At 42.2% G+C, this 72,089-nt stretch overlaps 2 protein-coding genes across 5 annotated transcripts in view; one reads left to right on the forward strand and one right to left on the reverse strand.

Moving 5' to 3' along the window:
• Positions 1-23,528: 23,528 nt before the first annotated feature.
• AKR1E2 (aldo-keto reductase family 1 member E2) lies at positions 23,529-44,035 on the forward strand. Of its 4 annotated transcripts, none has more exons than XR_003121104.1 (10): positions 23,529-23,711; positions 28,008-28,175; positions 30,613-30,729; positions 32,931-33,065; positions 34,707-34,829; positions 36,953-37,050; positions 39,008-39,080; positions 39,644-39,727; positions 43,113-43,264; positions 43,461-44,035. XR_003121104.1 is itself a non-coding variant. In XM_025396246.1 (10 exons), exons 1-10 carry the CDS (start codon positions 23,673-23,675, stop codon positions 43,501-43,503), a joined length of 963 nt encoding a protein of 320 aa, XP_025252031.1. In that variant the 5' UTR covers positions 23,529-23,672; the 3' UTR covers positions 43,504-44,035. The 4 variants fall into 4 exon arrangements, 3 of the variants coding, with proteins under 3 accessions (XP_025252031.1, XP_025252032.1, XP_025252033.1); XM_025396246.1 differs by having other exon boundaries at positions 43,113-43,195; XM_025396247.1 differs by lacking the exons at positions 36,953-37,050; positions 39,008-39,080 and having other exon boundaries at positions 43,113-43,195.
• Positions 44,036-64,687: 20,652 nt separating this feature from the next.
• Positions 64,688-72,089, reverse strand: part of LOC112631308 (aldo-keto reductase family 1 member C1 homolog) — an 81,142-nt gene continuing 73,740 nt past the window's right edge. Inside the window, exons 8-9 of the mRNA XM_025396240.1 lie at positions 69,219-69,301; positions 64,688-64,730 (exon numbers count right to left, since the gene is read on the reverse strand). Of these exons, the coding sequence (XP_025252025.1) occupies positions 64,688-64,730; positions 69,219-69,301 (126 nt within the window). The remainder of the gene's footprint in view (positions 64,731-69,218; positions 69,302-72,089) is intronic.

Here is a 72,089-nt window from a genome sequence, read left to right on the forward strand (position 1 = left end):
TGATTTCTTAAACTAATTATCTACATCTGTGTTTTTTATGATTTATTTCCATTTCCACCTTTTCCCCCACCAACAAAGAGACAGTTTGTCTTTCAGACACTCTTAAGATTATCTCGTCCAAAATATTTATTTTAAATGAAAACACTTGATTTGTGCGGGGTGTGTGTGTGTGTGTGTGTGTGTGTGTGTAAGAGAAAGAGAGGTGAAGAGAAGGTCCTTTTCTATGTAACTCTCTGAGCAAAAAAAAAAAAAAATGCAGTCCTTTAAAAAATTGTTATCCTCTAATGTTAAAATAGCTAATTCTTACTTAAAGATTTAGTTGTAAGTCTTAAAGAAAATGTTACAATCTTTTACAGATACAAGAAGTGCTAAGGGCTTCTCCACTGTTATGGGACTGTTGGATTGGGTATTAAAATTGAGAAATATGCCTTATAAAGTTGTTTGTAATTGTAAACAAGTTCATGCATTGTTAAATTCAGTTCTTGAAATATTTCAGTTTATTGAAATATTTGAAATATCTTGAAATATTCAATTCTTGAAATAAACAGTACATAGCCAGTTAGCTATAGTTTCATGTTTTAAATTTTGTGTACATTTCATGTCACATGTCTCTAATTTTTAGATGTTTACATATCTGAGCCCATATTATCCTTGTACAAGTTTGACGGGAAAGCAACTAACACACTGATCTTTTATTCTTATTCAATTTTTCTTTCATAGATAGATTTCTGCACTAGTTTCATTTTACCTGAATTTGATCAGATGTTTTAAATCATCCAAATTCCTAGCGCTAGAAAAAATCCAGGCTTTTGTAGTTTATGTTGCTGTTGAACAAGAAGAACAGACAAATGGACATACGTTCACTCATCATAGGGGTGATTTCCTTTCCAGTGTTCAGCAAGGGATGGGGTATAAGGCAATGCCAAACTTCAACCTGCCCATCAGGTGAAAGAGTGAAGAATGTCTAACACAGAGTTGTTCTTGAAACTAGGCCAGATGATGTCACATTCCGGCTGAATTTTTTCTATTGAATGCTCAATTATTTGAGGATTCTGCAGGAAAAGTCCAGGTTCAGTTGGCTTGTTCAATACTGAAAGTTTTTTATCCTGCTAAAGCACACACACTCGTTCACAGCAGTGTATGTGGAACTTATGGATGTTTATTTTTACCTCTTCTTTTCTTTTCTCTTTCTTTCTCACTCTCACTACCTACGTTCAAGGTCTGTGGACTGTGTACTTGTGGAGGAGGAGCCCAGGAAGGGGAAGGGAGGAATTCCTGCTGGCAGGAACCATGGAGAGCACATCCCTACCTAACCCTGCAGGAAAGTAGCCACAGCTCAGGGAGGTCTCCCATGTAGATCTACAGAGTGCAAAATAGCGTCTTTCGTCACAGAGTGACTGAGTTTTAACAAAGCAATAAAACTAAGCCTCTTTGGCCCATCTGCCAGAATGAGGACGTTGCGTTGTTAAGAAATCACTCACTTAAAATAGTATTTGTTGAAATCGTACTTTACCTGTAATCAAGAGCGACATTTGACACCTTAGTGCAGCTTCTCAAATGTTACTTATTATGAGTTGGAAGGGTAACACTAAACAAAAAACAACACAACAAGTAAATACAACAAGAAACAAATCACACGTCCCTTTGGTTTCAGAATCTACAGTGACTGCTTGAGTATTTGCCTAGTTTAGGAATATGTCTTTGTCTCAGGATTTTAGGGGTGCAGAAAGGAATAAGAGTGTATGGAGCCCACCTTTTCTGAACTAGCTTTCCCAGTAGCCTGGAAACAGAAGGACTTTCTTGCTTAGTGGAGAGTATTGAACCCTGCCCTTCTGTGTGTCCAGGCCAATGTCTGTCGAGAGCTTGACTCTCTGTGCTGGAACTAACCTTGTCCATCTTCCCATAGTTCAGTATTGTCTTCCTTGAAATAAAGGAAATTATCTCCAACTTCTTGAAACATGCATAATTTTGAATTGGTTTTCTTTACAAAAATGATAATATCAGAGTATTTTCAAAACTGCTTGTTAGAGGTATAGAGTTGTGCAGCTTAGATTCTGCTGTTGTATCAGGCCTCTGTGCTCCAGTCCTCCCATGGAGTGGACCTGTGACATCGGAACACACAGAGGTGGGGACTGGAATATCTCAGAGTTTCCCCAGGGGCTCCAAAGGGCTGGAAGTGTGAGTCCCAACTCCTTGCATGAGGGGCAGAAGAAATGCGTTGAAAACCAGCGATGGACAGATGATGCATCAGGCTCTCCATCATCCACATCAACTTTTCATCTATTATTTTTACTCACTGTAGGCTTTTAATGAGATGTAGAGAAAAATACAAGCTGAAAAGAATCAACAACATTTTACTTCAAAAGATTAAAGACATAATTACCAGTGGTCGGTAGTACGTCTATGATGAGCAGCTGAAGGGCGTCGCTTATCTCGGGCTTTTGAGATGCGTGCCATTATCAAGCCTAGCCATGCAAACCGGAGATGCAGAGCTGACTTAAAAAGCTGCTGTTTTATCCTAAGAAAATCCCTTAACACAGTATCTGTTTTCCATAGTCGTTTGGCTAAGCTTCTGACATTACCACGACTTGCTTGCCCATGTTTCTAAACCATACTGACTCAAGGAAAAGGAGTCTTTGGAGAGAGATAACATGCGATTGAAAATCTGATGACATTTTGCACAGTCAGAAAGACTCTTCCTGCTTAGAAAATGTTTTCTGTATAACACAGATGTGTTTTTCAAAGCCTTGGAATTTCCTCTTTAGAAAATATGTTGAGTCAACCGAATTTTTGAAGAAAATAATTATATCCTGAGTTTAGCTCTGCTGAAAGAGCATGCAAGAGTTGCAATCATGTCCTTTGTAAATGTGTTTTAAAGTTTTCTCAGAGTTTATCATGTGAGGATGAAATGAACGAGCTGGGGTCTCAGGGTTAATGTAGACTTTGATTTGCAAAAGAATGAGAAAGTGTATACAGGTAAAAATAAAATACATATGTGCCAACATGTACACTATTGCTAATCCTCAGAATTTAAAAACCTCTACTTTTTATATTCAAAATCTTTATTGGTTCTTATTTGGAATATGTTTATCATTAAAAGATGCCTAGTAAAATAAAGATTGGGAGTGGGTAAATGTGTGAATATGGTAGAAAGGTCTCTTTATGGTTCCAGTTACCAGGGAGGATTACAAACAAAGCCACTTGAAACGTATTTTTCCAAAGTGACTATAACATTCGCATTTCTGCCAGCAATAGAGGAGAGCTCTGTTTGGTCAGCATCTTTGCCAACACCTTATGTGGCCAGTGCTTTTTAATTTTGATTATTCTAATAGAGGTGTAGTAGTATTGTATTGTGGTTTAATTTGAATTCCTATAATAATTAAGAATATTGAGCATCTTTTCACGTTTATTTTATATTCATATATCTTCCTTGGTGAAATGTCTTATCAAATATTTTGCCCAATTTTTATTGCTTTCTTTCTTCACTATTGAATTTTGAAAGTTTGTTATATATTTTGAATGTTACTTATTTATTAAATATATGTTTTGCTAGTGTTTTCTCATAGTTTGGCTTGTCTTTTTATTTTCTTAACAGGGTCTTTCAAAAGGCAGGGTTTCTTAATTTCGATTAATTATATTTGACCTTTTCTTTCAAGGACAGTGTTTTTATTCTTATATCTAAGAACTCTTTGCCGAACTTATGGTCATCAAGTTGACTTCTAGAAATTTTATATGTCAAAACCACAATGAGATACCATCTCACACCAATCAGAATGAAGATTATTAAAAAGTCAAGAAACAATAGATGCTGGCAAGGCTGTGGAGGAACAGGAAGGCTTTCACACTGTTGGTGGGAATGTAAATTAGTTCAACAGTTTTGGAAAACAGTGTGGTGATTCCTCAGGGATGTAGAACCAGAAATACCATTTGACGCAGCAATCCCATTCCTGGGTATATACCCAAAGGAATATAAATCATTCTACTGTAAAGACACATGCACATGTATATTTACTGCAGCACCATTCACAATAGCAAAGACTTGGAACCAACCAAAATGCCTATCAATGATAGACTGGATAAAGAAAATGTGTTGCATATACACCATGGAATATGGAATACTATTCAGCCACAAAAAGGAATGAGATTGTGTCCTTTGTAGGGACATGGACAAACCTGGAAGCCACTAACCTCAGCAAATTAACACAAGAACAGAAAACCAAACACTGCACGTTCTCACTCATAAGTAGGAGTTGAACAATGAGAACGCATGGACACAGGAAGGGGAACAACACACACCAGGGCCTGTTGGGGGATGGGAGGTGAGGGGAGGGAACATAGAGGACAAGTCAATAGGTGCAGCAAACCACCATGGCACACGTGTACCTATGTAACAAACCTGCACATTCTGCACATGTATCCTGGAACTTAAAGCAAAGTAATTTTAAAAATAAACTTTGTATGTCTTAATATTTAAGCCTATAATCTATTTTGAGTTAATTTTTGTATACAGTGCAAGACATGGGTCAAAGTACAATTTTTATGCATATGAATGTCCCAGCATCAATTACTAGAAAGACTTTTCTTTCTCAATTGAATTGCCTTTGCAAAGCTTTGGAGAAAACCAATTGATAATATTTAGCAGGTCTATTTCTGGACTCTCTTTTCAGTTCCATTCATTCAGGTGTCTATCCTGAAAATGCCACACTGACTTGACTATGGCAGTTCTACAGTGAGCCTTCAGCCAGGTGGCGTGGGCCTTCCAATTATGTTCTCCCTTTTTCAGTGTGGTTTGGGTTACTCCTTTGAATTTTTACTAAATTTTAGAAGTATTGTGTCAATTCTGATTTTAAAAATCACATGTGATATTGATTCAAATTGCATTAATTCTATAAATTAATTTGGGGAGAAAGACAGTATCACTTGAGTCTTCCAGATCATGATTAGCGAACATCTTTATGTCTTTTTAGGTGGTCTTTAATCAATGTTTCTTTCACAAGTTTTTTTTTTTTTAATTTTTTGACATACAGGTCATTCATAGAGTTTATTACATTTATACATCATAATTATTTTAGGTTTTTGGTGCTATTAAAATGGCAATCTTGAAATTTCAGTTTCAAATTGTTCATTGCTAGCATATTAACATGCAACTGATATTTATTTTTATATATATATATTTATTTATTAGAGATGAGGGGTCTCACTCCATCACCCAGGCTGGAGTGTAGTGGCACAGTCATAGCTCACTGCAGCCTCAAACTTGGAGGCTCAAGCAATGCTCCCACCTCATAGCTGGTATCACAGGCACACACCAACATGCCCAGATAATTTTTTTTTTTTTTTGTAGAGACACGGTCTTGCTATGTTGGGCAGGCTCATCTGGAACTCCAGGCTTCAAGGGATCCTCCTCCCTCTGCCTCCCAAACTGCTGGGATTACACATCTGAGCTACCACACCTGGCCTGATTTTTAAACATTGTTTTGCTAATATCATGTTTCAGTTCTAGTAGCCTTCTATGGATTCATTTGTATTTTCTTACACAATTACACTATCTGTGAATAGAAACAGACTTTTTTTTATTTGCAATCTATGTGCTTTCTTTTTTCTTGCTCCTTATTAAGCTACCTACATTGACCAATAAAAATAGTAACAGGGGACATCCTTGTCTTGTTCCTGATTTTAGAAAGAAAGCATTCATACTTTCACTAACAAATGACTTCAGTTGTAGGGATTTTGTGTGGTTTTTTTTTTTTTAGTTGAGGGCATCTTATTATATTGAATGAATAAATATTGAATTATTTCAGGGTTTTATTTGCATCTCTAAAGATGATCATATGCTTTTCCTTCTTTAGTCTGTTAATATGGTTTATTAACATGGATGATTTTTCGAATATTAAACCAGTCTTTCATTTTCAGAATAAACCCCACATGGTCACGACATGATGCCATTTTTACATGCTGCTGGGTTTGCTTTGCAAACATTTTTAGAATAATTCACATCCCTTCTCATCCAGTGCCATTGTCTTCTGCCTGAAATATTTGCAATGCCACATTAGTCATTTCCTCCAATCTTATCCTCACTTGAATCCACTTGAGTTCCAGCACCATCCATCCAAGTAGAATATCAATCATGGCTCTTTCTTAGCTTTCTAAAGACCCCTTTCATCTCTAAGTGTATAAATTCCTCAGCATATTAAAAATGGATCTCTAGCAAAAGCCTGCGACTTCATCTCTTCTCTCCTTTTCCTGAAATACCGTGGTCCACAAAAGCCATATTTCTTGTATTTCTGTGACTCTACTGTATTGCTCACACTATTTCTTTTCCTGGATTTTTTTTGTACCATATTTATTATGAAGACATCTTTTCATCATTTTTTATGTCTCCACTCAGGCAACCTCTCAGTCTCCAAGAAAAGGCTATTTTCCTCTTTTATGTATAACATAATAGGCAGCTCAGATACCTATTATATATGCGTATATATTCATATGCAAATATGTGAAAGTGAAGTTATCTATCTAAAGGTTGTCTTCCTTATAAGACTAAGCTCCTGGAGAACAATTAGGGTGGTATTACATTTATTTATTTATTCATTTTTATTTATTATTATTATTTTTTGAGATGGAGTCTCACTCTGTTGCCCAGGTTGCAATGCAGTGGCGTGATCTTGGCTCACTGCAACCTCTGCTTCCCAGGTTCAAGTGATTTTACTGCCTTGAGTAGTTGGGATTACAGGCATGCATCACCATGCCTGGCTAATTTTTGTATTTTTAATAGAGATGGGTTTCGCCACGTTGGCCAGGCTGGTCTCGAACTCCTAACCTCAGGTGATCCATTTGCCTCTGCCTCCCAAAGTGATACTGTATTTATATCCCTTGCTTCTAGCCCAGTGCCTGGCTCCATCACAAGTACCTGATAATGTTTGTTGAACTATTCTGGGCTAAGTAGCACTGACATGGGTGGATTCTTGAGAAAGGATGTGACCATGATTTGCGTCTCATTAGCCAGCGTCCCTACAACTTAGCTTGGCACTGGCTGGAGTGAAGAGTGAGCAGAAGTGAGATAATCCTCTTCTGCAGTTCCACGTTCATGTCTGTAATGCCCTTTGGACTCACAGACCGCTTCAAACTTACAATGAATGCAGAGTTCTTTACTACAAATAAATCTATCTATGCACAGACATAGCAAGTTTTTAATTCCAAAAGGCTCACAGAACTGTTGGTTCCATCCCTTTCCCAATGCCTGTACAGGTTTTCCATTGTGAGTTGCACAGTGGAATTACAGCAGTGTCCGACAAGACCAGGTGATCCAGGAATGGAAGACAGGATGAGCAGACAGATGAAGGAAACTGAAAGACGGAGGCTTGGGATAGACCCAGGGCCTCTTCTTTCCACCTTTGCTGGAGATCCTTGGTTAGGAGACCTTAGGACAAAAACTGCTGGGCTGTTCTCTGTCAGCACAGGGGCTTGGGAGCAACATCACGGGATATTTACTGTTCCTCCACAGATACCATTCACAAATAGCCAGAGTCTTAATGGTGTTGTTTGGAGGAGAGAATTAATAGGGGCAAAGCTCTAATTCCCTTGAGAAAGCTACAGTTTTCTGCCGAGAAGTGTGTAAGGGTTGCCCATGACAACTCTGCAGCGGAAGCAGACAACCGAGTTGTTATTACCTGAGGACAGAGGCCGGTCCTTCCACCTCTCCTTAAGGAGCCATTTCTCTCTGCTTCTCTACTCACTGATGACATCCAGGCTCTTCTTTGTGCCAACTTTTCTCTCTCTTAGTGAAGCCTTCCCCTCAGCAAACAAACACAGTCCAGTGCCCGTTAACAAAGAGGCAACAAAGCAAGACTAAAATAACAAGGCCAAAAGAAATCCAAACCCAAAACCAAAGAAAGTATCATCCCTCTGACCCCACCTGGCCTTCAATCTCTCCATTCACAGCCAAGTCCTGTAAAGAAGAGGGCACGGCCTGCACATCCTGCCTCCTCACTTTTCATTCACTCTCGAATCTTACACGATGAATCTTGCCTTCACGTGGGTCACACTGAAGCCGCTTGTGTGAATGTCACCACTGAACTTGTCACTGCCTCACCTTCCCCTCCTTTAAGCAATTTTTCAGGTGTCTGTGATGCCACCGTATAAAAATCGGAGTATCTTTAGCTTTAAGTTTTAAAAAATGGGTAAAAATGAAAGACTGTATAAGGAAATTTTATTATCTCAGGTAAACTAACCACACTTGGCAACAAGAGGTCCCAATATCTGGAGTCTCCAAGATTAATTCATCATCAGGGCCTGCATCGTCAAGGCGCTATTGCTGCCTTTTTCAATGCGGCCACGTTCACGTGATGCTGATTTGGGGGCTTGATCCACTCGAGCTTTCGTGGTGTGTGTGTGTGTGTGTGTGTGTGTGTGTGTGTGCATGTGTGTGTGTTTGAGAAAAGGCATAGGAAGTTGGGAGGAAGAGAAAGAAAGAGGGAGGGAGGGAGAGTAATAAGAGAGAAACAGAGACAGAGAGTGCTGTGTGCATGTATGTGACATGTGACTGTGTGAGAGTACCTGTGTTTGGTAAGAACAAAACCAGACACACCACTGTCCACCAAATGCAAGGAAATTGTTTCTTCCCAGGCTTTGAGAACCTGAAAAAATTTTCTAGGAATCCTTTGGGACAAGGGACCCCTTGTCCCAGCATAAATGATTCACAGCCTTGAAGGAAAAGACTCCCCTTAGCTTAGGAGTTCCTAAGTAGAGAAAGTCCTATTTGGGCTTAGGAGCCATTCCCCACTCTAAATGATTCAGTCCCATAGGGAAGAGGACCACAGGACAGGTTTACACTCAACAGGACTGTCCTGATTCACGAGGAAAGGGCTGGGCAGGTTCTGCCAGTGTGGATGAAGGAGTAATGCTTGTTGGGTGGACGACCAGTAATGCCTGCCCAACTCCTTCCCCTGGGTTCTTTCCTAGTTCTGTGGCACAAGTTTCATGGTCTCAGCTTCCGCCCATCCATCAATGTCCTTGTTAATGGAGGTGTTCAGGACCCTCTCCCATCACTTCTTCCTCCCCACTTTCCACTCACAACTTTGGGCCTGTCCACCACCTGAATGCACTTGACCTGGACATCCATTTATCTAGGAGAGCTATCTCACTTGTGTTCAAATTGATATTCTCTCTGATAGATAAGACAGAAAATCTGAACTAATCACACACACTTATACACACAAAAATACACTCACACTTAGACACACACACGCATACACAGACACGCACAGAAATACACAGACACACACATACACGCACACCAGCACATGCACACACACACAGACACCCTCAGACACGCAGAAACACACACAAACACAAATTCATGGACACACACACACAATGACACAGATGCACAGACTCATTCCAAACCTTTCCTCTCGCCTTGCACTTTTAATTACTGAATCAAATCATAACCCACACCATTACCCACGCCAGGAACCAGTGAATATACCTGACTTTTACTCCTCTCTTGAGCCCCACAGTTGCTGCCAGGAGTTGTGTCCTGCTGATGGCTGCTCTTCCACATGTCTCACCAGCTTCTCCTCTTCTGCACACTCTGAGACTGTTTAGTGCAGGCCTCTACGATTGCACACAGGTGCTGCCTGTCACCCCAAAAGTAGGCTTGTTCTCTCCACCTCCACCCAGAGAGAGCCTCTGCAGCTGGGGGTGCAAATGTGGCAGGATTTCCATCCTTTCCAACATACTCACACTCATTTTATGACCTAGAATGTGGTCACTTCTCTCTTGGTGAATGTCCCAAGTACAGCATGTGTATTTGCTTCGATTGGGTGTAGTCAATAATGTCCTGGGCAGGGTCGAGTTGTCCGGCTCTTCTATCTTTTCACAGATTGTCTGGGCACTGATTCCAACAGTTCTGTGTTGAAATCTCCAGCTAGAATTGCAGACTATTTCCTCTTTTCAGTTCTATCAGCTTTTGATTCCTGTATTTTGAAACTCCAACATGAAACCCACACTCATTTAGGATTAATATGGAAGCCACCCTTTAAATAAGAATTCTATCTTAAAATTAATATTACTCTGTCATCTTAAGAAGACGTGAGGCCTGTGAGAGCAGGTACTGTGTATTTTATGTCTGTATTCTTTCTGTTTCACACTGCAGCCATAATTGATGATGAATAAATAATGATCCCTCTTGAAGATCTGGTCCCTGTCTCCAGGGCAGTGCTATGGGAAAAAAAGAGCAAATTCCTGCCTTCCAAGCACTCCTCCACTCCAACAAACACACTGCGTTGGGAAAACAGCAGTGATGAAGGTGCTGGGCCTGCGGTGGAAAGGTAACACACATTTCCCGTCCTCAAGAGCTTGCAGCACCAGCAGGCCGGCCGTTACACAGACAGCGCAGTGTGCTTCTATGCCAGGGTGGACCCGGGAGTCGGTCCTCCCTGTTACTTACAAGACTGGAATCCTGGCAAAGTTACTGAACTTCTCTGTGCGTTGGTTTATCCATCATGAAAGTCGGGTTAAAAAGAATACCCCACCCCTAGGGTGGAAGTGGGACTTGCTTGAATTAATACTTAGAACAGTTGGTTTTTTTTAAGTATTTCGCATAGCTGTTATTAAACTAACATCGAAAGAGTTGCCTGGTTATTTTAATATGGTCTTCACATAGGCAGTACAGCTGGCCAGATGTAGCGTTTCATTTATCACTGAGTCTCTCTTCTGCCTCCGTGAGACTTCCCAGGAGTTGCTTTGATGCTGCAGGGAGTCACACATCTCCAGATGCATCACTGGTGACTCTGCGAACACCTGACCTGGTCCATTACACACGGGGCTTACGTGCTTAACTATGGGATGATGATTCTTCTCTAGCTCTTGGGGGTCATTCCATTGCTCCTACTCTACCGGTTGTGTAAAGTTAGCACTGTATGAGTTGCATACATTAGCGCCAGATGTCATTGACTTCTTCTTCTTTTTTTTTTATTATTATTATTTTTGAGACAGAGTCTTACTCTGTTGCCCAGGCTGGAGTGCAGTGTGTCATCTTGGCTCATTGTAACCTCTGCCTCCCAGGTTCAAGCAATTCTCGTGCTTCAGTCTCCAGAGTAGCTGGGATTACAGGTGTGAGCCAACGTGCCCAGCTAATTTTTTTTTTTTTTTTTGTATTTTTAGTAGAGACAGGATTTTGCCATGTTGGCCAGGCTGGTCTCAAACTCCTGGTCTCATTGACCTGCCTTGGCCTCTCAAAGTGCTGGGATTATAGGCATGAGCCCTTGAGCCCAGCATAGATGTCACTGAAATTCAAGGGGGGGAAATCATTTGGAATGATCACAGCGACTGGTCCAGAGATGACTAACAGCTTAAAATGACCCCACCTGAAACAGCGGCGATCAGTGGAATGTCCAAGTGTGTGTGTGTGTGTATATATATATTAATTTATATATATATATAATATAATACACATATTATATATATATATTTTTAATGAAGCTATTTTGGACCAGAAACCCTAAGAATGTTTAGTCTGGAGTTCCATAATTATAAAAAAACTTCTGAAGTTAATAATCGTTTTTATCTGAAACCATGCTCTTTAACTCAGTAACTCTTTCTCAGGGTTTGCCTTCTCTGAGCCACAAGCATCCATTTGGCCCCTACCAAAGGGACCAGACTTTCATGATGGATAAAAGGACGCTAGTGCCAGGCAGGTTCTGCTTCTAAATTTTGGTTTAAAAAATGAAAAAATCTCCTTTTCGATATTCTAAAAACTCACCTCCCCTAAAGTCATGAAGCCTGGTTTATAAACTTTAGAGAAGAACCTAGGTCTTCGAGGCTAACACATATTAGTGTATTAAAAAATATGGTAAACCAGCCGGGCACAGTGGCTCACGCCTGGAATCCCAACACTTTGGGAGGCCAAGGCAGGTGGATCACTGGAGGTCAGGAGTTTGAGACAAGACTCGCCAACATGGTAAAACCCCGTCTCTACTAAAAATACGAAAATTAGCCAGGCTTGGTGGCATGCTCCTGTAATCCCAGCTACTCGGGAGGCAGAGGCACGAGAAATGCTTGAACCTGGGAGGCAGAGGTTGCAGCGAGCAGATATCCCATCACTGCACTCCGGGTTGGGCAACAGAGCAGGACTCTGTCTCAAAAAAAAAAAAAAAAAGGGTAAACGAACATTGCCTTAAACAAAAAATTGTATCTTATAAGATTTTATAAGTTGCACATTATCAACTCATTCTAGTTAAATACTTAAAAATTACTTCAAAATTAATCCTATGGATTTTGTTGTTGTTGTTGTTGTTGTTGTTGTTGTTGTTTTTTGAGACGGAGTCTCGCTCTGTCGCCCAGGCTGGAGTGCAGGGGCGCGATCTCAGCTCACTGCAAGCTCCACCTCCCGGGTTCACGCCATTCTCCTGCCTCAGCCTCCAGAGTAGCTGGGACTACAGGCGCCGCCACCACGCCCGGCTAATTTTTTTTTTTTTTTTGTATTTTTAGTAGAGACAGGGTTTCACCGTGTTAGCCAGGATGGTCTCGATCTTCTGACCTCGTGATCCGCCCCTCTTGGCCTCCCAAAGTGCTGGGATTACAGGCGTGAGCCACCGCGCCGGCCAATCCTATGGATTTTTAAAGGAAGGAAAGCTTAGACACAAACTCAGGAGCCAGATTGTTTTCCAACCCTTGGGCCTGCCACTTACTAAGTGTACCAGCCTCCCTCAGAGTCACTCTATTCCTCATGGACTCTGAATAATAAGTGTACACTTGACAGAACATACAGAGTGGTAATGTGGAACAAAAAATAGAATATTTAAACGACTTACCTAACAGTAGGAAAAAAAAAATAAGTACACTTAGAAGTGTTTTTATTTTCTTATTTGCAAAACACCCCTTATGTGGTAAGGTCTAACAATATACATGTAAACGTTTTACAGAAAATTATTGTAGCTTTGGATAATTTAATATATGTCAAATACTTGAGATGGCATAATTCGATTTTATGTCAGTAATATCGAGTGAGACTAATCAAGATATCACGATTATGTTGCAAAATTAAAATGAGGATGTTGAGAGGATTTCTCAGGCTTCCGTGAGTCACTGCCTGGGTTGTATTAATAGTTTCATTGTGCTAGGTGCAGTGGCCCACGCCTGTAATCCCAGCACTTTGGGAGGCCGAGGCGGGCGGATCACCTGAGATCAGAAATTCAAGACCAGCCTGGTCAACGTGGTGAAACCCCGTTTCTACTAAAAATACAAAAATTAGCCGGGTATGGTGTCAGGCGCCCGTAATCCCAGCTACTCGGGAGGCTGAGGCAGGAGAATCGCTTGAACCCGGGAGGGGGAGGTTGCAGTGAGCCAAGATTGCGCCATTGCACTCCAGCCTGGGCGACAAGAAGGAAACTTCGTCTCCAAAGCAAAACAAAACAAAACAAAACAAAAACAAAAAACGTTTCATTGTTTCACCTCCACATAGCTCTGTCTGCATTTTGAGTAATGGCCACCAGAGGGCAGGAAGAACCAATCTATAAAGCGCACAAGGGTTTCACCAACTTTGAAGTCCTACCTTAGAAGGAAAGTTGTCCGCTAATACGTAGGAACTATTTTTAATTATACCATTATTTCTCCTCAATTTTATTTATAAATTAATGAATTCACCTTGAATTGGTTAAATCAATTGAATTAAATCAATTCACAAAATAGTTCCAAAGCTCAAGTACATCCTTATCAACTTGATTTACAATTTGTGAATTTTCTCTGAATCAATCTATATACAATCAACAATAATATAATTATTTAGAAAATGAGGCTGGTAAAAATATGTTGGCTTTACATTTTTTGCCTGTGCAAGTAAATATAAAAATGCCTTTCTTCACATTGCTTCCATTTATAAACTGTTTTTAAAAATCATAAATTAAGACATGTATATTGTAAAAATCTCAAAACATCCAGCATTTTAAAAATTGTCTTATGCCTTACTGCTCCCTCCCATAGGTAATCACTGCTACATTTCTCATTTACTGCAAAATTCTCTATGCATATGGAGCACATAGATGGATAGATTGATGGGGTGTGTGTGTGTATGAATGTGTATGTGTCTGTGGGGGGGAGTGTGTCTATGTGGGCGTTTGTATGTGTGTCTATTTGTGTTTATTTATGTCTGTGTGTGTATGCATATTACATATGTGTATGCACATGTGTGTATACAGCATATGTGTATGTGTCTGTGTACTTGTGTCTGTGTATTTGTGTGTGAGTACATCTGTGTGTATGTCTCTGTGCCTGTGTCTGTGTATTTGTATGTATGTGTGTATTGGCATGTGTATGTTTGTATATGTATGCATATGTGTGTATGTGTGTGTATGTATGTACAGTATATTATGTGTTTGAATGTGTGTGTCATATTTATCAAATTCCATGTGGTATTAATCTGTTCCCACACTGCTATAAATGACTATCTGACACTGGGTCATTTATGAAGAAAAGAGGTTTAATTGACTCACAGTCCTGCATGGGTGGGGAGGCCTCAGGAAACTTACAACCTTGGCAGAAGGCAAAGGGGAAGTCAGCACATCTTAATATGGCGGATCAGAAGAGAGAGAGGGAAGTGGGTACTGCCATACACTTTTAAACCATCAGATCTCATGAGAACTCACTATCACGGGAACAGCAAGGGGGAATCTGTCCCCATGATGCAATCACCTTCCACCTGGTCCCTCTCCCAACATTGGGAATTACAAGTCAACATGAGATTTGGGTGGGGACATAGAGCCAAACCGTATCACACATCTTGCTTTTACACTGAGTGTGGGACCTTGGACACTTTCCCTATCAGCATGTGTGGCTGCACCACATGGATTTCAGTAGTGGCAGAATATTCCCTTCTATAGATTCTACAATTCATCCAAACAGTCTTCATTCCTTATTTAAGGCAAAACAAATTACAGTATAAAAACTTAAGGCCGGGCATGGTGGCTCACGCCTGTAATCTCAACTCAGGAGATTGCGGCAGGAGAATGGTGTGAACCCAGGAGCTTGCAGTGAGCCGAGATCCGAGATCGCGCCACTGCACTCCAGCCTGGGCGACAGAGCAAGACTCTGTCTCAAACAAACAAACAAACAAACAAACTAAATTCATATTAAAAATCATTGTTGTTTCCTTCCAGTGGTCTTAATTCCAACCAGGTTGGTGAAGAAGCCAGTTGGATTGCCAATCACTGCTGAAGGTGGCTGGCCCCTGCTCTTGTCTCCCAGTTATCAGGCTCTGGCTGCTTCTGGGTCAGAGGAACAGGGCGTCCTCATTCAGGCTGTGAGTCGTCCCTCTGGGTCCCTCACACCAAGGGATGAAGCAGCAGCCATTCCGCCGGAGAGCAGTCACTCACCCACCCTTGGGTCCAGGAGAGGCATTGCAGGCTCTACCCTCAGACCCTTCTTTCCAAAGCTCCTTCTCTTCACCCTGTATCCAGGGCACTTGGCCTGAAGAGCCTGTGTCTTCCAAAAGCTTCTGCTGCCTTCCCTACCCAGATCCCTCAGACAAGGAGCTGTAAGGCCCAGCTCCAGCAGGAAATGAAGGAAGAGGGAAGAAGGAGAAGCAGAGAGAGGAGAGATGCATAAATTAATACCTCCAGAAGCAACCTTGCTACAGACACATCATTCGTTTCTATTTTTTTCTCTGTGTCACACAGTGCTGTAATGCAGAGGAACTGCTGCTTTGAAGGGTATGTGTCTGAGATTGACAAGTTGCTGTTCCCTGTGTGTCCCCATCGATGACACGCAAGACCCTTTCCTTCCACATTCTCATGTGTACACAACGGGGCTTTAACATTTACTAATATATATACCACCTTCTTGTCATCTAGAGTTTCAATTCTTCCATTATAAAGAATGTGGTACATTGTTCATTTCGTTATATCTTTACCATTTATATTATTCTCCTAAATTCTTGCCCAAGACATTTGAAGTCTCCTAAAACAAGAAGGTATAACTGGATAGTTCAAACTAAGATTTTATGAAGAGATGTAAATCATTTACAGAAAGGACAAATATGTTCTAGAAATCTGAGATTGAATTATTGTAAATTTGACTATGAGCTATAAAAACTGACATATAGTATCAACAATATTATTATCTAATATCAGATGTCATCCCATAAATGAATGCTTTCATATTATTACAAACAAAAAATTTAGAATGAAAAGCTACAGGAAATTATCTCATAGTTCTAAAATATGGGCTACCTTTCCAACTTTAAAGAAAAAACAAAAGCACAGTGGTAGTAAAGTAGAGAGGAGATGGGGAGTTTCCCATACTGAAGAATTCCTGCAATGAAGTCCTGGGCACATTTTTTAAAATTACAAAACTAAAACAATAAAGGCATCTAATATATAATTCAGCGTGGGAAAATAAAAACAAATTGCTAGTTTAACTTACCAATACTATGAGCAATTTAAAATTGTTAGATTCCACCAAATAATTGTTAAATGAGATAAGCCACGTAAATGTCCTAGTACAATACCTGAAGTATGGTATTCTCAATAAATTTCAGTTATTGTCATTTTAATAGTTACAATTATTTTCAAAAGTTGTTTAATCTTTTTTTCTTCCAATCCATGTTAATTCTAACTGATTCAGCTTAAAAGGAATCTACTTCAAGATTGAATTTGAACAAGAAATGGGATCCCCTGTAGTGATGTTTGAGAGAGCTGGGATTACTCTCCTTAAGGCCTCTATTTAACTAAAATTTTATTGGAAGTGGATAACATGTGGCGGTTGGACGTACTGAAATCACTGATAAACAAATCTGCAAAGAATTCACTTGAGGGGTAGATGAGTGTCTTCCACCCCATTCAAGGTTGTCATTTTCCACAAAGTTCAGGCATTGGAGTGAAATGACACGATAATACTATACTAAATCAACACATTGGTTATGTGATGGCAACACCTGTAGCCATTTCAGATACGGGCAGATGCTCCCATTTATTAAAGCCACATGGAGAGGATACAGCAGGAAACATGAAGCAAGAGGGAAGAAGGAGAAGCAGAGAGAGGAGAGATGCATAATTTAATACCTCCAGAAGCAACCTTGCTACAGACACATCTTTTGTTTCTATTTTTTCCTGTGTCACACAGTGCTATAATGCAGAGGAACTGCTGCTTTGAAGGGTACGTGCCTGCACAGTTTGAGATTGACAAGTTGCAGTCCCCCATGTGTCCGCATCGATGAGAACCACATTTATGGTTCTTGTGGTTGCTTGGACAGTCTTTATTTTCATCATGAGACAAAGATAAGGCAGACATTTCAGGTGAAAGTCTAACACCAGTTAAGCTGTGGTAGAAGACAGGATAGTTGGCTTTGCTCAACTTCAGTGAAAAAGAGCTCCTTATGATATCATAATCTTGTCCTCAGAAACTTGTGGACTAATATTTGTGGCTGTCTTTTTATCCTTTACTTTAGCCACTTACTGGTTGCTTTCTGTGTATGTGGGGCCAGTTTATGTGAGATATGAAGAAGGAATTTTCCTTTATTGGGAATGTCTAATAAGCATTTACAAGCAGAATTTCCTCCTGATTTTTTTTTCTCTGCACTCTGAATAGTGGGAAGTGTTTTGAGGGTCTTCTGACACTACACCACAGTGATTTTTATTTTTCTGTCATAATCCATTTATGACTAAAAAGTGATGCTTTTTTTTTCTTTTTTTTTTCTTTTTTTTTTGAGATGGAGTTTCGCTCTGTCACCCAGGCAGAAGTGCAGTGGCCCGATCTCAGCTCACTGCAACCTCCACCTCCCAGGTTCAAGCGATTCTCCTCAGCCTCCTAAGTAGCTGGGATTACAGGTGTGTGCCCCCATGCCTGGGTAATTTTTGTATTTTTAGTAGATACAAGGTTTCACCATTTTGGACAGGCTGGTCGCAAACTCCTGACGCTGTGATCCACCCACCTCGGCCTCCCAAAGTGCTGAGATTACAGCTATGAGCCACCACACCTGGCCACATGATGGTTTTTTTTGGTTGCTCACATGACAAGCTATTATTTTTGTATCACTTTAAACAGAATTTAAGATAGAGACTTCATACATTCCTTCTTGAGCTCCCTTCCACTACAGCAGTTGAATTTTGTCCAGATTCTGTAAACTAGTATTGCTGCCTGAGTGGCCATGGTATTTCCTTTGAGCTGAATTTGGCTGTTTTAGCTTCTTATTAGACAAAACAGTATACTTGGAGTCCTGGTGAATAACCAAACAAATGGAATTCCTTGTTCACAAAGATCTAGCACAGTGCTTCGGTGCAGAGGTCCATGCTTCCCCACTTGATCTTGTCATCACTGGCTCAGCCAAATGCTATTTCTCAAAGGTCATAAATCTCACATACTCTTTGTGGAGTCTTTCCTCTTTTTGTACATTTATAATCCCTGGCCTCTAAGTAGTCTATTCACTTCTAAAGCTGTTGACTTGGCAAGACAACAACTGAGTCATTCACACAAGCAAATCTGCTCTTGGAGGACAAAAAGAGGTTTATTTTGGCTTAGATGATTCTGATTGGTCATCTTCATTGAAACCTTGGCAGAAGATAGGTCCCTGGGCTATCAGGGAGAGAAGTCAAGTAAACCTTTAGTGCCAGGAATGGTGTTTGTAAAGATCCAGCATGAAGTGATACATTTCATCCTTGGGCTTCTTACTGGCTTCAACCCAAACAGAATCACTTAGTGCTGTTCCCTGGGTTAATGATGTTATTAGAATAAGTGACTGAAAGCAACAACTGAAAGGCTGAGTGCTTTGTTGTGAGGTGTGCAAAAATTCAATTCTATCAAAACAGGCTTGGCAGAGCTGCCACCAGTGGGACGGGGCTTAGCTTTTGTTAGCTACTTCTTTGATGCTTCATGGGCAGCTGGCATTTCTGTTGCTGGTTTCTACTCTCTCAACCCTAGTGGACCCTGCATTTTCTCCCCTGAGTGTCCTTATCTTTCCAGATGCAAAAAACCCGTGTGCTATTGTTTCTGCACTTCTCCCTGTCCTCATCTCTAAACATCATATGTGTGCAGAGAAATCACACTTGTTGCTCTGTTGTCTCAAAGGGTTTAGGCCTGAGTTTGCTGAGGTCATTATGAAGGTTGTGTGAAGCTGTGCCAAACATTGAGAGACATACACACAGGCTGTAGCAGATGTGTGTTATTCTCTCAATGCATGCACTGATGATGGGGATTTAGAATGAGCCACTGTGCAAAGGATGCCCCAGAGAGACTATTCCCTATACATTATTATTCAGTGTAAGATATCCAATAAAGCAACTGGATAAAGAAATGCCTATATCTAAACCTAAAATATTCACTCCCTCCCAGAGTTAACTTCCCTCATCCTTGAGAACAGGCCATCCATGGAGTCACCAAAATGCACTTTTTAAAAAGTGTATTCATACTACACTTCATCTTCATGCTCCTTTTCCCCTTGACAATGTGTTATATGTTGAGAATCTTTAAATAAAACTCCTCAACCACCAAAGAATTATTTCTCCCTATTTCTATTCATTAGTACTTCTTATCTTGAAGGCTGATTTCAATGATCATTTATCCCTCACAACTTCATATAATTTCTTCCTTTTAGAATCCCACTGAATATCATTTATATTTATCCCATGCTGCTTTTTTATTCTAGTTTATATTATTACTTGTGAACTTTCCTAATCTCCTCTCCCAAACACACAAACCCTTCAGCGACTTCCATGGGAGGTTCTCTTATCTATTACTCTTCACATCCCCAGCCATGGGATATGCAGGAGACACTAATAGATCTAGTATATCACACAGGAAGCAGATCACTAGGACAACAATTACAAACAGCAAATCCCAGTATCCACTAAAGACAGTGACAAGGATAAAAAGACAATACCTGAGAAGGAGGTAATAAGTATTCATGAAGAAGAATTCCTTAAGCCTCAGCATCTTAGCAGCTATAGCAGAATGCCATAACAAAGACAAAAATATTTCGAGTGTGAAGTTACACCATAACATACAAATGCATCTGTCAATGAGGCCATTAGAAATCTTTCAGACCAAAGGTCCCAAACACCCACTATAACTTTCTCATTTAATAGGGCACGTGTGGGGAAACTGTACTGTTCAAAAGCACTCCTATCAGGAAAAGGCAAAAAAAGTCCCTTCACGACTCCTTCTCAACACTGTACTGGATATCCTAATATAAGACAAAAAAGGAACTAAAAGGTATACAGGTTGGGTGCAGTGGCTCACGCGTGTAATCCCAGCACTTTGGGAAGACGAGGAGGGTGGATCACAAGGTCAGGAGTTTGAGACCAGCCTGACCAGCAAGGTGAAACCCCGTCTCTACTAAAAACCTAAAAATTAGCCAGGCATGCTGGTGCATGCCTGTAATCCCAGCTACTCAGGAAGCTGAGGCAGGAGAATCACTTGAACCCAGGAGGCAGAGGTTGCAGTGAGCCGAGATCCCGCTACTGCACTCCAGTCTGGGTGACAGAATGAGACTGTCTCAAAAAAGAAAAAAGCAAAAAAGTATACAGTTTGGGAAGAAAAAAAATAAACTGTCTTTGTTTACAGGTGACATTATTGCCTATCTTAATTCCCAAAGAATTGACAAATACTCTTCTGAAACCACTAAACAATTATAGCAAGGTTGCAGAAGACCAGATTAATATACAAAAGTCAACTATTTTCCTATATATCAGAATTCAATAAGTGATATTTGAAACTAGAAAGCACAGTACCATTTACATTAGCAGCCCCCAAAATGAAATACTTATGTATAAATCTAAGAAAATATTTATGAGTCCTATATAGGAAAACTACAAAACTCTGATGAAAGATGTATAAATAATAAATAAATAAAGTGATATTCCATGTTCATGAATACAAGGACTCAATATTGTCAAGACATCAGCTGTCTGTCCCCAAATTGATCTAAACATTCAATGTAATCCCATCAAAATTTTACTAAATTATTTTGTGGATATTTTGTGGACAAACTGAATCTACAGTTCATACGAAGAAGCAAAAGACCCAGAATAGACAACTCAATATTGAAGGAAAAGAACAAAGTTAGAGGACTCACACTACCTGACCTCAAGACCTACAAGAAATCTGCTACCGTAATCATGACAGTGTGGCATTTATGAAACAGGCAAATGGATCAACGCAACAAAATAGCACAGAAATAGACCACCACAAATATAGTAAGCTGATGTTTGACAAAGGAGCAAAGGCAATACACGGGAGAACATGCAGTCTTTTCAACAAATGATGTTGGACATCCACATGCAAAAAAATAAATCCAGACACATATCTCACACTTTTCATTAAAATTTAATCAACGTGGATCAAAGGCCTAAATGTAAAACACAACACTACAAAACTTATAGAAAATAAGAGAAAATCTAGATGATCTTGGGTTCAGTGATCTATTTATTTATTTTTATTTTTTATAGTGATTACTGTGTTCCAGTATATTCTAATTTACTAATTTTTATTTTAATTTTTTTCTGTCTGGTCTCTGATTTTTTAATTTTAATTTTTATTTCAATTGTTTTGGGGTGACAAGTGGTGTTTGGTTGCATGGAAAAGTTATTTAGTGGTGATTTCTGATATTCTGGTGCACTCATCACCAGAGTAGTGCACATTGTACCCAATGTGTGTAGTCTTTTATCTCTCACTCCCCTCCCATCCTTCCCCGAGTCCCCAAAGTCCATTATATCATTCTTATGCCTTTGCAGTGACTTTTAAAATACAACATCAAAGCGATGAGCCATGAAATAAATAATTGATAAGCTGACTTCATTAAAATAAAAAAGCTTTCCTTCTGCTAAAGACAATGTCAAGGGAATGAAAAGACAAGCTACAGACTGGGAGAAAATATTTACAAAGACACATCTAATAAAAGACTCTTATCCAAAATACACAAAGAACTCTTAAAATCGAACAATAAGAAAATGAACGACCCAAATAAAAAATGGACAAAAGACCTGAAAACACGCCTTATCAAAGATATACAGATCGCAAACAAGCAGAGTAAAAGATGCTCAACGTCATAGACTTACGGAATTTCTATCAAAACAATGAAATAGCATCACACACGATCGCAGTGCAGTTGAGCTTCCCCCAGGCACACTGTTCCCAGACTTGTGCAGGGCTGGTTCCCTCACTCTTTGCCTTTCTGTTTGCAGCACAAATGCCACTTCACTGAGGTGTTGAGGACTCCCTCACTCTGTCCCTTCCGCCTCCCACCACAAGCACCTGCTTTATTTTACTATAGCACCTGCTCTTTTTTTTTCTCATGCATTTGCTTTTACGCTCTGTCCATCCATTCCTCCAAACGGTGAGCTCCTGAGGGCAGGGCCCATGCAGGTCATTTTCAGCACTGCACCCTGGTCTAACTTGCCCCTTGCACAGGTGAGTGCTCCAGGCACAGTTTCTGAATGAATAAATGAGAGTATGCAAGAGCCCCCTTCCCACCTGTGAGGAGCTCACATTGTGGGGATGGATGCTACTCACAGGAGATGCAAGTTGGGTGGGAGGCAGGGGGACCCTGGGAGTTTCTCTGGCTGCAGCTGCCGCACTGAGCAGAATGGACACCGCCTCCCCTGATGGCCAGCACTGGAACTGCAGACCCAGGCGAGGAACCCAGAAACAAAGCCCTCACCTGGGTGTGGGTGTCCTCAAGGCAGTAAGACTCTCAGGGCTGAGGGGGGCAATGAAGGGGAGCTGTAAACTCCAGGAGAGATGAGAGGGGTGTCGGAAGGTTCTCTTGACCCCTCTTTCCCTCCACTGGCCCCGCAGGAACGCAGGCCACTCATAATGGGGGTGTCCAGTCCACTCCATCCACTTCCAAATGGGAGCCCGAGGCTGCAAGCACGGACACCCCACTCCACATGCAGGGTTCGGCCTCCCCTGCACCACCCAGGACCCCCGCTGTCCTGCAAGCCCAGCTGCTCTGGGCCAGGAAGGACCCCAGAGAGTGGAAGGCCTTTTCCAAGGGCACGGTGGGTCCCTGACGGGGAACCAAAGCCAGGCACGCTTCTCCCAGGCTGGGGGCCTCAGGGCACCTGAGAATGGCCATCCTTGGTACAAGGGGGTGGGGCCCCACTCCCGCCCGCCCTGTGGCTCAGGGGACGCAGGACTCTGCACCCTGACCCTAGAGCTTGCCCTAGGATGGCCCAGCCATGGAGACGCCCTGGAACGGTGAGGACTCTCTGCCCATCAGCCTGGCACCTCTGCCCTACCCTCAGTCGCGTGTGCACTCTGTGCGAGGGAGAAGGCAACCAGGACGTCACGCCTACGTGAGCGGCAATGCCAGCCAATTGGAAAACCTTCCCCGCGCCTGCGTGGCTCTGCAAGCCAATCGAAAACTCCGTCGTGCATGCCGCCAGCCAATCAGGATGTCCAGAGCGCGGCGCTTCCAGCCATTTGAGACTCCCGCTGGCTCTGCGGCTCCAGCCAATCAGGATGCCCGTCCTTGATAAAACCAGCCAGTCAGAGTGCCGGCCGCGCAACAGCAGCAGCCAGTCAGGAAGCCCAGCGTTCACGCTTCCAACCATTGTCGGACTGTCAACCGCCACCAGGCGCTTCCAGCCAATCGCAGCCGCCCGTCGCCAGCGCGGCGGTAACTGGCGCGGCGTCTGTGGGTAGTCGCGTGCGGGCCGGCGGGGCGGCGGGCGGCGGCGGCGGCCATGGGAGATATCCCCGCCGTGGGCCTCAGCTGCTGGAAGGTGACGCGGACGCGGCAGGGAGGCGCGCCGAACCTAGGGGAGCGCGGGACTTGGGGGCGCCCGACAGGGCCCAGGCCGGGGCCGGGGAGAAGTGCGGCGGCCTCCTCTCCGCCTGGCCGGCGCCCGCCCATCGCCCACCGCCCACCGCCCACACGCGGCCCGGCCCGGCCTTTCCTAAAACCGAGTCGGTGATGCCCGCGGAGGCGCTCTCCGCGCAAGCGGGGACTGCGGCAGCCACGCCTCAGACTCGGGGGCTGCAGCCGCGGTGTTGGGCGGAGCTGCTCGGTGGAGAGGCCGAGCCCCTGTAGTCACTCAGAGCTGGAGCGGGGATGCAGAGTGGAGGCCTTGGCGGCGCTGGACTCAGCCTGAGCAGGGAACCTCGAAGCCTCCTCTCCAGTCATGAGAGAAAGAAAAGTTGGGGCCCGGCGCGGGGTGCGGGCTTGGAATCCCAGCACTTTGGGAGGCCGAGGCGGTAGGATCGCCTGAGCTCAGGAGTTCAAGACCAGCCAGGTCAACATGGCGAAACCCTGTGTCTACCAAAAATGAACAAATCAACTGGGCTTGGCGGGGTGCGCGGCTGTGGTCCCAGCTACTCAGGAGGCTGAGGTGGGAGGATCACTGGAGCCCAGGAAGTCGAGGCTGCAGTGAGCTTTGATGGCGCCACTGTACTCCAGCCTGGGGCACAGAGCCAGACCTTGCTGGGAAAAAAAAAAAAAAAGGAAAATTGGAATTGCTGATTAGGCTTTAAAGGAAACTTTGGGACCTCATGTTCCTCCCTGTTTAGAAGTAGCCCGCCCTGATGCCTGAGAAAAAGGACATATTATCGCTCTGTGCATTTATGGGGGGCACTGCAATGTTTTGAGACGTGTGTACAATTGCAGCGTGGTTAAATCAAGCTAATTAACATATCCATCACTTCTGTCAGCTATTATTGTTTGTGGTGAGATGTTTGAAATGTCTTATTTTGAAATACACGTGTAGTAAATTATTGTTGACCGTTGGCATCCTAGTGTGCAGTAAGTCTTAAAAGCTGTGTCTCCTGTGTGTTTGAAACTTTGTACCGTTTGATGAGCAACTCTCCATTCCCTCCTTCCTCACCTCCCCCAGCCCCAGCCTCTTATAACCACCATTCTATTCTATGACCTTTCTCTACTTTGAACTCAATTCCTGCCAGTGATTTGAGACAGCACTAAAAAGCGTTTAAAATTTCATTTTTTTTTTTTAAAGCTAAACTTCATTGTTGATAAAAGCTATAAGAAGTCACATAGGAAGTTAGTTACTGAGGAGTCAGAATGTTCAAGTTCTGCTCATGAAAATATTATTTAAATTATTTCTCCTACCTGCTTACCAACTCTTAGAGGCTAGGAGTGTCATTCTGTTCATATTGGTTCTCAGCATCTAGTAAAGGACGTGCATCTGGCAGCCATTCATTCAGGAAGCACTTGATGGATTAAACCGTTGAGTCTCTTGCTTCCCTTTACTTATGCAACAATTTGGTGCAGGAGTCCAGACTTCTGTGCACACAGGATAAGGAAAAATTAGTGAAAACTGTGCTTAAGCGGTCAAAATATTCTATTTCTTTCTTGGACTACAGGTGCATCAAATTGGATTAATTACAATCACTCATCACTGGTCTATGCAAAGGCTTATTTTTACTTGGCTGTTTTTAATAGTGAATGAACATCACCGATCTATCAGTTATCTGTTGCCCCAGAAATGCTGCATCAATGGCCAAACACCAGACCTTGGTGGTGTACAGCAGCAAGTGTGTACCTCCTGCATGGGAGGTCAGGAGAGCAGCTCTGTGGACCTTAGATGGGCTCCTTCACTTGGGAGTTGGCTGGTCTCAGTTGGGATGGTTGGGGCTACCCTACTTGGCTCCACACACCTCCTCTCCTCATGCGGCTAGTTAGGGAGTGTTCTCAAGATCATGACTGAAGCACAAGAGAGCAAGGGGAGCCGTGAGATGTCTGGAGACCTCAGCCTGGGCTCTTCATTATTAGGGGCCATTTGATCCATCTGTGTGCCTGATCGGCGCTGTCTTAATTACTACAGTTCCTTGATAAGCCCTCATACCTAGTAGGGCAGGTCACCACTCTCTGCTCTTGTAGATTTACAGTGTACAATTTGATGAGTTTTGACAGATGCGTGTACCTGGGTCCTGGCTTTTTATTTTGGCACCTTACTCTCCACTGTAGGTTTTAGAACTAGCTTATAAGTTTCCGTGGAAAACTTTATTTGGGTTTTGATTGGAACTACATTAAATCCGTCGACCAACTTGGAGATAATTGACATCTTTGTAATATTAAATCTAACTTTTCTACAAGCATTATATTCTTCTCTGTTAATAAATTGTCCTAAATATGATTCATTTCTAACATATTTTCATATGGTTGTATAGTTTTTCCTGAGGAGAATATATGTCTTTTGTTGGAATTATTCTTGGGTTCTTGATAGTGTGTTATACTACTGGAAATTATATTTCTCTGAAATTACGTTTTTTACTTGTTTCACCTGCTATATTCATTACACTTCCAGCCACTTTACTAAACTGTACTATTATTTCTGTTAATTTGCCTTACATTTGTTTGAATTTCCTACACAAATGATCATATCATCAGCAAATAATGGTAGTTTCCTTTTTTTCCAGTCTTTAAGCTTAAAATTGCTTCTTCTTAGTTGTTTAGGTGCTTCTGGAAAGCACCTCCAGCGCAGTGGCTGTTCTTGTTTTGTACCTGATTTTAAAGGATGTAGCATGGGTTTTTTTTTTAATATTGATACTCTGTCAGATTAATTTTTTTCCCCAACTTACTGGGAGTTTAGATTTTGAATCTAAACTGGTATTGAATCTTAACAAATATTGATTGAGATGACTTTTGTTTTTGTATTTTAATCTGTTAATATTGATGAATTACAGATTTTCTAATAAGAAACCATCCTTAAATGTCTGAGATACACTCAACATGGGTATGGTATGTTATCTTTTCATAAATATTGTTGCATCCAATTTGCTTTTATTTTACTTAGGAATTTTGCGACGGTATTCACGAATAAGATGAATGTGTAACTTTTAATATTTTTGTCTGATTTTGATTTCAAGGTTATGCTGGTTTTGTAGAATGAGTTGAAATAAGTCCGTCTTTTTCTGTTGTTTGCAAGTTTGTGTTAAACTGAGATGATTTCTTGAACATTTTATGAAACTTTGGTGGTTTTCTCTTTTTTTCAAATTACTTCCTTTCTCTAATAATTATGTAACTATTCAACCTTTATTCTTGAGTTAAATTTTTCTAGGAATTTTCCCATTTTATATCATTTTTCCAAATTATTGACATCGTTATTGGTAATATTTTCTTTTAAGTCCATTTGATCTGCATGTTTTACTTTCTATTCATGTCAGTTTTTTGAAAAGTTGGCCTCTTCATCAACCTGACCAGAAGTCTGTTTATTTTACTGAAGTTTTTCCAAGAACTGACATCTGGTTTTGTTGATCTTCTCTGTTACATCTTTGTTTCTATTTTATTGATGTTATTCTTAATCATATTTTTATCTTTCCATTCAATTTCTTGGGTTCTTTTTCTAACTTAAGATGGATACTTGGTTCATTAGCTTTCAACCACTCTGAATCTGTTGCTTAAAATGAAGATAATTATGCTGCTTTAACTCCTAGGATTACTGTGAAGCTCCAATGAGAAAGTGCTTTGTGAACTATAAAGCCCTTGTCAGTCTTCAGTTTAATGTGATTGCAAGCCCGCCCACCCCCATGGTCTTCCCTAGTTCTAGTTCCTTCCCTTGCCTGAGCTTCATTTAGAGTGACTCTTCTCTTTTCTGAACTACCTTATGGCTTATAGCATCATACATTCATTTGGGTTTTGTTATATGCTTCTTTTTGTATGGATACCTTCCTGTGAGTCTACACCTCAACCTTTATTATTGGACGCTGTGGTATCTGAGTGTACAGGATGAACCTTAAGCCTCTTTGCATCTCAGTTATTATTCATTCTACACTTTTTTATTGCTTTGATCATTCAGAAAGCACACCATGTAGCTCAGTTTTCTGCAGACACTAAAAATAACCTATAGTTTTTTTTCCCAAAATATGTAAAGGAATTGGAACTTAGATTATTCATAAATTACTTCATAACTCTGACATTACCTGTTTTTAGACTGATTATACTAGTACCAAATTAGTGACTTAATTTTGTATGTATTATGTGGTCCACGTGCTTGGGTGAAAGGGGAGATTTGTGTTGGGTTCCTCTGACTGTGGGAAGACACTTTGTTTTGTTGGTTTTGCAGGCTTCTCCGGGGAAAGTGACTGAGGCAGTGAAAGTAGCCATTGACGCAGGGTACCGGCACTTCAACTGTGCTTACTTTTACCACAACGAGAAGGAGGTTGGAGCAGGGATCCGTTACAAGATCAAGGAAGGAGCCATAAGACGGGAGGATCTGTTCATTGCCAGTAAGGTAGGGCTTCTCTGTGCAAGGCTGGCAGAGCTTGGGTAATGCTACATCTCGGGAGGGCTTTCTACTTTCTTTATGGGAGTTGATGACTTTGTTTCATACTTGAATCAGAATAAACAAGAATATTCACAGCTTCATGAGCATGCTGAATTATATTGTGTGCAGGTTGGTTTCATATTATTTACTTGGTCATTCAGGTAGTAGTACACAGATACCCCCAATTAACAATACATTATCAAAATTGATTTAGTAAGGGCACTTTGGCTACACTGGTGAGTAGGACAAAGTCCTAGCCCTCGTGAAGTCTGTTTACACAGCGATTCCTAAATTCAGAATCACTGGGGTGATTGTTAAATGCAGATTCCAAATTCTACCGCACGTCTGCTGAAGGAGAAACTCTGGGTGTGGAGGGAGCAGCTTGAGCACAGGCATAAGGCAGGAAGCAGCATGGCAGGTGCAGGGATTTGTAAGAAGCTTGGTGCATTAGTCCATTCTCACGCTGCTGTTAGAACATACCTGGGACTGGGTAGTTTATAAAGAAAAAGAGGTTTAATGGACTCACAGTTTCACTTGGCTGGGGAGGCCTCACAATCATGACAAAAGGCGAAAGAGGAACAAAGGCACGTCTTACATGGTGGCAGACAAGAGAACGTGTACAGGGGAACTGCCCTTTATACCATCAGGTCTCATGAGACTTATTCACTATCACCAGAACAGCACAGGAAAAACCTGCCCCCATGATTCAGTTACCTCCCAGTGGGTGCCTCCTATGACAGGTAGGGATTATGGGAGCTACAATTCAAGATGAGATTTGGCTGGAGACACAGCCAAACCAAATCACTTGGTCTCTCTGGACCACATGATGTCAGGTTGCAGGAGTAACGAGAAGTGAGGCTGAGTAGTGGATGGGCTGGGCCATGGAAGTTCAGCTGTGCCCTGTCAGTAGCTGTGCTTTTTCCTAGAGACAGGAGCCCTGTTTGGTTTTTAAGTAGGGCAGCTTGTATCATATGTGAGTGCAACTTGTGTTGTGTATAGGATATTTTAGTAGGTGAAAGGAGCTTGCATTTGAGGCAGAGGCAGGAGGCCAGGTAGGAGACATTAACAGCAGTGCAGGTGGAAGATGGTGAAGGCCTGCACTGGCACAGTGGGTGAAGGAGGGAGAAGAGGAAATGGATGTGGAGGGTAGTTGGTAGGCAGGCCCTGTGGAAGACGCAGAGTGGACTACGATAGTGGAGAATTCAAGAATTCCTTTGCTTTTGATTTGGAAGCGGAATGTTAAGACCATGAGTATTAGGGATTTCATGACTCAGGCTCACAGCTTCATTATTTATAAAATGAGACTTTGGATTTGAGAATTTCCTGAGTAACTTCCCAGCTAAAATTTCATACCTCAGGATTCAATGTTGTTTCTATAGTTGAATTGCCTTCTGTTTTACTTTATGGAAGTTAATGTTCTTCAGTCACCATTGCTATCTGCGCTAGAGCAGAGGGTGGTAAGAGAGCAGCCTTGGTGTGTGTTTGGCCAAGCGGCGAGAATATCTTCTGAATAGTCCAGGTAGGGAAGTGAGCAACTGGAGATTTCTGAGGCTCGCCCTGCAATGTGGAGCAAGTTGCTTCTGTGTGGATCATAGTCAGCGTGGAAATATGTTCATTATTTTGGAAATTTGGAAAAGTTATAGAAATGTAATTTGAAATAAATAAATCACACATATACACACCACATAGAGACAACTGTGATTAACAGTGGAATACATTTACTTCCAGCGTTCATTTTTTTATTTTTCTGAAGATACTATGCTCGTTTGTTTCCATTTATTTGATTGCCCTTTCTTTTACTTTCATTTAACTTATCATTTTTGTTTTTTCCTTGCTGTGACAGAGCCTTCAGGTTAGCTTATGTCACAGTCAATAAAAGTATAATGAGGGGAAAATCACAAGTTTTTCTGCTTAATGGGATTGTGGAAGGAAATAGCTAAAAGAAGTAAGGCAGTGTGAGTTAACTCACCTATAGGCTAACCCACATGGTTACAGTGCCTTAGGAACAGAGAACCCTTAATGCGGAGTCTGTGTAAGTGAGAAACACAAGATAGAGACTTCTGATTTTTCATCATGTCTTTTCTGCCTGCAGGAATTTCACTTTTGTTTTTGTTTTTGGTCCCAAGGGATCCAAATAACCATCAAATATTTCTTGGATTCCTGAGCTTCCCTTGAGGAGGAGTCAGGCAGAAGGAGTTCAGCTTTGGAGCCTCTCCCTGCAGGTGTCCTGGAACTCTTCTGAGGATAATGTCCCTGTCCTCCCGTCAGAACCTGCCATGTTGTATTTGTGGTCATCTCAACTCGGCTATTTTGGGTCCAAGACAGTAGCTTTGTGGGGCTATAGAACGGGTGCCATGCTGGCTCTGGGTGGGCATGTGTGACACTGGTACCCTTTCCTTTGTAGCTGTGGTGCACCTGCCACAAGAAGTCCTTAGTGAAAACAGCATGCAGAAGGAGTCTAAAGGCCTTGAAGCTGAACTATTTGGACCTCTACCTCATACACTGGCCCATGGGTTTCAAGGTACCATTCAGTAGGTAGTTCATGCTGCGGTTTGCAGGACCTTCCTCCCCGTGGTTACACCCTGTCTTGCGGTGGGGAGAGCATGTACCAGCAATCAGGGCCAGGGTTCCCAGGCCTCACCTGCCACATGCTAGCTGTGGCATTTGGGCAGTCCTCTTGATATCTCTGGGCCTCAGTTAAGGAGAGGCTTGGCTTGACCTCTGAGGCCCCCACAGGTCTGTCGTTTAAGCCAGTCACTTTTTTTCCAAGCCAAGAGAGCAGCAGGTTTTCTTCCCTTAGGTTTTTAGGTGAAAGCAGCGATCAGATGAGGAAATACTGCTGCTCAGAGAAAGTTCCCAGTGAATTCCTAGGCCTTGTCTGTGCTTGCAGGTTCTGTTCTCTTTGGAGAGTAAATGCTGTTTTGCAATATGAGAGATAATTGCTTGTTCACCTGCAGCAGGGTCTGGTGGGTTATGATGGTAGTTGACTTTTCCACTTGATTTTATTCTCTTAATTGCTTCACAGTGTTTCTGGAGCACGCATCTGAGCCATGGCTCTGCCACTAAGCTACCCTAGTCTAGCCGTGCGGCTTCCCTACTCTAGGCAACCTGCTTCTGTCTCACACAGGTCCTGGCCAGGATGTCCCTGCACATTTGCCCCGGGCTGTGATGACAGCCTGCCTGGACAAGGGCCTGGTCACACAGCTGACACCTGTGAAATAGAGAAGTCCTTCCAGGGATGTTCTTCCTACAATGGAATGGGTGCCTGCTGCTCAGGAGTCTTTTACATGCCAACCTGTGAGAAGTTCTCTTGATGCTGCCACACTGTTGGCTACTGTTTTAGAGTAAAATAACAAAAAACACTTCATTCCTTGCACAGCTTTACTTAACTAAGGCTTTGTATCTAGTTTCCATAAATGATGTGGGCAGCTGTCCATTAGTCACACTGACTAAGAGTGGAAGATAGCCAGAGGGCAAATAGCCAGAGGGCAAAACCAGAGTGATGTCCATGTCTTTGAAATTCGCTGCATGCAGAAAATCATAATTAAAACAATGGCTATAGCTATATTACACTCAATGCCAGCCAGCATTGTTTTAATTATGTACCCAGAACTATTTTAGGTGCTTTACACATATTAATTCATTTAATTCTCATGACAGTTCTACAAAGTTGACACTATTAACATCCCTTTTGGAGAGATGATAAAACTAAGACACAGAACGTTGAAGGTTTAAGTTAGATTATTGAAGCCCAGAAGTATATGCTCAGGTCAGACATTTGTTACACTTTGCTTGCCCTCATCTTTTAGCAGATTCCTGTCTTTGGATTTCTGGGTGGTAGAAAAGGAAGAGGTCTCAGATCACCCAGCAAATTACAGAGGAGGATAATGCAGCATCGTCAGCTTGTCTTCTGGCCAGTAGGAACTGCTAGGCCTTGTGTGATGCTGGACAATTAGATCAGAGTCCGAGTATGAGTCCCGGGCTGCAATTTTGTGGAGGCTTGGATAAATGTCAACAGGGGATGTGGCTTTAAAGCGAGACTGTTCATTACTTCAGCTCATCATGGAAAATGCCTCTTGCATGTGGACCAGGCTGGAACATGTGACATTCTTCCACTGTTGCTTAGGAGTGTGATTAGGTGTCATTAAATATGACATTCACCCTTAACACGCCATGTGGAGTGCATGAGGGAGGTAACTGGACTGTACATCAGTGCTGCTCTGAAGGGTGACTTTAGGTTCTCGCCCTTTCAAGGTGTCTCTCTCTGCCCCTACCTGCTGTGTACCTTTGTATACTCATTCCTCACCTGTCATCATCATGGGGATTCTAAGAAAAGAAGACAAGACCCTAACAGTGGAGGTAGGAGAGGGTTGACTGGGCCCTATAAGACATGAAGAAAATGCATTCCTCATGCATTCTTTACCCGAAATTAGTGAACTGTTTTCTGGAGGCGATGGGAGAGGACAGCCTTGCATCAGTGAGGATGCGGGGTCTTCCTTTCCTATCTCGTGAGAGATGGACAGTGAACATCAGGCTGGCAGAGGCTTTGCCAGCCATCCAGTCCATCAGCCATTGGTCTTTTCTTAGAAAGGTGAAGACTGGGCCTGGTCACATGGCCAGGCTGGGGTTGCTTAGTGACAGGGCCGTGGCTTGGATGCAGGTCTCCTGACACATGTTTGTTTGTTTGTGTTTTTCACACATCTCAACTGTCCTCCTTCACAGCCTCCTCATCCAGAATGGATCATGAGCTGCAGTGAACTTTCCTTTTGCCTCTCACATCCTGGAGTGCACGACTTGCCTCTGGACGAGAGCGACATGGTCATCCCTGGTGACACGGACTTCCTGGACACATGGGAGGTGAGCTGAGCCATACCACCAGGCAGCCTCATCCTGTGTGGGTCTCCACCCAGGATGCAGTGAGCCCCGAGCTACTTGTGTTCAAAGACATCAAGGTTGTCTACCTGAGATGTGGGGTTTGCAGAACAAACAAGGAACCAATACCCGAAGAACTCAGAGACCTCAGTGACTTTCTTGTTACCTTTGGTTTGGTGTAGTGCAGCCCTCTTGATACATTATTTAAGGGGTAGCTCATTATAGACCTCACGTTTTTTCTCAAATATTTATTTTTTGATTAAAAAATCGTATTTCTTTCAGAAAATGCAGGAGAGTTCTTCCGTATTAAACTCACATCAAAAAATTTATTTTCCCGGTACCCAGCAGTTACCACTGTTAATGTTTTAAGTTTCTTTTTCTCTCAAGCATTTCAGAGTGATGAAGTTGGCAGCATGGAAGCTCAGGCTGGGGAGGTGAGACCAGTGTTGGGGAAGGTTACCAAGTGTCAGCCCATTTCCAGAGTTGAGACCAAAAACAGCCCTTTACTGCAGGGGCTTGCAGTAAAGTCTTGAGCAGGAAATTAAGGAGATGGTGGTTCCTGGAAGTTGACCCACAGGCTGGCGTGGGTCTCAGACTTGGGCTCCAGCATGGCTGACAGAGCACGTGTGGTCTTATGGTCTTGCTAACCAGCATGTGGGATGGGACGTCACATTTGAGGCCCAAGAAGAAAGTAAGCTTAAGCTTAAGCAAGCTGAGGTTAGGACAGAGCTTGCTGGGTGAAGCTCTCCAGGAAGGAGGCCAGAGGGAACCCTCGAACAGGGAGGAGTCCCAGGCTAGGCTCCCCCGATCAGTAGAAGACAAAGACTGCCCTAAGGTATCTGCAATGTCAGGACCAAGGCCCATGGGCCTCAACCCTTTCTGTCACACTGTTTTATGTCCTAAAAGATCTGGGTTAAACTCTAGGGTGCTCATGTAGCACCAGCGAGGTTCCGGTGATTGTTGCAGAGTTGAGGCAGTAACGGACTGCTGCGTGTTGGCCCATTGGTCACTCAGGACTTGCTGCTGACTACGGACCCTGGCACGAAGCCATGCTCTTCCTGAAGCTCAGGGGCAGCCTGGCTTGCTGGTCAGTAACCAGCTCAGAGCTTTAGGTTGCTCTGCCCAAAAGTTCCTTAAAATAGTAAGTGGAGAAGGTGGAATAGGAGAATGACGATGCATCTGTGTGCTTAAGAAGGTCAATGTCTCAGTGGAAAGAAAGGTGAACAAATAAAATCCGCAGCAGACATGCTGGCCAGACATCAGGAGGAATAGGAACAAGAAGAGCTCACACGTGTCGAGTGCTGGACGCCAGCCTTAGATGACGCATTCTGTGATTCCACATAACCCCTAAACATCCCCGTGGCACAGGTAGTGTCGCCCTGTCCTGAAGCTGAGAAAACTGGGGCCAAGTGAGGCCATGGAACTTGCCCAGCATCCCCTAGCCAGGAAAGATGGGACTGGAATCAGACCTTGAGTGCAGAAATGCTTTTGAAGCTTCAAGTAAAATATTATAAAAATATTGGGCGCAACCAGTTTTAGAATACCATACAGAACTGCTGAGGGACATAGATTGTCAGTGCAGTAGACAGAAGCTTCACACCCAGTGGAGTCATTGTTCTGTTATAGGCCATGGAGGACCTGGTGATCACCGGGCTGGTGAAGAACATTGGAGTGTCAAACTTCAACCATGAGCAACTTGAGAGGCTTTTGAATAAGCCTGGGTTGAGGTTCAAGCCAGTAACCAACCAGGTAAGCCGATGGAAGCATCAGAGAGTTTAACCTGTGTGGCTGGTCCCCCAGCTGCCACTTCTATAGGGCTCTTCTGGAAATGGGAGGATGGGTGAAGCACAAAACAGGCCTATTTTCCTCTGGCAGCACTCAGAATGGTGACTAAAGGCAGCAGCTAGCCAAGTGGCTTTCTTGAAGGTGCGTCTGGGTAGGTGGTACTGTTGGCAGGCAGGGCATGAGCTGGCACTTGGCCCTCCATGTGCGGTACAGGCAGGTCACCAGGTGTGCTCAGAAGTGGTTAGGGTCCTGGCAGGGGCCTCACCCTCATTCGGGAGCATGGACCTCCCCTCCGTCTCTTCCCAGCCTGCAGCCTGCAGCAAGAAAGAGTGGATGACCAGATGGCTTCACGCCAGGCTCACAGGCTGCTGAAGCTGACGCAGGCACTTCGTTTTTTAATGCAGAGAAAAGACTTGTGGGGAAAGAACTACTGTATTTTCTAGACTAGCTTTGTATGTTCAAAGATCATTTATACGGTACTTAAGCTTTTTATTGAAGAGTAGAAGTGCACATGTGAAAATGGAACTGTATACATTCTCATAAACTGAGCATAGCTCTGGGACCAGCATCCAGCTCGGTAAACAGCACATCCAGTGCCCCTGTAACCCCTGCCGAGCACAGCATCGTTCCCATTCCCAGCAGCTGGGATTCACTTCAGAACTTTACACAGATAAAGTAATGATGTGGCATAAACCCCTCTGTGCTCGCCTCTTTCACACAGCGCTGTGTTTGTATGCATGTGATTGTAGATAGTGCTGTCTTACTTCTTGTGGTATTCTGTTTTGTGAATTAACCACAATTGAGTTATCCATTCTGCTGTTAATGAGTACTTGGACAGTTTCCAGTTTGGGACTATTAGGAATAGAGCATCACGTTCTATTTTTTAAAATAAATAACGCTTTTTAAAAAAGTTCTATACAGAATAGATGCACAAAAGTGTGCGAATCATAAAAGGCATACATAACTTGATGAATTTTTGCAAGTGAACAAACTCAAGTATTCAGCACCCAGAACAAGGAAAAGGCCCTCAGCCGTTCAGTAGCTCCCCTGGGTCCTGTTGTGGCCGCCACCGTGAAGAGCAACCTGGCTTCTGACCCAGCTTCTAATGTAGTTTAACTTTGCCTTGTATACAATCCTGTGTACGTAAGTTTTTATATATGTTTATACGGATAGTAGCTTCCGTTTTGTGTCCGTATTTTTAGTTGTTCAGCACTTTAAATACCTGGGCATGATTATGGCATAGTCTGAGTAGACAAGGTGGAGTGGAGGGTCTGTTTTCTGATAGGATGATGGACACCCAGGAACACAGGATTCAGAAGGCTCCAGAAGGGCTGGCATCTCTTGGAGGCTTTCCAAAGAGGCTGATCTTGATGAGTGTGGCATGTTCCTGAGAGCAAAAGCTCTATTCATAGTTCTCTGTAATTTACACTAAATATTTATTTTAAATATCCCTATAACCTGGAATTATATATGAGAGTTTGGAGAATGTGCAAGAGACAGTGATCCTGCTCTCTAGCTTCTTAAAATGATCATTCAAGTCACCGGTAGCAGGTGTTTGTCACATGTAGTTCCTCAATTTGATTCATTCACTCAGTGGATGTATTTTTAGCACTCCTACGTGTCTACGTTGTTCTTAGTGTTGGCGAGACATCTGTGAACAAAACAAATTCAAACAAAAATCTCTATCTTCATGAGGCTTAGATCTTGGTGACCACAGAAAGACAATAAGCAAATAGTAAAAGTGATAGTGATAGGTGCTGTAGAGGAAAATAAAGGCCTGGGGAGATGGGAGCTATGGAGTGTTATAGTCTTCACCTGAGTGCTCCGGGAAGGCCCCACAGAGCAGGTGGTATTGGAACATTCAGATGATGTAGGCGTCCCCAAGGCCATGGACTCAGAGACCATGATAGCCGCTGGCCTCTTGGAGATTGCTCTGTCCAGCCTCCTCACAAAAGAAACACTTATGCCTGGAGCTGGCCCCCATGGCTACTCAGTGACAGCCAAGACTTTGACGCAGGTCTTCTCTTGTAGAGCTTTTCTTGAACACCAGTGGTCTGAATTTTATGTAAGCTGTGATTCTGTTATAGATTGAGTGCCACCCATATCTTACTCAGAAGAATCTGATCAGTTTTTGCCAATCCAGAGGTGTGTCCGTGACTGCTTACCGTCCTCTTGGTGGCTCGTGGTAAGGATACATCAATGGTGTGTTAGTCAGAGTCCGACTGGGAAGTAGGTGCCACCTTCTCATTTCCTTGGGATGATTGAGGGAGGATTTAACGGAGATTTTGACAGGGTGTGGAGGAATGGGACCACAGGGGGCTGTCCACACCTCTCAAGCCTGGGGTTGAAGACATGGCTTATTATTGGAAGCCAGGGAGTGGCTGTGAGTGGACTACCCTGGGAGGGGCAGGACCTCTTCAGGGACATAAACCAGCCTGGAGTGACCTCTTTGCTGAGTTCCCCACCAGGGCGTCAGTCCCCTTCTGACCTCCTGACAAGGATACTCCCCAGGTCTCTCCGTGGTTGGATGAGGCGCAGCCTGCTGTCATCCTTACCCAGGCCCTGCAGCTGTTCTGTGCTCCCTCGATCAGCTAAGGGACCTCCAGCCATTCAGCCACCTTAACCAGAAGCTTGGAAATCATCCGTCCCCACATCCCTAGTCCAATCCAGCACCAAAGTCTGTTGATTATTCTGCCAGGAGAAGTTGGACTTTGTGTCATGATTTCATTTCTGCCATCACTGTCACTGCCTTAGTTAAGTAGAATTCCCGAGGTCCTTAGAGGAGCCCCTTGGCTCCCTCCCTGGCCCACTCTATTCCAACCCATTGCTCCCAGAGGAAGCTGAAAGGAGCTGTCTCTTTCCTTTCCTGTGATCGTATCACTTTCCTGGGAAAAATTATTCAGGTCTTGGTGTGGCCTGTGAGATGCAGCCAGCCTGACCTCTGCCCGCCTCTGGCCTCATTCGTCCCTGTCCCTGTGAACATCCTGGGCTTCAGCCACATGAAGCTGTTATGGGGTCCTTGGATAGAACATGTTTTCTCACCTCTGTGCCTTTGCAAATATAGTTCTCTTTACCCACAAATCTTTTTTTTTTTAATCTGGCAAACTCCAGTTTCTAATTTAAGGTTCAGTCCAGTCCAGCATCATCTCCTCCAGGGGGCCCTCCTGACCCCTCCTTTATGTTTCTTACACAGCCCCTGTCACATTGTCTTGTGATTTTCTTCTCAGTCTCTTCCACTAGTCAAAGCAACCAGCGTGCAGGTATCTTATTTATTCTTCTCTTCCCAGCTCCTAGCTCAGCACCTGGGAAACATTGGGAACGCCCAAAAGGCTGAAATTACTTGACTTTTATCACCTGTGTGTTTTCCTTGTGAAGTGGGGCATGTGTGTTTGAACTTGGTACCAGCTAGAAAGTCCCTAGAAGGCTGGGTCTGTTCCATAGCTGAGCTTTGGGGTAGAGGGTCCTCTGATGGAGTGAGTCAGGGAGCTCTCAGACTGACTGGGGCGGGCCACTGTGCACTCTGGTTCCTTCAGGAGACCTTGAGGATAATAATAGCACAATGCCTGAAACACGGTGATGGCTCAGTACACACTTGTTGAAAAAATGAATCCTTAGAGTTCTCAGGGCCCACCCGAGCCTGAACAGAGGATGCATAGAGACTCTGTGATCATCTTCAAAACCACTTTTAAAGGTTCCACATGTTCACAGTATTCACTTTTTAGTGGTATTTTGGGTGAACTTTTCTGAAAGTATCATCATCAACAAATACCGATTTGCAGCGCTGTGCCAGGGCGTACAGTAGAAGCTGAGAAGTCAGAGAGCCCTGAGAGTTAGGGGGCGTCAAAGCTTGAGAGCCCACTGGCTGCGTGTGCTGACATGGCCACCTGGTTCTTGAGGAAAAGCACAAAATACACATGAAAAGTGATGTTATGTAGCCCTGTTCACCGAAGTGTTAGCAGTGGTTATCTCCAGACTAGAAATGTGGGGTGATGTGCTTTTCTGCATTTAAAAATTTCCTATGGTCAGCATGTGTCAAGATCAGAAAATAAATCTTTCATTTTGGACAAAGATTTCTTCTTTCTAAAGAAAGGGACATCCATGTTGGATCTCCTGGCTCACCCCCCTGTGCTGTGTCTCTCTAGTGAAGGGGTTGACCTGATAGATGACCCTGTGATCCAGAGGATTGCAAAGGAACACAGCAAGTCTCCTGCTCAGGTACTGAGGGAGGGCTGTTCCGAGCCAGGTGGGGTTCTCTGACGGCTTCACATCCTTGCGGAGTCCTGGGGCTTGGCAGGTCCCAGGAAGGGATTGGCTCACCCAGGTGAGTCTATGTCTCATTAGACCCTCCCAGCGTTGAGCAGAAGTTGGTCTGCAGCCACATTCCCAGTCACTCAAGCCATGTACTCTTGTCTCCAAGCCTGTCTAGACTCAGAGGAGGAGCTTCCAGGCCTCCCTCTGCCCCACCACCTGCATGCATGGTTAGTATGAGATGGAACAGAAAAGTTATTTAGTCTAGTCTTCTTTGTTCTAACGTCTAGTGGGGGGGCTGGGCGCATGTTAAGGAATTCTCATTAAGCAGATTCTGTTGACCTCTTGCTTGGGCTGATGGCTGTCATTACCAACATATTGACAGAGCTGCTCAGTAAATGCCAGTAACAGTAACTGCTGTCATTGACTCTTGGACTCTTACTGCACCATAAAACTCACGGTGTTAGCAAATAACTTAGACTATGTGGGATTTCCCTTTGTGTGATAGTAGACTTTTTGTTTCCTTGCAGATCTTGATCCGATTTCAAATCCAGAGGAATGTGGTAGTGATCCCTGGATCTATCACCCCAAGTCACATTAAAGAGAATATCCAGGTAGGTGTTTTCCTTCTTTTATTTAGAGGGTTTCAGATCATGTGTTAGATGGGAAGGGATGACTGCTGTAGCACACAGCCTCAGGATTGCGGGGCTTGATGCAGCAGGGGCCTCTGCCTCTGCACTGCGGGTGTTGGTGGTTGACCTTTCACTCAGCGATCCAAGGACCCAGGCTCCTTCCATCTTAGGGCCCTCTCTCCCCTAGGGTGTTGGTGTCTTCTCCATCCAGCCCAAGATGAGGAAGGAGGGAAGAGCATCTCATTGGGAAGATTTGTATGGGCAAGGTTTGAGCATGTGCATCAGTCACATGGCTGCGCTGGCCCGCAGGGGAGGCTGGGTGTCTCCTAAGCGTGTGCTCAGGAGAAAGGGGAGGCAGTTGGTGGACAAGGTGCCACCTTTTGTCGCGTGGAGGTGTGCCCACGTGGCCTGAGGGCACTGCTTTGAGTTGTGTGGGAAGGCTCTGGTCCTGACTCCTGTCTAGTGACTTCCGAGAGGCAGGAGTGAAGACTGGTGTGTGAAATCTGTTTTTGGAGCTATGTGAAGGAACTATGTGTGGTTTCAACCCTGACGACATAGTCTATAACCCAGTCAGGGTCATGGACTTGGGATTCCCACAGGCCCACTCACAATTTAACTGCTGCATAACCTCTCTAAGCCTTCGTTTCATCATTAGAGCACCCTCTGATAGGATCACTGTGAGGGTGAAATGTAATGATATAGTGAAGGGATGGCATAGTGCCTGGCGTATGGAAGTACCTGATGCTCTTAGCTGCCAGTCAACCCCAGTCACGGATGTCACCCGTAATGATCTCACAGGCAATGACAGGCATTGGTGGCAGCCCACAGCCATTGATCATGTCGGCACAGGTGTGTGTGAGCTTGGGGCCAGCTGCACAGCTGCATTTCCATAGACAGCATGTGCCCAGGAGTGTGCTCCCTCTGGGTGTCCGAGCTGCCCATGAACTCCACGAGGCACTACTGCATCCTCAGGGCTCTGTTTGGTTGTGCCAAGCAAGCATTGCCACCGGGGTTTATTGACTGACCTATCTGTAGCAGTGCCTGTGCCCTCAGTCTCACTGTGCATGCCAAGCTGGCTGTCAGTGGGCATAGCCCTGCCATTGACAGGAGAGACAGGCCACCCACCATGGGAGGACCAGGGGATGGGCAGGCTCCTCAGGGTGTCCACAGCGCTCTTCCTGCTGGGCCCTTGTCCAGTTCACCTGCTCCCCGCATGCACTTCTCTTCTTTCTCAGGCATCCTGCTCTTTGAATAGCCCAGAGCAGCTCTGGGTGACCAGCCAACCTTAAACCTGAAAAGTATGGATTTGGCTGAGCTGTAAACTCAGTTCTCTCCAATGGCTATTGACAGGCCTCTTGGAATGAGGCTGCAGGTCTCTTGTAGTGGTTAGAATTGAGCATTGCTGACTGACTGGCATCTGTTCCACATGGGGGCCTGGTCTAAGGTGCCCTCTGTGCCCTGCAGGGCAGCTAGGATTGCCCCTGGGAGGACATAGGCTGGGGATGATTATCTGACCCTCCCATGGGAGGAGCCACTGAGTGAGCAACTCAGCAGGTGGCAGGGGGCCGCATCTGCCCCAGTTCTGCCCTCGTGGCTCTCAATGCCTGGGATGGGATCCCCATGGCCTAGTGGCAGTGAATGTGAAACAGGGACCTCAGACCCAGCTGAGATGCTCCCATTCCTCTATTAGGTCTGTTACACACTGAGGGGAAATGCCATCCCCAGGCAGTGAGACAGGACCAGGCTGACATGAGACCTGAGGGCCAAAGCAGAAGTGACAAAGCAAAGCTAAGGGCTGAGCACAGAGAGCAGAAGTGGGTTAGGAGGGGCTGGAGGAAGTGCTCATGCTGTCAGGAGGTGGTGGGAGCCGGGGAGAAGAAAGACACCCAGTGGCGCAGGCACAGGGCTCCCAGTGCAGGGTGCTGCCCCGGCCGGCCTCCTGTGGCCCCAGTGCCTCTCAGAACTGCTGCTACAAGGCTGCCTGCCCTTTATAGGGTCTCTTCTAGAACTGCTCACGATTTCCTTTAAACCCAAGAATCCCCCTACCCCAGCCCCAGCACTCCCCACTCCCTCCAGATGACACGCTGAGGCTATTTTCTCCTGGCCTCAGGAGGGGGAGGCTCTTGTGGGGGAGAGGCTGGGGTACTCCAGGTCCTTGCATTGGAATCACTCAGTGCACGCCTCCTCCTACTGCAAGACAGCCACTCTGCCAGGCCTGGGTGGGCACTGATGCTGTAGCCATGGGTCCTATTCCTCAGTGTGTGGGGACAACAAAAGGGGAGGGACGGGCAGAAAAGAATACTGTTTTCAAGGAAGAAAAATGGATCACTCAGAAAACTTACTCTGTGATATGATATTGTTAGAGTTCATAGTCCCAGGGCCAAGTGGGTCCTTAGTTGGCAGGTGTGTGGAACAAACGGTTTTGTTGGGTTTTTGAGGGGTAGCAGAGTCAGTGGGAAAAATTCTGTGCCTTTTTTTTTTTTTGAGATAGAGTTTCACTCTGTCATCCAAGCTAGAGTGCAGTGGTGGTGTGATCTCGGCTCACTGCAACCTCCACCTCCTGGGTTCAAGCGGTTCTCCTGCCGCAGCCTCCTGAGTAGCTGGGACTAGAGACACACGCCACATCATCCGGCTCATTTTTTTATTTTCAGTAGAGATGGAGTTTCACCATATTGGCCAGGCTGGTCTCCAACTCCTGACCTTGTGATCCGCCCATCTTGGCCTCCAAGTGCTGGGATTGGAGTGAGCCACCGCACCCAGCTGCCATACCTTTTAACTCTTCCCACGTGTCCTTTATTCCACTAAGATGAGTGCAGTGTATATTTCCATCTTTCCAAGGCTTCCTAAATGTAGCCAAGGCCAAGCCAGCACCAGTCACATGATCAAACGGCGTTTGGGGAATCCAGGCTGCGACTCAGGGAAGTTCCAAGTGTCTGATGAAGTGTTTGTTCCACATCCGTGTGTCCCTTGCAGGCCTAGCACAGTCACAGTGCCATGTAGGCAACATGCGCTCCATGAAATGTGAATTAAAATTAACAGGCCTAGCACAGTGCCATGTAGGTAACATGCGCTCCATGAAATGTGAATTAAAATTAACAGGCCTAGCACAGTGCCATGTAGGCAACACGCGCTCCATGAAATGTGAATTAAAATTAACAGGCCTAGCACAGTGCCATGTAGGCAACACGCGCTCCATGAAATGTGAATTAAAGTTAACAGGTCTAGCACAGTGCCATGTAGGTAACATGCGCTCCATGAAATGTGAATTAAAATTAACAGGCCTAGCACAGTGCCATGTAGGCAACATGCGCTCCATGAAATGTGAATTAAAGTTAAGTGTTCTACAAACGTTGTGTTTTGGTTCCAGGTGTTTGATTTTGAGTTAACACAGCACGATATGGATCACATCCTCAGCCTAGACAGGAATCTCCGACTGGCCACATTCCCCATGTAAATATGACTCCTTCTTTTAAAAATAGAGGGAAGAATGTACAGATTGGATGATTGGTGTCTGAATAGGTATTTATCATACACATTTTAAATTAATTAAACCTTCTCACTGTAATTCTTTTCCTGTTTGAAGATGGGCCACTGAATGAAGCTAATTTCACGCACTGGGGAGTTTAAAAGCGTATTAACTATATCATTTTAAATGTTTCTCTTAAAAAATAATCACTCGTCGTTTCTATTTTTGATTTGTTTTTCTGTTTTTCAGAACTAAAAATCACAAAGACTATCCTTTCCACATAGAATACTGAGGATAGCTTCCCATTCCTTGTTTCTGCTCAGCCCAGATGCACCAACGCCATTGGTGATGTTGACCCTTCTCTGTCATCACAGCGCCAGGGCAGCTGTGCCTGGGATGGGAGCCACACAGTCATGGGGGCTGCAAGAGCTGCCTTCTCTGACAAATCTGGAGAATTGAGTGTGTTCTAAGTGAAGGCAATGGGGTTTCTCCAAGACAGCCTGTGTGGCCTCTACTCTGAAAAAAGACACTGATGATTGATCAATGAAATTTGCCTTCACATTTTAAGAAAACTTTATCTTATGGAATTATTGAAGCCATCTGCAGAGCTGAGGAAACAGTGTAATGTGTCTCTGCCCCATTGCCCAGCTCCACCAATTGTGCCCCAGGCCAGCCCATGTCACCTTCACTTCCTTCTCTGCCCTGCCAATGACCCCCAGGTTATTCTAAAGCAGAGTCCTTCCCTTCCCCCATTGGGAAGTGAAATGGGATAAGTCTGGGACACTGTCAGAGTTCAATAAAGAGGCTTTTTTCTTCCTTAAAAATCTGAATTTTTTTTTTTGGAGACAGTCTCACTATGTCTCCCAGGCTGGAGTATAGTCAAGTGATCTCGGCTCACTGCAACCTCCGCCTCCTGGGCTTAAGTGATCCTCCTGCCTCAGCCTCCCAAGTAGCTGGTTAATTCCTAAATACTAGTTTTTAATATGGTCTTCTGATAAGTCAGATTATACCTGGGGAACCCCCATAGCGGATATGAAACACAGTTCACTTCCTCACATCTGCTCATTCAGCCTGTTTAGATTCATGTATCAGAAGGAGGCCCTGCAGAGCATGATGTTCATGCCCAGGCGTTGGTAGAGGGTATGGTTTAATGGACTTCGTGTGGTCCAGACGCTGTGATCCCTGGCCTTGCTGTCTGCTCAGCGAATCTGGCCTAGCTCCTGTACCCTGGGATTCACATGAATCTCCAGGGATATAACTTCTCAACTCATAGGCCCTTGGCTGCTATTCAAAATGAGTTAAGCCAGAAGGAAATTGATGTCTGCTCCATGGTCTCTTCCCACTTCCTGCGTTCCCCACATCAGCCTCCATACGAGCCTCTTATTTCCTCCTCATATCAGGGAAGATATGGAGGTGTTGCCCAGTGGCTGAAGGGGACTATTTGGGGACAGTACCCTCCACATCACTTCCCATTTTCACTTTATCACAGGCAGGCCAGCTGAGTCAGATATGTGGGTTCTGCAGATAAAAGCTGTGCCTTTCTAGCTCTGTGATTCTGAGCAGACTGCCTCACCTCCCAGCCCTCAGTGTCCTTGTCCACTCAATGGAGGAACTGCAGCACCTCCCGGTTGTGGAGACAGTGTCTGGCCCAGGATATGTCCCAGCAAGAATGCATTGTTGCTACGACCAGTATCATTGCCATTGCCTTGTTCCTCAGTTTCTCATCCACCTCCCTGCCCAGCCTTCCAGATGTTCAGGGGCATGTAGGAACCTTCTAGCTTGGCCTCAAGAGAGGACTTCGCTGCAGGCGTCCCAAAACGAAAAGACATGTGACTGGTGCAAGAGCTTCATGGGAGCCTCACCCTCGTGGGAGTAGGATTGAGGGTGAGGTGTCATGGTTTGACCAAATTTCCAAGGGGAGTTTAATCAGAAGACTGTTTACAAAGGACGCAGGAAATGGGAGGGTCTTTGGACCTTCCTGCGATCAGGCCCTGCTCCACCACTATGGACCTTTAATTTTTCCATGTTCATGACTCCTTATCATTCATTAGCTGTGTGACTTTGTGCAAATTCCTTAACTTCTTAAACCTTTAAACTCTTTGTCACTGTCTGCCTAGAGGTGTTAGGATTCAGTGGCACAGTGCACATGCAGCAGGTGACAGTCATCTGCATGTAGCACTCCTGTGAACACGTGCATGTGTAGGTGTGTGACTTGTATTTTATCTCCCACAGAGTCAAAAATCTAACTGCTGTTTTGTGAATTTTCCTTGTCACATACCTAAACCGTCGTTCATTGACCTTAAAAGTGGAGAGTAGAATGGTGGTTGCCAGAGGCTGGGGAGCGCAGGGGTGGATGGCTGATGAGGAGAGGTTAGTCAGCAAGGACAAAGTTGCAGTTGGGAGGAATGAGTCCCAGCGCTCCATTGCACAGTAACACAAGATGGTTAACAATAATAGGTCATGTGTCTCGTGATAGCTGGCCAATGAGGATCCACTACGGTATTTGCATTTCATGGATTTACTTCCAACAGGCATGAAAACTGAGTGAAGCCGACCACCAGGTGGCGCTGGGAAGCACTTAATGTTCCACTGCGTCTGCGACTCTTAACAGGAGATGGCAGGCTTTTACTGTCTGATTTTAAGACGTCTTCAACTTTGTACAGTCACAGTGAGGAAGGAAGCAATGGATAGTAAAAATAAGCAAACACTGGGCAATTGCAGAGCTTAAAAAGTGTCACAGAGGTTATGCAGCCTCATTCTTGAGCAGTATTTCCCAGTTCCCTTTTCAGATGGTAATTGATAACTCGGTCCCTCTTGTCTGTTCATCCTGAGTGGAGCTGACAAGCCGTCACCTTCCTCGGTTCCCTGCTTTTCTCTAGGAAATGTGACTTCTGTGTAAGTTCTTCCCCAGTCTGGGGCCTGGAGATCAAGGTCCATAGAGGATGTGTAAACGTGTGCCCTTAAGGGACCCTCTGCGTCAAATGATTGCGGGCATCTCTCCTGACTTTAAGACTGGGAGATACTCAGATACTCGTTTCAGTAGCTGCTTCTCTTCATTGGCACTTACTTTATTTGAATGGAAAATCCAAGGATAAGTGGCAATCAAGGCTTAAAAAGCTGGAAACAGATTCGGGAGGTGTGGATGGGCATCAAATGGGCATCAAGGTGCAAGAGACCTTAGGGAGGATGGCAGGGGCTCACTGACTGATGGCAGGGACTCGCTGACTGATGGCAGTTTATGTTTGATTGTTCTGAGAAACTGCAAACTGTTTCCGAAAGTGCACAGGCTTACAGTCTCATCAGCAATGTGCGAAGTTCCAGTTTCTCCGCACCCTCGCCAGCATTAGTTTTGGTCTGCCCCTGTTGTTACAGCTGTTTTAGTGGGTGTTAAATGGTGTCTCACTGTGGATTTAATTACAATTCCTTACTGCCTAATGATCTGAGCATCTTTTCATGTGCTTATTGGCCATTTGTATGTCTTTTGTGAAATCCCCCATGGCATTCCTATGAGTTCACTGTGGTGCCGCAGGGTGACTATGTGCACAGTCTTAGAACTGTGCATTTAGACACTATTTGTTAGTTCCCAACTTTAATCAATGATAAAATTTGCATTTTAGCATATTTTTATTTCTCCGTCTTTTCTCTTTCTTCCATTTCTCCGTTTCTTCACACAGACATCTAATATGCACCTTAAACTTTATGTGTCTGAAACAATGCTTCAAGCACAACCCCAGCTCTCCAACGAGCTTTCTTTATTGTTATTCCTTAGTTATAAAGATGAGGAAGACTGGGTCTTGCCCTTAAACACCCAAGTTGAAATGGGACAGGCAAGCATGTGGAGGTGATCACAGTACAGTGACATGTGACTGGCTCTGGCTGGGTTTGGGCACATTTTCATTTTATATCATGAAATTGATCAAGACCCTGCGTCTTCATTGTATTTCCTTTTTCTTGTTATGCAGCATATTTTCACAAGACTGGATTCTTTCACGTACCCATACACTGGGGTAAATCAACTATCCAGACCTAGGTTAGCAACATTAGATGATGTGACATCCACCGTGCCGTGGTCATTGTCACTCCTGGTTGGATTCTGCCCTGGGCAGAGAGGGCTAGTGGGTGTGACTCTAGGCCCAGTTTCCATGGCCTGGCAGTCCTCACTAGGAGGCCAGTGCTGGACTGGAAGCCTGTCTTCACCAACTGGTTTCTGGTGCTTTGAACACATGGAGATCAAGGAAAACTACAATTTTTAGTGTGCATTTCTGTCACATATGGCCTCTGTCACTTAGAATTATATCCATGCTCCAACACCAATCCCTCCCTAACATTAGCTAGTTCTAACACGATGCTTTCTGTGTGCCAGGTACTATTCTATAAGTATGTTACACATTTTAACTCAGTCTTCACAGAAAGGTAGGATTTACCATGATTTCCATTTTATAGATGAAATAACCAAGGAATAGAGAAGTTAAGTAAATTACCCACAAATACCCAGATAGTAAAGTGATGTAAGTAGAATTTGACTCGGGAAATCTGGCTTCAGAGGCTGGGCTCTTAGTTACACACCATGTGGGAAACAGTTAACTATGCACTCTTTTTGTTGAAATTAATCTTTTTAAACTATGTAAATAAGAGGGTGATTCTTGGTGTTGATCTCCTGAGAAGATAGGACATATTCCACCCCCCAGGACTGGCATGTGGCCCAGTGGCAGTGCCAGAACCTTTGAACACACAGCTCTATTCCATGTGACACCAGTGGAAAACGAAGCATTTCTTGGCAGTGTTGATGAGTATTTGGATGAAAAAAACAGAAGAGCTCATTAAACCTGTAAAACTCTGTTCCAGAGGTGACCAGCATTACTTCCCCTGGGAAGTCACTGAAAAACAATTACCCTGAGACACAGATTGGTGAGTCACATGAATTCAAGCCATTCTATGCTTAATTTACTTTCAGCCCTGATTTTAAACAGAGGAAGTATATTTAAACCCAGAAGGAGATATGGAAACAGCAGTTTCTTGGCTAGAAAAATTAGCATCTCTAGGGGGAAGTGGAAAAGTCTCAAAGAGCTGAAGAGCGTGAAAAAGGCTCCTTCTCTTGTCAAGATAGATCACAGCCCTCGTTAGTGAAGAAGATTCTACAGGCAGAAAGGGCCCTGAACAAATGCCCGGCAGCAACAGAAACTGTGGTGCAATTAATTCTTGTAAAAAGTAAGATAGAAGTAGCTCCATCAATGGAAGGAGAATACAGTTAGCTAGAGACTACCTAAAACAAGAGAATCTCTGAAATTAAGTTAGATTAAGTTGGATTGAGTAGTGACAGCTGCAGGGACAGACCTTCACCACTGTGCCACCCCACCGGGTGTCTAATGAATTTGTGCTGAAGTAGGTTAGGAAAATTGGCAAGCAGAAAATACAACAGAGATGGATGGGCAAGGTCTGCTGGAATTGCTACTGCTTTTTTATTTTCATTTTATTTTGTTGTTCTAAAAATATTTTATTTTATTTTATTGGCTTACATGGCAGAAATTTATTTTCTCACAGTTTTGGAGGCCAGAAGTCTAGGGTCAAGGTGTTAACAGATTTGATTTCTTCTAAGGCCTCTCTCCAGAACTTTTCCTTCTGTGTCCTCACGTGGTCTTCCTTCTGTGTGAGTCTTGAGGGCTATTTTAAAGCCAAAGAGATAAAAGAGGTTGTGGGGCTATGTCTTAAGACAAAAGAACATTTAGGAAACCTCAGGAAATAATCAGAGGGGGTTAGATGTTACTAGAAGAAACAAATAAATTGGATTCAATTAGGAGTTGGAATCATTTACAAAGCAATGGGGAAAGTAAGCCAGTAAGCCCCTAAAAACTATTGTAGCATATAATAACCACAGCCAAACTCTCATAATATATTCCCCAAGACAAAAGATAAATATGTACAAGATTGGCATTGTTTTATATGTTTGCAAACTTCTTTAATGTCTGGCTTAGTAGATGTCATATCTGAGTCTGCATTCAATCAAAATGTCTTGGCTAAACTTCATGAACAAACCCCAGCCTCACAAATTAGTAGTTGGAAAAAGGAGGCATATTTAGAGCTTTTTCAGATAATTGTATTTCTTTGATACAATAACAAACAGTAGTTTGTTTAAGGTTAATTGCAATGAGGAACTTGTTGCCAAAAAAAAAAAACAAACCCAAGCTCTGTAAAATATCTGAAGAGATTTATTCTAAGCCAAGTGTGAGAACCATGACCCATGACACAGCCTCAGGAGATTCTGAGTACATGTGCCCATTGTGGTTTGGTTACAGCTTAGTTTCATATGTTTTAGGGAGACATAAGACACCAGTCAGTATATGTGAGGTATACTTTGGTTTGATCTGGAAACATGGAACAACTGAAAGTGGGGACAACTGTCAGAGGAATTTAAACCAGAGCAACTCCACCTTGAATAGGAGCTGAGTAAAATGAGGCTGAGACCTATTGGGCTGCATTCCCAGATATTTAAGACATTCTAAGTCACAGGATGAGATAGGAGGTTGCACAAAATACAGATCATAAAGACCTTGCTGATAAAACACGTTGCAATGAATCCCCCAAAACCAAGATGGTGATGAGAGTGACCTCTGGTCATCCTCAATGCTACACTCCCACCAGTGCTATGGCAGTTTACAATGCCATGGCAATGCAGGGAGTTGCCCTATATGGTCTAAAAAGGGGAGCAGAAATAATCCACTCCTTGTTTAGCGTATCATCAGGAAATAACCATCAAACTGGGCAGCCAGCAGTCCTTGGGGCTGCTGTCTATGGAGTAGCCATTCTTTTACTCCTTTACTGTTTGTTTTGTTTTGTTTTCTTGGTTGGTTGGTTTGTTTCTGAGACAGAGTCATGCTGTGTTGCCCAGGCTGGAGTACAGTTGCATGATCTCGACTCACTGCAACCTCCACCTCCTGGGTTCAAGTGATTCTTCTGCCTCAGCCTCCTGAGTGTCTGGGACTACGGGTGCGTGCCACCACATCCAGCTAATTTTTGCATTTCTAGTAGAGGTGGGGTTTCAACATCTTGACCAGGCTGGTCTTTAACTCCTGACCTCATGATCCACCCACCTTGGCCTTCCAAAGTGCTGGGATTACAGGTGTGAGCCACTGCGCCTGGCCTACTCCTTTACTTTCTTAATAAACTTGCCTTCACTTTATGGCCTTGCCCTGAATTCACTCTTGTGTGAGATCCAAGAACCCTCTCTTGGGGTCTTCATCCAGACCCCTTTCCTGTAACATCTTTCGTGTGACGACTGAAGGGACTATAGTGAGAAAACCCCCACCCCCAACTCAGAGGCTAACTTTGGGTAAGTGATGGGGTCCGGTAACATTCTTCTTATAAACCACAAAAGGGCCGATACTGAGGAGACCTCCAACCCAAAGGAAATAGACTGCAGCAGTGATCAGCCAACTTTGGGTAAGTGGGGTGTGTATACCCAGGTAAAGAATGGGATTTGGTAACAGGCCTAACTTAGGGGAGTTAGGGTCTCTCCTAAGAGTAGGTTAGAGGTCCCTCTTCTTAAAAGGCAAGGACACTTGACTGACCTTGGGTTAGAGGCCCAACTAAGGAGGGTTAGAGGCCCCTCTGGGTAAAGTCTCTTTCAGCTAAGAATGGATTTGGCACTGGGATGTTAACTGCTATTCTCTTTGAATAATCTGCCTTGCCCTCTTTGCTGACGGCTGTGGGTGACAGGATTAGGCATGTACAGGATCATGGGACATGGGGAGCTTTTTTCCTCCCTAAGAGGGGAAACTTGAGAGCTGATGGGACTGCTGGAAAAGATCGCTTCATGACCACAAGTTGTCGCCTGAACTTTTCAGTGTAGCTGCATTTGGGTGGGTCTTTCTGTGTCCTCCCTAAGCACCTTGCCTTTCCCACCCTGCCTCAGGCAATGCTTCCACCATCCCTGCAAACCGGTTGAATGAATGGTAAAATAACTGTTTATCTCCTCTTCTCTGTAAAGTGTTGATTAATGGAAAAAGGGATTTGTGAGGCTAGTCATAAGCTGTAGCAAATCTGATGTGCTTTGTGTGTCTTTCTGTATTGTTCTGTCATAAAGAGGAATATCTTAGAATAGAATATGGGCTTAAGACAGCTGTATACCTGCTGTTCAAGATGGCCAAGAAAACTTGTCAGTTATAAACTTTGCTGCAGGTCCCAGAAAAAAAACTGGATGAGGTTTCCCCCTTGTCTTGTATGTCCTTGGGACTTGACCTTATAACCATGTGGCAGTACTTTCTCTTGGTTTCTGCCATCACAGTGTCAGCCCAGGTTCAGGGTCCAATTCCTGGCTTAGGGAATGAGTCCTTTATCTTCTCTCTGTCTGTGTTTATATGTGTTGTGTGTGTAATGTTTACATATGGAAGAGCTTTAATTGATTGGCTTAAAAAGAATAAGAGCTTAAATCAAACATTTTGTCAAAAAAATAAAAAGTGTAATGCTGTTTAGTTCATGTGACTTAATCTTTGGGATATAAAGACAGTTTCAAAGATTATTGGTAAAATAAAGACATGGGTCTAAATTAGGCAGGTCAAATATTAAGTTTGCTAAATGCTTTAAGGGCATAAACTGCTTCTTAGGCTTTTGAAAATTGTTCAATTTACCTAGCTCGGAGCATTTGATTCTAGATAAGGCCTGGGGACATGTGGAGAGCCATGCCCCCTAGCTGTGCTGGAAACAGTCAGCCCTTATCTGAACTTCTGTCTGCTGTCCTATCCTACACACCTAGTACAAAATTAAAATCCCAAACTTACCAAGATTTTTCACCAAAAGTAAAAGTCGCTAAGAGTTAACAGTATAACATATATTTGAGGCTACTGGAGAAACAATTCTACACTCAAGGCATGTAAGGAAAGTAGAATGTGTTTTGGTAAAAGATTATAAGAAGTCATGGAGATGTGGATTTTTCTGCGAAAGGGTTAAATAATTGTCTTAAGTTAGAGTAAAGCTGAAGGTTTAAGCAAGATGTGGAAGGTTTGTGAAAAATTAATCCTGTAAAAGAAATTCTGTTTTTGAACATATTGGCTAAATTTAAAGGAATATTATTCAGTTTTTTGTAGACTGAATATTGGAATAAAAGCACAACAGGTTTTTCTTAGAGCAAAAACCTGCTTATGACCTTCTCTTTAACAAAAATTATAAAGGGTTATAGAAGGTTTATAAGAATCTTACCTTATGGTCAAAGAGAATACGATTGGATACACTAATCTATAAGGTTTTATTAAGAATTAGGTCTGACATCAATAATGCACTAATGCAACAGTGACAGTTGGCTTATTTAGTATAAAAGTCATACAGGAAGCATTGTCAAATATGAAATGGTGTTTGATTTTCTTTCAGGTGTATTTGTATAAATGTGTTATTGGTATATATTCCAAAATTATGGGAAACTGCTATAATTCTGATATGACTTAGTGTATGTTATTAATAATTTTAATTGTTACATAAAATCATTCTATGGCACAGAGGTAACCAAATTTCTTTGTCAATTATGTTTTTGACTGTAACTGTCCTGAGACTTTTGTCATCCATGGACAATTTTTGCCTTGTTTAGTCCCCTTTAGAAGATGGTTTATAATCAACTGTAGAACTCTAACTGGTGTTCTTAAATGCAGGCTTCTGATAAGTTTGAAGATTATGACATTAGAATAGAGAAAAACCTTCCAGGGCTCTTATGGAGAGCTGAAATGTTCATGAATATCAACTAGAGCAGGAGTTAATTAAATTGACTGAACCAATAAAAAAACAAATAATCTTTTTTAACATTTTTTTTTTTTTTTTTTTTTGCTTAAAACGTTACTAATCATTTGCTTTGTTTTTTTCAGAGTTAAGAAAACTTTTAAGCTATTTATAACTTTTAACAATAGAGTCAAGTATATTTCTGAGAACAAAATTTGGAGCATATTCGTTTCTCTCTACCTGATATCTCCAGAATATGGAAACTATTTGTGAGTATTCTTAACTTATGGCAATATAGTTGTTTGTTTGCATAAGTGCAGTCAGAATCTGTTTTCTTTTGTAACAGGACCCAGTTGGAAAACATGGTTATTTTACCGAGGCTTTGACTGGAATGATATGCTTTCCTTTAAGGAATCAAATTTGACTTGTAGAGCCAATAAAAGCTCCTCAGCAGGAAGAGCTGGAGATGAACCTTATCTAGTTCTCCCCTACCCAGTCTGACTCCAGAGCTCTGGAGGAGGGCTCCCATGCTTCACCCTGAGACCAGCTTCTTGCTCTTGGCATTGGTGTACAGGGACCTGTTCCTCTGCCCCACACATCACAGAAAGCAACAGGAGACACACACAGACAAGTACCTACAATGGAGGGTCAAGATAGTGAACATTTCTGTTGAGGCCATCAGTGGCTTTCACATCATCTGGGGTCAACTCAAAATTGAACACTGGTGAGAAATAAAATTATCACAGCCCCTTTCTTTTAAGCCATTGCTTTTACTTATTAGAGCATGGCTTATTAAACTTTGATATGGAAATGGACCTAACAGCAGAGGAAACTCAAGAGTTATCTCAGGGGAATCTGTAGCTGTGGTAGCCTATTGGTAGTTTCCAATATGACTCTGAAGTCTTGGATTTGACTTGGAAAATTAGTGCAAAATATATCCAAATGTTTTTATTGTGGCAAAATATACATAAAATATACCATTTTAACCATTTGTAAGTTTGCTGTTTGGTGGTATTCAGTACAGTCACATTGTTGTGCAACCATCACCATCATCCACTTCCAGAGTATTTTCATCTTTCCCAGCTGAAACTCTCTACCTATTAAACAATAACTCCCCATTTCCTCCTCCTCCAACCCCTGGCAACCACCAGCCTACTTTCTTGATCTATACATTTGACTCCTCTAGGGACCTCATATAGGTAGAATCACACAATATTTAACTTTTTATGCCTGGCTTATTTCACTTACCATATTGTTTCCAAGATTCATCCATAATTAATTAGTTCACATTGCATGCCTGTATCAAAACGTCTTATGTTCCCTGGTATGATTTGGATCTTTTTCCCCACCCAAATCTCATGTTCAAATGTAATCCCCAGTATTGGGGGTAAAACCTGGTGGGAGGTGATTGGATTGTGGAATTGGAGTTTTCATGAATGGTTTAGCACCATTCCCCACTTGGTACTGTATAGTGAATGAGTTCTCATAAGATCTAGTTATCTAAAAGTGTGTAGTACCCCCCCACACACACACACCCCTCTCTCTTCGTCGTGCCCCAACGATCTGAAGTGCCAGTTCCCCCTTTGCCTTCTGCCATGATTGTAAGTTTCCTGAAGCTTCCCCAGAAGCTGAGCAGATGCCAGCATCATGCTTTCTATACAGCCTGTGGAACTGTGAGCCAGTTAAACCTCTTTTCTTTGTAAATTACCCAGTCTCAGGTATTTCTTTATAGCAATGCAAGAACAGACTAATACACACCCCATAAATATATATACCTACTATATACCCACAGAAATTAAAAATAAAAATAAAAATTTTTAAAAAGATTCGTCCATGATTCAGTATTGGTAGGTTATGTGTTTCTGTGGATTTGTTCATTTTGTCTAGGTTATCTAACTTGCTGGCATACAACTTTTTACACTACTGTCTCATACTGTTTTTTATTTAAATAAGTTTTTATATTTCTGATTTCAGTTGAGTTTTATCATTTTTTAACTTTCTTAGTAAATCTAGCTAAATGTATTTCAATTTTGTTGACCTTCTTGGAAGAACCAACTCATTGTTTCATTGTTGTTTGTTTCTACCTTTGTAAATATTTTCTATTTTATATATCTCTTCTCTTGTCTTTATTATTTCCTTCCTTCTGTTAGATTTGGTTTGTTCTTTTTCTAGTTCCTTAGGATGTAAAGTTAGTTTGTTGATTTTACCATGTTTGTTTTAATATAAATATTATCTATATTGTCAGTTTCTTTCATTGACAATTCAGGAAAATGAATCATACTTATTCTTTGACTTTTGTCTGGCATAGCTCATAGTGTTGACTACTCCAGGGAAACAAACTTGAGAAGATCAATTTTAGGCCATTTGAAAATTGGAGTCAGTAAGCATATGAGTAGATCTTACATATATGAAGAGAAAAAGGAAAATTGGGTACTGTTTTTATATAGACCCACTCATTTATTTCTTCATTCATTCATTCGTTCATTGAGCCTACAGCAGGCTGAACCCTATATTCACCATTAAAAATGAAAAGATGAATTGTCTTTGGTCTTTACCACAACATTAAATGGTAGAGATAGTCATGTAACCAAATAATTATTTCAATGCAATTGGTGCTTCAATTGAGGTAACACAAGTTAGCACAGAACTACAGAGAGAAAGTGTGTGGAAGATCAGGCCAGGGTGGTGGAGACGTTTTAGATGAGTGCGTAAGGTTCAGTAGAAAGGCTGCCCAAGACAGGAATATTTCAGGCAGCTTCTACAAAATTCTGTATGATGTTTCAAGGTGGAAAGAAGGCATGCACTAGGGGAGCAGCAGTTCATTGGCACAACCAGAGACTAGAATGCATGGAGATGAGTGGTGGAAGATGAGGCTGAAAAGGTGGGTAGAAATCAGATCACTTTAAACACATACTAAGGAATTAGGATATATATATATATTTTTTTTTGAGACGGAGTCTCACTCTGTCACCCAGGCTGGAGTACAGTGGCGTGATCTCAACTCACTGCAACCTCCGCCTGCTGGGTTCAAGCGATTCTCCTGCCTCAGCCTCCTGAGTAGCTGGGATTACAGGCACTCATCACCACGACCAGCTAAGTTTTGTATTTTTAGTAGAGACGAGGTTTCACCATGTTGGCCAGGCTGGTCTCTAACTCCTGACCTCAGGTGACATCTGCTTCAGCCTCCCAAATTGCTGGTATTACAGATATGAGCCACTGCACCCAGCCAGGAATTTGGATTTTATCAATGAGATCATGTATGGTCTTTGAAGTTTTGTCACAATGTATTCATTTATTTCACCCACATAAATTGAATCCCAATGTGTTAGTCAATGTATTGAGTTTAGGATACAAATATGAATGAAGCATTGTTTCTATTCTCAACTCTCTCAGTTGAAACACAACAAATATCAGACACAACAAATGAAAAATGAAATGTTGAGTGTGATACGTGCTCCGACTACATTCTGTACGAGAGGCAAAGAGGCAGGGAGGAGGACATGGCACAGGGTATACTGGATATAAGATAAGACACTGAGTAATTATTTGATATGTGAGAGAAAGAAAAACAGTCAGAAATGCAAACAAAATCATGAGGCCTGGAAGAACACTATGGTCTTAAAAAGCAAGTTTTTCTCCTCTGGCTAGAATTAGCATAGGAACAGGAGAGGTGAGGCTAAAGATCTAAGTGTGGGGATACATTTCTGCCCGCACTTCTCATATTTCTGCCAATTCTGGGTTTTCTGAGCAAAGGCATTTACAGCCATTGTATGAGGTGAAATTCCAGAAAAATGAAGAATAGGGTCAGATATCTCTTTAGATATCTTAAGGTAAAAAGACGAAGACTGTACTTCCTTTCTCTGAAAAAGAATGGCTTACATTACATGAGTGATCTCTCTGTGGAAAGCAGAATAGACAGGTCAGCAGTGGCTCTGCGTAAGATCAGAATTTCCTAATTTTGTGGTGTCTCCCTTAGAATGCACTCCATGCATGTGCAGGTGCTATTTGGCCCTCATGGAGTTGACTTGTAGGAATTGAGGACTGAGGCACCGGATGGGGCTCTAGCTACTGCTTTTGAAGAGTAGTGAGCCATCTTAGCTCCTGAGGCATAGGCCTTGGGTCTTCTGCCAGTGTCTGTCTATCTATTGTCAGCAAGTAGATATGACTGTCAGGAGCTGACTATTATATTTCTACTGGGGCAAAAGCCTCAGATCCTTTCCCAGTTCCTGACTTTAACAGTTGGCAAGGCCTACACTATCCCCCCATGTTCCAGGCCAGTGAATTTAGACTTTAACTGACAGGAAATCTTTACAGAGATAAGTCATGAATTGGATTTGTGTTTTTAAAACAATGAGTTAAAGGCTGGGGGTAGAAGATGAGTACACAGGGCACTAGGCACCTTTGAGGTCAAGAATATATCTTCTGTCTTCACGGTGCCATTTTCAATCTTCTGACAAATAGCCCATCCAACTACTTCTTCATTTTTATAGACAGAAGCTGAATCTATGTGGCAAGAGCTGGTTTTGATATCTGTTGTGATGGACTCTTCATACTCTCTTTGAGGAACCTTTATGACCAAGGACAGCATTGTTGTCCTGTCTGATTCACACAAGGGTAACCTCACAGTGGCTGCCAACTTTTTTTATTGCACCTCTATCAGTAAAGCTTTTTGAACTTGCATAGAAATATATCCATATTTATTGATGTGTTACTATATGAATGTACTGCTTTACTAATATGATGTATACATTATAAAATACGCTTACAGCATCTGAAGATTAAATTTAAAAATTGAAAAATAAGAGCTTTATTAATAACCCAAACTCTGTGCGCTAATATATTGTAATTAATACCAAATTCTTTTCAAAGCAATGGTATGAATATGCTTTATTGGCTTTTTGTGTTGGTCCTTCTTGATTTAATGCTTTTTGACCTAGAAATGTGAACTTTGGGATTCTACATTTAGTTTAATTTGAAGTATGGTTTTCATGGCAGTCAGCTGCAGCTAAGGATGCCTCATAGAGATGCTTCAACGCACATAGGGGAAGTCTGTCTTTGGGTGCTCTTCATAAATCATGGTATGGTTTTCTCAGTCCCCTTTACCAATTGTATAATTTTTGAAATTTGACCAGTACATTATAATCTCCTCTGATATGCTCTTGATATGTAATTGTAATTAATCAGGCTCAAAACTTACAAAACGTTTTATTTGGAAGATTTTTAAACGATTAAAACACTCTATCCAAAACTTTTAAAGTGTTCAGGAAATTTTTGTAGGTGCCACACTTCTATCATTTTAACAACAAAATCTCACAGTGACAGAAATATTTTTGGACCTCTCTTTCAACCTTAAGAAAGAAGATTTAGTGTGTTATTTAATTAAAAATATCTAAAAACTAATCATCATCCCAGAGCACATTGGCAAATATAGAACATTTTTGGGGGAGGAGAATAAAAATGTGCAATATGTCTTCTTCGTCTTTTTTTCTTGAGATGGAGTCTTGCTCCGTCACCCAGGATGGAGTGCAATGACACGATCTTGGCTCACTGCAACCTCTGCCTCCTGGGTTCAAGCGATTCTTGTGCCTCAGCCTACCAAGCAGCTGGGATTATAGGTGCACCACCACGCCCTGCTAATTTTTGTCTTTTTATTAGCGATGGGGTTTCACCGTGTTGGCCAGGCTGGTCTCAAACTCCTGACCTCAAGTGATCCTCTCGCCTCAGTCTCCCAAAGTGCTAAGATTACAGGCAGGAGCCACCGCGCCTGGCCAATATGTCTTTATAGTCAAAAGTTATTTGAAATAATTTACCATAGAAAAGTGAACTTTTTGTGTGTGGCCTAAAAGATTTTCATAGTTAGTTACCCCTCGTCTCATTAAAAAGTAGCAAATATTCCACTGTACTTTAATGATCTTGTTTTAATAAAATTAACACACTCAAGACATTATCCATCCAGGATTAATGGAGTTTATGAGACATTTTTAGATGTTCTTATAAAATATGAAAAATTAATGCTGTATTGTGTATTACTTTTTAATTAAATGCCTCTTTTAAAAATATTTATAGACATGGGAAGAGGGAAGAGAAAGGGAAGAGTGAAAAGGATGACGAAGTCTATTCAATAAGTATAGCTTCCAAACTCTTCTATAAGCTGTTCACTTTAAATAAAATAGACTTCAAATTGTAAATTAGATTCTTAAAGTAAGACATTACCAAGAGTAACCATGATATAAACTATATGGCTCATATGATATCTGTAAAACAAGGATATGAATGAAAGGATTATTAATAAGATCCCATTAACTAAAGTTGGGGAAAAAATAGTTGAATACTCTCAAATTAATTAAAGCTAGGTTAAGTAATTTTAAAAGTAAGACTTAAAATCCGTAATTGTTGGCACAGAAGTGGAACACTTGTATCTGCAGAGAAAAAATATTAAAATCTTTGACATTCTACAAATGAGATTACAAAGAAAATTAAAAATTTGTGTGAATATGTGGGCATTAACAATGTATTTATAAAGAAAACAAACTAAAAGGGGAAAAAGATAGCAAGTATTTAATAGCCATACTGCAAAAAAATTATATTTAAGTTTAAATGAAAAACTTTAGGACCTCAATGGATAAATGAGAAAGTGATATAAATAACAATAATTGAAAATGAAATAGCTAATCAACAAATAATTGAAAAGTATATATTGTTACTACTAATCCAAGAATTAAAAATGAAAGCTATGGTGTAGGTATTTATAAAACTTATTTGTAGAAAAAAGTGGGTAACATATTTTTTTTACTAACAATGGTGTGTCAAAAGAGGTGTGACCACAAACTGCTTGTTCTTTCCTGGAAAATATCCCAAAGAATTAAAAAGTAGAAAACTGAATTAAACCCCACAGCCCACTACTGGAGAATGAGTAAGTGAATTATAGTGTGTTCATGTTGGGGTCGCTTGTGTGGGCCAGTCTTCCAACAAGGCTGTCCTTCTTGTAATAACTTCCTTTCTTTTTACAGAGATACAATAATAAGTTCATGAGTGAAAAATGAAATATTCCTACATATCTATGTACCAAAATCCCAGTTTAAATAAAGAGTTACATATGATTAAAACCACAGAAGAATTAGAAAGGAATATGGATGAATATTTATTAGTTATTTGGCCTAAAAGTAAAGGAAGGAACCATAGCATGTAAAAAGGGTGAATGAAGTTACTCTCTAACAAATTAAAAATGGATATGTCCAAACTTCACATTAAACAAATTAAAAGTCTAATAACCATACTCCAAGAAAACACATCTATCTTATTTCAAAGACAAAGCAAAAATAATACATAAAACAGATTGTATAAATCAAGAAAATGAAAAGTTTAAAAAGATGGTATTGGAGTAATACTAGTAACTAACAATTATTGATTATAGTTAGTACCCCGTACTCTGTTTATTCCTCAAAATAATCCTTTGCACTGGGTACTGTCGATACCAATATCAAATTTTAGAAGATGGGTAGAAGTCAAGTAATTTGTCAAAGATTACAATAGGTAGTAAACATTGAAGCTAGGATTTGAGCCTGGGCCGTAAAGTAAATGAACAGGTAGTTTTCAGAAGAAGAAAATTCCAAAAGCCAGTAGGCAAATTAATGATAATAGAAATAAAAGTGAATCTGACAATGAATTTCCCTTTTCCCCACTCAAGCTAGCAAAAGTAAAGCATTGACAAGTGAAGAAAAAGAAAATCCCTCAATACACTTGAAGTTTGTGGGAAAATAGCCCTTTCAGTGACTTTTGGTAGGACTATAAATTTATATAGGTCTCCTAGAGACAATCGGTATTAAGTTTCAAAATCTTTAAAAACGTGCATAATTATACATTGGTAGAACTTGAGCCTTTAATCATTGAAACTTAACAAAAAGGGTCCACCTCACCCCAACCATCGCCACCATATGCTCAAGTTAGAGAGTTATGTTGCTAAAGAAAAATTGTATTTATCATTATTCATTTGGAATTCTAGGGGAAAATTTAAATTTGATGTTGAAAACAATTTCTAGAAAGGATTGTTTTCCCCTAGGGTTCTTTTGCTCAATCTCCTTCTCTCTCAAACTCCCAGAATTCTTACTGTTTTGTAAGTAGCAGTACCAAATCCCAGGACAGACGTGAAGTTTCTGTCATTCAGTTTCACAGAACGCCATGTATATTGGGCCATTGTTTTCCACTGTCCAGGCTAAATAGGTCTGATTATATTTCAGCAAAGTGATCCTCTTTATCATTTCCACTTCCTCCTTCCTGTGCTCTGAGACAGATTTTGTGTTTGAATTACACAGTAAAAGGTAGGAGGGGTTAAGGCTAGAGCCACATCCACATTCTTTTGACAGTGGACTAGAAAAGAATCCAAAGAGAGGACATGTAGCACTGGAACCGGTTTTCTGGTTTTCTTTTAAATTACACTGCATTTTGAGATGATTATAGATAAACATAAAATTACAAAAAAATAATTCAGAGTGTACCCTTTATTCAAATTCCCCCTATGTTACCATCTTGCAGACCTATATAGTACATTATCACAACTGTAGCTGCCCAAGGGGTTCACCTTGCCTGCTGCCTAGACAGAGCCAATTCATCAAGACAGGGAAATTGCAATCGAGAATGAGTTATTCATGCAGAGTCAGCTGTGCGGGAGACTGGTGTTTTATTATTACTCAAATCAGTCTCTCAGAGCATTCAGGGAGCAGAGTTTTTAAGGATAACTTGGCGGGTTGGGGGAAGCCAGTGAGCCAGGAGTACTGAGTAGTTAGAGATGAAATCATAGGGAGTCAGAGCTGCCTTCTTGCGCTCAGTCATTTCCTGGGTGGGGCCACAATGTCACATGAGTCAGTTTATTGATCTGAGTGGGGCCAGCTGATGCATCAAGTGCAGGGTCTGCAAAATATCCCAGGCACTGATCTTAGGAGCAGTTTATGAAGGGTCAGAATCTTGTAGCCTCCGGCTGCATGACTCCTCAACCATAATTCCTAATCTTATGGCTAATGTTAATCCTACAAAGGCAATCTAGTCCCCAGGCAAGAAGGAGGTCTGCTGTGGGAAAGGGCTGCTACCGTCTTTGTCTTGGAGATGCGGGCTCTTTTTTGGTTCCATATGAACTTTAAAGCAGTTTTTTCCAATTCTGTGAAGAAACTCATTGGTAGCTTGATGGGGATGGCATTGAATCTATAAATTACCTTGGGCAGTATGGCCATTTTCACGATATTGATTCTTCCTATCCATGAGCATGGTATGTTCTTCCATTTGTTTGTGTCCTCTTTTATTTCACTGAGCAGTGGTTTGTAGTTCTCCTTGAAGAGGTCCTTTACATCCCTTGTAAGTTGGATTCCTAGGTATTTTATTCTCTTTGAAGCAATTGTGAATGGAAGTTCATTCATGATTTGGCTCTCTGTTTGTCTGTTACTGGTGTATAAGAATGCTTGTGATTTTTGCACATTAATTTTGTATCCTGAGACTTTGCTGAAGTTGCTTATCAGCTTAAGGAGATTTTGGGCTGAGACAGTGGGGTTTTCTAAATATACAATCATGTCATCTGCAAACAGGGACAATTTGACTTCTTCTTTTCCTAACTGAATACCCTTGATTTCTTTCTCTTGCCTGATTGCCCTAGCCAGAACTTCCAACACTATGTTGACTAGGAGTGGTGAGAGAGGGCATCCCTGTCTTGTGCCAGTTTTGGCTTCTAATTTGATTCATTTATGGTTGGATAACATACTCTGTATAATTTCAATTAATTTCTATTTGTTAGATTTTTATAATTTTGGTTGTTTTCTACATGTTGTGGTTTGCTTTATGGCCAGAATATGGTCTGCTTGATCATGCTCTTTGGGAATTTGAAAAGAATCTGTTTTGTGCTATTGTTAGGTAGAATGTTCTATATATCCCAGTTAGATCCTGTTGGATGTAATTTGATTAATACATAGCATTTTTTGGTGTATCTATTTGTGTAGCATTGGTTGCTGTTGGTATTACATTACATATACACAATTATCACAATGTACTCGTGTCATTATCACTTTGAAAGGAGTACAAAATCCTTACCTCCCTTCATGTTCCTTTACCCTCCCCCATTTATAATATAATTTCATTACATATTTCTACCACATCCATTTAAAACCATATAAGAAATTTAGTTTTTGTTTCAATTGCCAAACATCATTTAGAAAACTCAAGAGGGCAAGAACAATCTACTGCATTTACCCATATTTTTCCTTGCATATTTGTTCTTTTTTTCTTCCTGGTGTCACAAGGTTCTATTTTTTCTTTCCATTTTCTTTCTGTTTAGAGAACTTATTTTAGCCATTATTTTAGGTTAGGTCTTCAAGAAAAAAATCTTTTATTTTACCTTCATCTGCAAATGCCTTCATATCTCTTTTATTTTAAAAAATATTTTTGCTGGATACAAGATTCTGGATTGAAAATTATTTTCTTTCAGCATTTGAAAATTACTGTCACTTGCCTCCATGGTTGTTTGATGAGACATTCACAATTATTTGAATTATTTTTTCTATAGGTTAGTTGACATTTTTCTCTTGCTTTTTCACAAGCTTTTCTTTTCTTTTAGTTTTCATACATTTAATTATGATATGTCTTGGTGTGTATTTCTTTTGGTTTATATTGTTTGAAGATTGCTTATCTTCTTGACTCTATAGGTTTATGTGTATTTCTAAATTTGAAAAGCTTTCAGCAATTAAAGTAGCCCTTATTTCTCTAAGCACTTTTCCAGCCCACCCTTTGCTTCCTTTCCTTTCAGGATTTTGATGGCATGAACGTTAAGTCTTTTGTTAGAGTTCCACAGGTTCTTGAAGCTCTGTTCCTTTTCTTCTTCTGTCTGTTTTCTCCCTGTTGCTCCTATTGGATGATTTATATTACTTTATCTTCCAGATCAATAATTATCTCCTCTGTTTCTTATGTTATGCTATTGATTCCATTGATTAAAATTTTAATTTTGTGTATTGTATTTTTCAGTTCTAAAATTTCCAAATTTGGTTATTCATTTATCTTCTATTTATTTTCTAAACCTTTCTAATTTTTTTTAAACTTTTTATTTTTTCATTTGTTGCAAGTGTGTTTATAATTGTTTGTTGAAACATTTTTACAATGGTTGCTTTAAAATCTTGGTCAGATAATTGTAACATCTTGAACATCTGGGTATACCATCTGTTGCTTATCCTTATTTATTCAACTTGAGACCATCCTTGTTCTTGGTATGATAAGTAACTTTTAAAATTAAAACTTGGACATTTTGGGTATTATATATTAAGTTTTACATTCATTTATAATATCTAATATAATTGTATAGTGTGGATAATTCACAGAAAAGAAAAAATGCTCAAGAACCACAAACAAGTGAAAAAAGTAGATTTCGCAAATTTGGAGGTATACCAAATTATTAGCATTTTTTGAGAGATTCACATCCCCTGTGATCACCCCTTCCAAGGATGTCAGCATTTTAGCCTTAGTGAGATGGGAAAGAAACAAAAAAGCAAATGCCAAAGCTGCAGCAAGTTAGGTTATTTCAAATACATCTTTATTTTGGCAGTTGTGGTGGTGGGGTGAGGTGGGGGTAGGAATCAAGAGAAAACTAGGTTTAGATACTTTTATTTTCTGATCCAGAGTCTTAGGCCAACTCGTAACTGAGCAGGCTAATCAATCTGGAATAAACTAGAAAACTTCCCATCCGTGAGATATTCTCTATTCATCTCAACCCAAATCAATAAACTCTGGAACAACCACAGGCTCTTTTCTTAATATTCATCAAGAAATGGATAATCTGGGTGATGAGAAAAGCTAAAAGGTAAAGGGAGAATCTTAGTCAATTCATTGTTTCTGGGCTGGTAAGACAAATTTCTGTTAAACTGTGTGAGCCTACAGTTAACACAGTTTTCTTTGTGAGTTAAGTACAAACCCAAGTAGTTTTATGATAATAACATACTATTACATGATACTATCATGAATACATTGTGGGCCGGGTGCGGTGGCTCAAGCCTGTAATCCCAGCACTTTGGGAGGCCGAGGCGGGTGGATCATGAGGTCAGGAGATCGAGACCATCCTGGCTAACATGGTGAAACCCCGTCTCTACTAAAAATACAAAAAACTAGCCGGGTGTGGTGGCGGGCGCCTGTAGTCCCAGCTACTCGGAGGCTGAGGCGGGAGAATGGCGTGAACCCGGGAGGTGGAGCTTGCAGTGAGCCGAGATCGCGCCACTGCACTCCAGCCTGGGCGACACGGCGAGACTCCGTCTCAAAAAAAAAAAAAAAAAAAAAAAAAAGAATACATTGTGGAAAATAAATATACCTCCACACATGGGCACACATTCACAAATATACCAATGCATTCCATTTTTGCAATATGTCATTCTACAGCTTGAGAAGATAAACTGTTTGTGTTTATATTTTGAACCTCTAGGAGGGCAGAAACAAATTCTGTGTTTTTTAAAACAATGCTTAGTCTGATTTAATATATAAAGCTAATAAATATTTTAAGGTGATAATGAGGAAGGTGGTAAAATTATTACTGTTCAATGTATGTCAAACATTCAGAAATGATTTATCTATGACTTTTCTTGGGAGAAAATTTTATATTATACCTAGAGGTAGATACAGTGGTTAGAAGATGAAGTCACTTCAATGGGATACTTCCATTTTAGCAAGGGGGATAAAAACTCTTTCTATATATGAAGTAATAATTTTTGACATAGAAAATACCAAGTCATTGAATGTTATTGTTGATTAATATTACTGGTATTTATTGTTAGGGGTACCTGCCTGCATCTCCACTCTCTGTCACCCTTACCCTCTTTATCATTTTATTATGTTATTTATTCAACCAATATGTATTGGGTACCCAGGGAGAGAGTAGTTTAAGAACATAAACAAAACAAAAACCCTGCCCTTGGAATCTAACACTCTAATGTGGTAAAGATAAAATAAACTGAATAAACTAGTAAAATACATGATATGTAAGTTAGGGATATGTGTCAAGGACAAAGATAAAGCAGAGTACAGAGAAAGACTCTTCTAGGACGAGTTGCATTTTTAGATAAGTGACAGAGAAGGCATCATCGAGTGATATATGAGTGAAGACCTGAAGGATGTAAAGGAGTGAGCAATCTAGGCAGGGGAAATGGCCAGTGGAAAGGCCCTAAGACAGGCCTGATATATGTCAGTGATATGGTTTGGCTGTGTCCCTGCCCAAATCTCATCTTGAATTGTAACTCCCACAATTCCCATGTGCCATGGGAGGAACCCAGTGGGAAGTGATTGAATTATGAAGGTGGGTTTTTCCTGTTCCGGTTTTGTGATAGTGAATCAGTCTCACGAGATCTGATGGTTTTAACAACAGGAATTTCTCTACACAGGCTCTCTTTTTACCTGCTGCCATCCATGTAAGACATGACTTGTTTCTCCTTGCCTTCTGCCATGATAGTGAGGCTTCCCCAGACACTTGGAACTGTAAGTCTGTTAAACCTCTATTTCTTTTGTAAATTGCCTAGTCTTGAGTATGTCTTTATCAGCAGTGTGAAAGTGGAAAAATGCAGTCAGGAACAGCATGGAGGTCACTGGTGCTCCATTGGAGTCAAGAGTGGGGAGAATAGCAGGACAGGGACACAGAGAGTTAAGGGAGGGAGTGCCTATTAGCCCTTGTAGGTCTGTGTAAGGAATTTGGTCTTAATTCTGAGTGAAATGGTAGGCTCCCAAATATTGAGGAGTTCCTGCATACACCCTTTTTAACCTGTTCACTGTGGCTACTATGCCTGGGGCTAAAGTATAGAAGAGGGAGGACTACCAGGAGCCAGTTACTTTATCAGAAAGACATTGGTATGAGCGTGGGGTGTGTGTGTGTGTGTGTGCGCGCGTGCGTGTGCATCTGTGTGTGTATATGTGTGTGTCTGTGTGTATTGGGGAAGGGATTGCAGATACCATTATGAGCCCAATTACAGACATGATAATTTGGAGATGCATAGTAGATATCCAAGTAGAGGCGAGTAGACAGATATATAAACCTTGGTCCAGAGCCTTTAACTGAGTTGGATATGATTTGGGGAGTCTATATTTACATGATATTTGAAGCATGAGACTAGATGAAATCAACAATGATGTTAAAGTAGATAGAGAAAGGACAAGAGGTCTAGGCTGAGCTCTAAGTCACTCCAAAACTGAGAGGTCAAGCTAATGAGGAGAAACCAGCAAAGAACATTAGAAGAAATGGCAAGGGTTGAGGGTATTTTCAAGAATGTTAGTATATTCATTGACCCCCAGAATTTAAGCAGGCAAAGAAGGACAGAGGGCACATTAGAGGGTCAAGTAACAGTGAATTATAGGGCATGCGGTAATCAAAGGATTATTGAAGTCGGCCACGTAGAGAAGGAGCTGGACATGTAGGAGGTGATGACTATCCTATTTAAGAGTGATGACTATTAAAACTGACATCCAGACATGGTTATAGTAACTGGTAATGGCAAGGTCTAGAATAAGACTATTAGGTTGACAGGCTGAGTTGGACTGAAGGATAAACACATTGGAAGAGGAAAGTCACAAAACAGAAAGATGAGACTATTACAAGGATTATGTCTGTAGTGTTGAAATCAAAAGAAATTATGACAGGTCTACTGTTGGAGGGAATGAAAACTAGGAACTAAAATCTTTGGTGGATGAGAGAAGACCTGGGAATGCAGCCCTGATGACTGCAAAGGACAGGGGTAGTGCTGGGTTCGTCTGATGACACAAAGTCCAGAGCTGAATGCTTTTAGAAAGAGAATTCCTACTCAATATTCAGGCTTAGCACTACTAAGGTCTTGGGACGGATAACAGTCCCAACTGGAGAGGGCTGATGGGAATCAGTGCTACCAAGAGAAATAGGGTTTCAGCTGTTGGGAAAAGGTGAAAAGAACATGTAGAAAAGACAACAAAGATAAAACGGTTTTGCCAATGGTTGAGGAGGAGGTTTTGCCAATGGTTGAGGAGGAGTTTCAGAAAGCACAGTGAAAAAAATGTTGAGGTGGTGTACACAGAGCTATTTAGGAACCAGGAATTTTAGGCTCCTGTAGTGACTGAACTAATAGTAACAAAGACCATGATAGCCTCAAGGGAGTTAAGGGGCTAGTGAGCAGAGGAGGATGGGAGTCTGTCCAGGAGCTACTGGATTCCTTGCTCTTCCCGTGTTTGGAGATGTTTACATACATAAAAGTACTAAATGTCACTGAACAGAAGAAAAAATAACTTACAGATTTTTCTCTACAGCCTTCTGAGGATCATAGAATCCAAAAGTTTGAAGGGTCATTAAAAGTCTATCTTTGGAAAGAACTTTTTTCCTACCATTGGATTTTCATTATCACCTCCATTTGCTTGATACTCAGCCTCTTCCCTTTTTTCTTCCTGACTTTCCAAACCTGCTTACTCTTTACTATTGAGAACCCCCCCAGACCTGAGCGAAGTTCTGAACATTGTTCAGAAACCACAGCTGAAGATCCACCCCTGTGGCCAGCCTTGCAAGAGAGTCAATTCGGGTTCAAAACCTGAATCAGAGGGGGTGGGCTTTGTTATGGAAATTAGGGAAACATGAGAAATGTTGAAATTTAGAATCAACATGAGAAATGTTGAAATATAGAATCAACAGGACTAGGTGGTTATTTAGATGTAGGGGGTGGTATTTGTGCCATAATGGTGATATTTGTAGTATTACCATGAAGAGTACATATAGAGAAAACATTGAAGGCTTTAATTTTAAGTGTATTAAGTTTGAATTTTGGGAATAAATAGAACTATCTCTAGGGAATTTTAATTTAAAAGAAAATGTTAATTGTAGCATTACCATGAAGAGTATATATAGAGAAAACATTGAAGGCTTTAATTTTAAGTATATTAAGTCTGAACTGTAGGAATAAATAGAACCATCGCTAGAGAATTTTAATTTTAAAGAAAATCAGTGGGCTACAGGAGACCAGGAAAAATGTCTGGGTTAGAGAGAGAAACCATGGAATTATTAGCATGCAGATTGGAGGGAAGCCTAGTGATGAGGGACACATGGAGGCAGCCTGGAGCCAGGAGAGCCCAGTCTTTAACAGGGAGCTTCAGTCTGTATTGAATTCTGCTCACACTCTTGTCTGGGCAGAGCCCTGAGCCTTGGAGAAATAAAAATCTCTGATCTGAAGTCTGAAGAAAAAATGCTTTCCAACAACTTTCCTAAGCAACAGACCCTGCCTTCTGTGGACTGAAATCAGTTGAATTCCCCCACTGTCCTCCTCCCTAGTGTCAACAATGAAACAAGCTACTTACATAGACATTTCCAAATAGCGTATATTCTTGTTCAAGCCGTCTATTGTTTTCATGTCCTCTGGTGTCAGCTGGAAGTCAAAAACCTGTCAGAAATGTGAGAAGATCAGTTTTAATATCCTTGAGGCAATTGCTGTTCCTTTTCTCCCCTCTCCAAAACACACAAATCCATGTAGGACTTCGTGTAGGTTTTATGAGTGAGTTGTCATGGACCAAGGATTCATTCAGTGGCATGTCATGGGAATTTGTCCATTTATAAAGTTGAGATTGTCATCGCTAATCTTCCCTCAGAGACTTTTATTGGGGAGCCGTCATTATAGCAAAGAAATCCTAGAGAATTTTAAGCCCAAACCTCACATGATCTAATTCCTTCATTTGACAGCTATAGAAATCAAGGGATGACTTACTCAGCACCATACTGTAGGAGAAAAACCAGGATTAGGACCCTCTCCTGACCTCTTTAGTGCTCTTTCCAACCATCACACTCTCCGTTGCAGCACTGGGAGACAAAGCCATTAAACATGGTGCTTATATGCATAGAGTGTAAAAGGAGATAAACTGCCCAAATATACCTTGAGAGCTTTGCAAAAGATACCATGGGGAAATGATGTGTCTCTGTCAATCTCCTGCTGCCACCACCCTGCCCTGTACCTGGAAGTTTTCTTTGATTCTCTTCTCATTGAAGCTCTTCACCAGGACCACCACCCCCCACTGCAGCTGGTAGCGCAAGGCAACCTGGCCTGGAGTTCGCCTGTGCTTTTCAGCAATGGCATTGAGTATTGGATCCTCCAGGAGAACTGGGTTGCCTTTTTTCACCCTGAGAGGAGAGGCAGAGATGCTGCAAGTCTGAGGCTGAATATCCATTTTACTTGGGAGCTGCTTATTCTGGTCAGGGATGCTAATCCTCTAGAACTTTCCTCATGACCTTCTGGCTGTCTTAATATGTTTTGCTTCTTTTGTTATATCCAAAGAAGAAGAACAAAGGAATGGAAGGTGGCAGTTCTATTCAGCTCTTATAATGTAGGTCTGGGTTAGGTAAAAGGTTTACAAGTGAATTCACTCCTGCTATCTATTTTTAATTTCCCCAGATAATTGAGAGATTACTTCAGAAGGTATAGTATCTGTGATTAAAATAACTTTACGGGCCAGGCAAGGTGGCTTACACCTCTAATCCCAGCACTTTGGGAGGCCAAGGTAGGAGGATCACTTGAGCCCAGGAATTCAAGACTAGCCTGGGTAACACAGTGAGACCCTGTCCCTACAAAAATAAAAATAAACAATTAGCCAGGCTTGGTGGTGCACTCCTGTAGTCCCAGCTACTCAGGAGGTCTAGGAGGGAAGATCCTGACTTGAGCCTGGAAGGTCAAGCCTGCAACAAGCTGTGATTGTGCCCCTGCACTCCAGCCTGGATGACAGAGTGAGACCCCCATCTAAAAAAAATAAATAAAACAAAATGACTTTATGAAGATTATTACTATTCCTTGTCTGAGTCAGACCCCAAGGCAGAATGTGCAGTCATGACAATGTCCTTGGACTTGCAGAACTCTAGGAGTTTGCTGTGGTTGAGGTAAGGGTGACATTCCACCTGCAGAATGCCAAGCAAGAGAATTAGGTTACAGAACCACCACCACCAAGTTTACCAGGGACATGCAGCGCCACATTGCATGGTATCAAACATCTTTTAGAATACCAGCAACACAGGCCAAGCCATGATTGTCATCCACAGCTGTACCCATGAGGCTCCCACGGGCTTTACTTTGGGATGACAGCCCATAGAGGGCATAGCAGTATTGATTAAATAATTAACTCAGTGCTCTTAGATGGCAGGTTGTATACAAGACCAAAAGAGAATTTCAGTCTCCCAGACTGAAAACCATGGTGACGTCTTTGGTTCTTGTTCATTTATTGTTTATGTATAACGAGCAGCAATTTCTGCCTTTCTTGGTTCTTTAATCTCAGTATTCCTTATTTTTAAGGAATATTCCCATTTTCTTCATTGCTGCGACTCCTGATATCCAATAAATTGTCCCTCAACATTTTTTTGAGACTCTGTCTCAAAAAAAAAAATGTGAGTGAGTGGCCAGGACAGAGTTAAAGGAACCGGCATGGTCTTTAGTGAATACCTAGAAAAGTTTGATGGAGCAATGGCAAAACAAGTACCAACAAGTGCCAAGAGAACAGGAAATGTAGCAGGTGTGGCCCGAGAGGCAGGCCTTCCACCTACAGGACCACCAGCTTCTGCTTTCTGACCTAATTCCCTGCACTGTCTACTCACTCACCATGTCCAGTCTCACATGTCCGCTTGCTGTTCTTGGACACGCTAGTGTCTCTCCCCTCTTAAAAACATTGCCGTGACCCGGTGCGATGGTTTACTCCTGTAATCCTAGCACTTTGGGAGGCTGAGGCGGGTGGATCACCTGAGGTCAGAGGTTCTGGACCAGCCTGGCCAACATGGTGAAACCCCGTCTCTACCAAAAATACAAAAATTAGCTGAGCATGGTAACACGTGCCTGTAACCCCAGCTACTCAGGAGGCTGAGGGCAGGAGAATCGCGTGAACCCAGGAGGCAGACCTTGTGGTGAGCCAAGATCACACTATTGCACTCCAGTCCGGGTGACAGAGCAAGACTCCATCTAAAGAAACAACAACAAAAGAAAAACTTTGCCTTGTCTTTCTTTCTGCCTGCATCACTCTTTCCCCAGACACCTACACAATCAATTCCTGCATCTACTGCAATTCTTTGCTCAAATGTCCACTTTTTTTTTTTGGAGACAAAGTGTCACTCTGTCACCAGGCTGGAGTGCAGTGGCACCATCTCTGCTCACTGCACCCTCCGCCTCCTGGGTTCAAGCAATTCTCGTGCCTCAGCATCCC

The sequence above is a fragment of the Theropithecus gelada genome, chromosome 9 (genome assembly GCF_003255815.1).
Source record: "Theropithecus gelada isolate Dixy chromosome 9, Tgel_1.0, whole genome shotgun sequence".
NCBI lineage: Eukaryota > Metazoa > Chordata > Mammalia > Primates > Cercopithecidae > Theropithecus > Theropithecus gelada.

Bases quoted from the DNA above. Each gene is read 5' to 3' on its own strand.
- AKR1E2 (XM_025396246.1), top strand. From the start codon at position 23,673: ATGGGAGATATCCCCGCCGTGGGCCTCAGCTGCTGGAAG. The intron at 30,730-32,930 runs GTACCATTCAGT...CCTCCTTCACAG, and splicing joins ACTGGCCCATGGGTTTCAAG to CCTCCTCATCCAGAATGGAT. The intron at 37,051-39,007 runs GTAAGGATACAT...GTGTCTCTCTAG, and splicing joins CGTCCTCTTGGTGGCTCGTG to TGAAGGGGTTGACCTGATAG.